Here is a 66,500-nt window from a genome sequence, read left to right on the forward strand (position 1 = left end):
CTTCCAGTGGCTCAGCCAGGGTGACTACGTCTTCCGGCCAGGCCAGCCGGATGCCAGGATCTATGTGGTGCGGGATGGGCTGATGGAGCTGGGTCTGCCAGGGCCTGATGGGAAGGAAGTGGTCCTCGGGGACAGCGCCAACAGCCTCCTGAGCCTCCTGGACGTCATCACAAGCCACCAGCACGCCCAGGGGCGCTGTGTCTGCCCGGATGGCCTGAGACTCCATGGTGCTGCAGCTGCCAGTGGAGGCCTTGTCTGCCGTGTTCCCCAAGTACCCCGAGAGCTTGGGGTGGTACGGATCATCATGGGGAGGCTGCGGCAGGTCCTTCAGCCACGAGATCCAGCCCCTTGCCGCTTCCCCAGCCCCGCCTCCCGGACCGCACCAGCCCTGGGTGTGGCTCCAAGCGGGTGGTCAACACCTCAGCTATCGAGGAGCCAAGGGGGACTCTTGGCCAGCCACCTGACCGCGTTGGGGCCCCACTCCCTGGACCTGGAGAGGACCGGTGACCGCTCCCTCCTGGACGGCCCGGTCTTGCCCCATCGTGCCAAAGCTGGCACCATCATCACCGGCCAAAGCGACCAGGATGTAAGCCTGCACTTTGTGCTGAGGGGCTCTCTGCATGTCTACACCCCCTCTCACCAGGGGACTTGTCGAGTCAAAGACTGTGGACTGGGCCTCGTACAGGTGTCACTCCAGGGGTCCACCACTCCAGAGTCCAGAGGGCCAGGCCTGAGGAGCCCCACACTTGGGAAGACTGGCCCAGGTCCGATCTCCAGCCCTGCTCCAGCCACACCCCGGAAGCTGGCTGGTCTACGCATGGCAGAAGCTTGAGGAATCACCGGCCTGTCAAGATAAGTAGACTGTTACTCCTTGCCATCAGGTTGGCAGAGGCTGCCCCAGAAAGCTGGGGAAATAGAGAGATGTTCCTGTTCGCACTCACTTTCCTCTCATGGATAGGATGTTTTGTTGGTATTGATTTCCTCTAGTCTGGGCCCAATTTGTAAGTGTGGGGCACATTGAATGGAAGAAATCAGGGACTTAAAAGCTCATACTGTTGTAACCTCTTTCGGTCTGCTGGTTTGCCTGCCAGGAAGGAGGTTGCCAATGCCATTTTGGGGAAGTGTTTTCAATGAGGTTTACAATGATGTATGTGCGTCAAGCTTGGGGGGTGGGGGGAAGAGACTGATAATTCTCAGGATAAAAGTTGGTGTTTAGAATAACCTTCAGCCTTCAGGCCTAAATGAGCTGTGTTACTACCATCCGTCTGGGGCAGGAATAGCCATGGGGATAGGCATTAACATAGACAAAGGCTCTTCTGTGGGACTCCAACTCCCTAGTGTCCTTACAAAGCCAAATAAGTTCCCTGGCGGGAGTTGCCCTCTAGAACAGATGGGCGCTTGACCTCCTCACTGTTGAGAAAGGGGGCGCCTGCATCTTCCTTGGAAAAGAATGCTGTTACTTTGTAAACCAGTCAGGGATAGTCACGACTAAGCGTTAAGGAACTCAAGGAAAGAATTCAATGTAGACAACAGGAAAATATCATTCAATGGAGAGGATGGGATCTCACAGACTGGGCATCCTGGCTCCCTGCCCTGGCGGGGCCCCTCCTTTCCATAATTTTGCTTGTGACCATTGGCCCCCGTATACTAAACACCCTGGTATGTTTTATTGAAGACACTCTTGCTTGCCAAAGTGCAGCACACATCTTAGCCCTCCGAGGGTATCAACCCCTAGAGCTAAAAAGTGATGCCTAATACAAGATTTTGAAAAAGGCATCAAAGTGGGGAATGTTGGGAAAATAAGTAAAGTTCTGCGCCGTAAGATAGCTGAAGGGACTAAAACAAGCTCCAGTTCCCAGCTTGAGACTCCTCTTCCGGGTTCTTCCTGCCCTGTTTGCCGCGTGTGTGAAAGCCGCCACGAATGTGGAAGATGACGCTATAAATTACCCTGCCCACCTGCATTTGGGGCTCAGATCTTTGGAGAAATGGTCTCCTCTGAGCCTGCCAGTGTTAAATAAATCTCCGATCCACCCAGATATCTCTGAGTGCCGCTTGGTTTTTCCGCCAGTGTTCCAGCCTGGTTCCGTAACACCCCGTTTCTCTCTCTCTCTCTCTCTCTCTCAAAAATAAATAAAACATTAAAAAAAATAAAAATAGATAAAAAAGCAAAAGGAAATGAGTGAGTTTTTTTCCAATGTGTATTTATTTTTGAGAGAGAGACAGAGTGTGAGTGGGGGAGGGACAGGGAAAGAAGGAGACACAGAATCCGAAGCAGGCTCCAGGCTCTGAGCTGTCAGCACAGAGCCCGACGCGGGGCTCGAACCCACAAACCGTGAGATCGTGACCTGAGCCGAAGTCGGACGCTTAACCAACTGAGCCACCCAGGTGCCCCTAATGTTTATTTATTTTTGAGAGAGAAAGAGAGAGAGAGCGAGTGCGAGCAGGGGAGGGGCAGAGAGAGAGGGAGACACAGAATCCGAAGCAGGCTCCAGGCTCTGAGCTGTCAGCACAGAGCCCGACACGGGGCTCGAACTCATGATCCAGGAGATCATGACCTGTGCCCAAGTCGGACGCTTAACCGACTGAGCCATCTAGGTGCCCCTGCGTAAGAGTTATTTTAATGATCTATTTTATTTGAAGCAATAAATCTAAAATATCTCAACATATGACCAATATAAAATGCTATCAATGAAATACATGATATCTCATAAATAGTTTTTTCTCACCAAGGCTTCAAAAGGACGTGTGTTTTATAGATACTGCAGCTCTGCACTGGAACTCACTCTGTGGCCACAGTGAGGCCAGACTCGAAGCCGGCAGAGGGGTGGGAGCCAACCTGGGTTGGGGACCACCAGTAGGGCAGTGAGGACAACAGGGCCGCCAAGTGTGGTCACACGACAGGACAGGGAGGAGGCACTGATGGCCTTGGAAGCTCCAGAGGAGACAGGGGATGGGCCTGGCCTGAGGCCACAGAGAGCAGAGCAGGGGCACTGGTGGCTCAGTGGCATTGAGCCAGGATTGGAGGTGGTGGGGGGGGGAGGCCTCCATCCGCCCTGTTCTTGGTGTGCAGAGGTGGGCTGGGGGTGGGGAGGGCGGGGGACAGTGTGGCCATCAAGCAGCCAAGTTACAGGAATTGCTTTACCTCAGGTAAGACATTTCTCTTTCTCTGATGACCCCATCTTTCCGTGGGGGTGGATTGAGGCGGAAGAGGAAAGTGTGTAAGTTCAGGAAGGACCAGCAGTGGGGCAAGCCCCTTGAGGAGTCGGCTCTCTGTGTGTTTTCTCTCCACCCTTTGTTGCATCCACACGACTCCTGAAACAGAATGCTATGGGCACCAGTGACAGTCACAACAAAGTTTATTGCAATGAGAGGCAAGGCCGACCGATGGCGACCAACACTTTTGATCAGAGTGTGGCCCCCAACAGCCGGGGTACAGAGTTTTTATAGCTGATCACATCGTTTGATCATCACTGGGAACAGATCAAAGAAATAGTTACCAGATGAGTTAGAAACAGTTCCCGGATGAGGTGATTATTTTAGACTTTCTGCCTTTAAGTTGCAACCAGTGGATCTCCTTGACCCTGCTTCTGAAGCTCTTTTCTTTGAACTTTTGTTTCCTTAATTGGTGAAGCCTAATTTACAAGAGTAAAGCAAGGCTGTTATCTCTTAACCTTCAGTGTCAACACAAAGCTGTTATCTCTCAAGCTACACGTTCGCCCTGCACTACAATTTAACCCTTACATCTTCCCCTTAAGATCCTGGGCCTCAGGTGACATGATGGGGCAGGAGGGAGGGAGGAAGGGTGGGGCGCTCAGGAATGCTGGCCCTGTGCTCCCAGCAGCTGCCAAGTGGCCCGGATCCTCCTTTCTCCCACCACAGCTGGCTCCTGGTTTCCGGGACTCTTGGGAGATGCTGGAGGCTGCTGAGGTGTGGGCTTCGGGGGCTCTCTCTGGGTGCTGGAGTGCGGAGTCCATATGGCCGCCTGCAGCAGGCTTGGGGCTGGGGTGGGGGGAGTGGGGGGGAGACTCACATCCGAGGAAAAGTCCTCAGGGCCTACACACCCGACAGAGGATGTGGCAGGGGAGCAGAGACAGGACTCGACGTGAGAACCTGGGACAGGAAGCCCCCCTGAGACCACAGCCCTTCCTCCTGCCCCGCCCTGGTGTAACCTGACACCCAGTGCTCCGTCCAGGTCCCTAGTGCCCGACCAAGTCACCCAGTTACAAAACACCAGGAAAAAGAAACTTCTGAGAAAGCGGAAGTACTGAGTTGAGACAGGGAGAGGGACCCTGATATGGGGCTGAGCTCTGGCAGGGACCACCCACATCCGGGCCTCACCCTACAAAAGGCCAAGGCTCTGGCATCCCAATAGCACTTCCTGTCCCTCTTCCCTGGTGCCCACAAGGCATTTCCCCAACTTAAACATGATCAAGGAGGAGCATGATCTTCCTGTAATGGGGGCATCCCAAGGCCCAGCTCCCATGGCCACCACCGTAATCAACATCCAGACTGAGACGTCCGTGCCCGACCACATCGTCTGGTCCCTGTTCAACACAGTCTACATGAACTGGTGCTGCCTGGGCTTCGTGGCCTTTGCCTACTCCGTGAAGGTGGGTGTGTGTGTTGGGGGGGGTTCTCCCAGAAAGTGCAGGTGAGCTTGCGGAGGTCCGTCTGCCCCGAGGGTACCTGGTGTGCTGGGAGCCCCTGTGTGTGTGAGCGTGTGTGTGTGACTATTCCCAGGGAGAGAACAGGGTGAGGCCGCATGGGAGGGCATGGGAGGGCATGGGAATGGCAGGGTCACCCTATGTCCCCACCCTCCCCAAGAAGGTCTCCTTCCCAGAATAATTAGGCAAATTACATCCTCCACACTTTGGACTCCGAACTCAAGTCTGGTCCAGAATGGACACGAGGTAGTCGAAGGCTGTTCGGCCCTGATGGGGTGTGAGGCCAGTGACTGGACCTATGCAGAGGGAGGGGGCGCCCTGGGGTCTCCAGGAGAGGCCGAGAGTCTGAAGAAGGAGCTAGAGGCCCCAGGAGGGACGGGACTCAAGGGCCACTGTCCTGCTCAGGCTCTGGGAAAGGGGGGTGGGTCCCCGACCGGGGCGAAGGGCATGTGGAGGCTGCTGTGGACGGGGACCAGCCTGGCTCTCGCCAGGACCCGCCCCTGATCCCCCTCCATCTCCTCTCCCCAGTCTAGGGACCGGAAGATGGTGGGTGACCTGATCGGGGCCCGGGCCTATTCCTCCACCGCCAAGTGCCTGAACATCTGGGCCCTGGTCCTGGGCATCATTCTGACCCTTATATTCATCATTCTTTTCTTCACTGGCGCACTGGTGTTTTCAGTAAACACATTTCATACTCTGAGGCAACAGAGAGGCTACCACTAGCTGCTCATGGCAGGAGACACCAGTCCTCCAGCATCCATTGTGGCTGTGCTTCCCATGCTTCCTGGGCTGTTGTGTTGGGCCCGTCCCTCAGCACCCACCCCTGTACCCTGTGCCTAAGCAGACTTCCCTGACCACAACTGAACGCAATAAAGTACCCTTGTGTGTGACGGTGCGGTGATGTCCCCTGGGTGGGGGGCCCTGCCGGGAGTTGCCAGCCTGCCCCTGAGACCGAGCCCACCGCCCCCCTTGCCCAGCTGTGCAGCTCTGGCTGGGGCAGGGCATGTCCTCAGCTGGTGCTGGTTTCTGGCCTCCTGCTGGGAACAACAGCTGCACCGGGGTCCTAGGATAGGGGACCCTGGCGCGAGGAGGTCCCGTGTGCAGAGCACCCTTGGGCCTGAGGGTGAGGGTCCCTCCCCAGGTGTGTGGCAGGGTGGTGCTGGAGAGAACGTGAACGGGCAGGTCGGGCCCTCTGCGATGGCCGTGGGGTTTGGCACCTGTGGGCGCAGCGGACGGAGCCGCGGGCTCCCAGCCCCTCCTGGGAGTTCTAGACTTCGCTGCGCTCGGCAAGCCCCCCAGCTCTGTCTTTGCTCCTCTGGGGCTGGGAGTGGGGACAGAGCTCTCCACCGTGGGCTGACTGCAGAAGCCAATCATCAGACCCGGCGAGGAGGCCCCGATGGACAGGAAGCCTGAGGGGAAGGACTCACTCCCTCGACCCAAACGGAACCGGCCCTGCAGGGGGAGCGACTGCCCGGTGCCCCAGGAAGGGTCTCCCAGCCGCTGGGGCCCCAGGCCTTGGTGTGAGCTTTTGCCAGAGCCCAGGCTGCACCTGGGGACCCGGAGGCCATCCTCAGCCCTGCAGGAAGAGCTTGCCCCAGGCAGGCATTCCTGTCCCAGGCCCCAGAGGGACTGGGTGGGGTCACACTATGGTGGCCAAGCCCCCAGGCCCTGCACAGCCACCCCGGAGAGGCTGGTGAGTCCCGGTGGCCACAGGCGGGTGTCAGGGAGGGAGCCCCTCGTCTCCGTGCGCTTCGCCCGCTGGGACAGCCAGGCTCGCCTGGGTTCCTGCAGTGGGGCCAGGTCAGTCCCTGCGGCTCCCCTCCCGTTGACATCTGCAGCTCTTCACACTGGGTTCCCGGTTCAGTCCCCGCACAAGGTCCACACCCCTGGTGTCCACCTGTGCACACCCTGTCCCTGGGCGGGACTCTGGTTGGGGTGCCCTGGGTGGGCCGTGAAGCACGCAGGGGTCCCAGGGGTGTGAGTGGCAGTGGGACGGCCCCAGGCAGGTGGGGGGTGGAGAGGGGACGCTGGTGGATCCGGCCCTCTGGGTCCCGGAAGGGCTTGCTCCAGATGGCCCAGGGGCCAGCCAGCCAGGGTCAGGGGAAGGGCCGGCCACATGCCCCAGGCCCCTGCCCAGCTGGACAGGGGGCTCAGCCTTTGGGACCACAGCGGGTGGAACCTGGCCAGCTGTGCGCATTTGTATCCCGACCTCCAGTTCCTGCCTGTCCTGCTCAGAGCTCTCCTGCTTGTCCCTGCACTTACTGGGCCTCACACCCCACGTTCCCTGGAGCCTCCTCAGTTCATTCCCGGTCTCCCACTTTCCTGCCCTCCTGCCCAGACTTACGTCCTGAATCCCAGGACAGAGCAGGTGAAGCTGGAGAAGCCACCATATGGCTCTGCCAGGCAGGACGGTAGGACACCGCTGTCACAGATGGAGGGTGAGGGCCAGCCGTGTCACTCAGTGCTGTGGACGGTGGGACATGGCTGACAGGGAAACAGCAATGATGGTAGGATGTGAAGGTCAAGTGGGCTTAATAACTGCCTGCTGGGATGGCCCGGTGGCCATGAGGACAGGCAAACGATGCTCCTCAGCTTCTTCCAGCCAAGGAGGCTGGGATGGGAAAGCAGGTCCCTGAGCCTGCACTGTGAGCTGGTCTCAGAACAGATCCAGGGACTGAAAGAGCGTGGAACCCCGGGGGAAGGATGCTGCCACCCGAGGGCCCTGGGCCAAACCACATCCCTCAGAGCGTCCGCACGGCAGCACAGGCTGGGTTCTTTGTACCGGACCCTGAAGACATGAGACTCGCACTTCTTAAATACTGTTGGACTCAGGGCCCAGGTAAGTATCTCAACAGCCAAAGCCTCATCCTGGCCTCTTTTTCAGGTCGGGCACATCGGGTCCAAAGAATCAGGGGCTCCAGGCCCAAATCAAACTCTCAGGGGGGCCCCTGGAACTCCCCAGGGGGGAGGCAGTTTCCACTCTTCAGACGAGTTACCAGAAAAGAAAGAAAGGGTGGTTGGCTCATCCTCACATTGGATCAGTGGCCCTCAGGGTCAGAGCCGTGGTGGTGGGGCCAGCCAGGTGGAGACGTCTGCAATTGCACCCCCCACTCCACCACCACCACCGGGAGACAAATAAAGAACAGTGTCTCATCCCGAAGGGCAGCAGAAATCAGTGCCACCCTCGAACCTAACGGGTGCAGCGGTGCTGGCCCCCACCAGAGCCCCATTTCATTCACCAGTCTGACCCCCAGACCCAGGACCTCGGCAGAGACAGTGGAGTGCTGCAGACCGGCCCGGCGGGAGCCCCGCGTCAGCTGCTGTGCCAGATGTAGACCCAGTCGTCCTCAGGGCTGGGGTGTGTGGACAGTGACCTGCCCAGATCTCTAAAGACGGACACGGGCCACCAGGTGGCAGACCTGCCTACCACGAGCAGAGCAGGGCTGTCTCGGCCCGCCAAGTCAGCAGGGATGCGTGAGAGGGTGGAGGTGGAACGTTCCAGATCAAACGGGCAGTTTGCACCACCGTGTCACCCACCACTGCTGTGCTCGCCTGTCCCTCTGCTCCCACCAGGGCTGCGGGGAGAGCCCCTGCGAACCAGATGATGGAAAAGGACGATTTCCCAGCCTGGTGCTCCAGGGGTCAGCTCAGTGTGAGCAGAGATCTGGACAGAGCTGGGGCTTGTACCCATACCCATCCAGGGTGTCCTGCGGTCTAATGCTCTACATACCCCCTCGCTCAAGGGTGTCCTGAGGATCCATGGGAAGGGAATTCTTCCTGGGAGCACAGCTGCAGGCAGGCACTGGCCACCCTGTGGGTGTGGGAAGTGGACGCCCGTAGAATAGACATGGAAAAAGTGTCCCAGTGCTCCAGGGGCGGCAGGAGACAGAAGGGAAGGTGGGACCAGGGGCTTGGATAGAGGTCTGTGGATGTGGATGCACAACTGGGCACACAGGTTACATGTCACTTTCAGGATGAAATCCAGGCTCGGTAGCCTGAGAGATGTCCTGTAGGAGAGGGGCTCCACAACTAAGATTAAATCTTGTAATTATCAGTCACATAAATTATGTACCACGAAAGCCATCATTCTGAAAACAGATTGGCAAGCTGTCAGCACGTTTTACCTTCGTGCAGGAGAGGGGACGTCTTTAGCAGCCACGGGGTGGAAAGGGACACACAGGTGAGCTACTGCCCGCCGTCTCTGCTCCACAAGCAGGGGCAGCGTGTGGGTGGCTCCGAATGACCTCGGTGGGGGTTGCATCCCACAGACACCGGCGAGGGCAGCGTATCAGGGCTCAGACTGGTGGCACCCCGCTGGGGCCTGCAGCCATCCGTCCCAGCCCCTCACTGCCCTCGCCCCACACGGGGCCCCGGGGCCAGCTTCTCTCCCTCTCTGCCCTCTGACTGCCCATGTGCACATGGGCTCGCTTAGTGGGGACAGCCTTGAGGGCACTGGAGCCACACAGGGCCCTCGACAGGCAGGGTTCAACGCAGGTGTGGGTTCCAGGGGACATCAGACGTGGTAAGTGCAGGGAGCAGCTGACACACGGGGAGGGGACCCAGGGAGGGGCCCCAGTGCCCGAGACCCAGACTTGAGGCTGGTCTGGGGGCCTGGACGCCACGGGGCCTCCAGGGTGAAGGCAAGAGCTCCTGGCAGGCCAGGGCCCGGCCATCGGCACCCACAGCGCGCGGGCCAGGACCACAGGCGGCGAGAGAACAACTTGAGGGGCCCTACCCCATGTTGGGCTGTGCTGGGAGGTGAGGGGTAGGGGTGGGGGTGGCGGGGCCGGCTGGTGGGGTACGCATCCCAAGTGTTTCCACAGAGCACCTGGGAGGGAATATTCTCTTCTGGCTTTGCATGGAGTGACCTCAGGAGGAAGCTGGACGGCCAGGGCTCCTGAGGTGCCCAGGACTCCTGAAGTGCCCAGATTCAGTCCTGAGGGGGGATGAGGGTAGGAAGGACAGATGTGCTCATGGCACAAGAGGGTCTGGGCAGCTCCTGGCCAAGGCCTTGGATCCCTTTCCGGGCGCTGGGGTCAGGGAAGGTCGCAGTTGCCCTGCCCTTTGGGCAGGGATTTTGGGCCTACCCCTTGCCGGCCGAAGCAAGTCTTTACCCACCCCAGAGGGGCAGATCTGCCCAGGTGCCCTCCTCCACCCAGGGTACCCCAACCGGCCTGGTGCATCCTCGAGTTAGGACACTGTGGGAGCAGGGACAGAGGTGTGGGTGAGCCCCAGCGGGGGTCTGGATGTACAAGGGAGGAAAGGGGAGGCTATCACCACCCCAGTTCCACCTCACTTGTCCAGCTGGTGTGGGCTGGGTGGGCACTGGGCCATGCACATTGCCCACCATGTGGAGGCCATGACAGAGGAGGTTAGGGAGCTGACTTCCAGTCAGGGCGAGGGCACGGCCGGCTGGGGCTGCAGCTCCAGAAGTGGACTGTGGACTCCCTTTATCAAGTGCCCTGCGACTCTCCCCAGCCAGTGCATTCCTGGAAGCTAAGAACGTTCTGGCCTCGGTGCCACCTTGCCACAAATGAACCCATTTTGCTTAGGGCTCAGACCTCTGGGAAGTAGGGGCCCCTACATACAACTATTGTCTATTAGTTGCCCCCAGCCTGAAGCCAGATGCCTGCAAGGCCTGAGGATGTGTCTGGGACCACACAAAGGACACAGGGCTGGGTGCAGGGGGGCAGTGAGGCACATGGGCCTACGGGCAGGCTGAACAGTCTCAAAGGGGCCCCTCCCAGGTACAAACACAGCACCCACACCCACACACACACACACACACACACACACACGCTTTATTGAATTCAGTTGTAGACTGACGTGTACACAAAATGCTGTGACAGGAGTGACGGCCTCAGGCCATGGACGACTGCTAGTACCCTCCATAACCTTTCATCATTTCTGAAATTGCTTGGAAAACCACCAGTGAGCCAGTGAAGAAAAGAATGATGAACGTAAGGGTGAGAAGGAGGCCCAAGACCAGGGCCCAGATGTTCAGGCACTTGGCGGTGGAGGCATAGGTCTGGGCCCCGATCACGTCACCCACCATCTTCCGGTCCCTAGACTGGGGAGAGGAGATGGAGAGTGGGATCAGGAGCGGGTTCTGGCGACAGCCAGGCTGGTCCCCGTCCACAGCAGCCTCCACATGCCCTTCACCCCGGTCGGGGACCCACCCCCCACCCTTTCCCGGAGCCTGAGCAGGACAGTGGCCCTTGGGTCCCGTCCCTCCTGGGGCCTCCAGCTCCTTCTTCAGACTCTCAGCCTCTCCTGGAGACCCCAGGGCGCCCCCTCCCTCTGCGTAGGTCCAGTCACTGGCCTCTCCCACTGAGAAGCGGCTTCCGGTGAGTTCCTTTGTTCTTTCTGGGAGAGCCCTGGAGCCACATCTCAGTCTGAGGGATGTCCTTGGGAACTGGGGACAAAGGCCACTCCTGGCCATCCCCGGGCCCCTCCTGCAGCCTCCCTGCTACCACGCATGGACTCCCCATCCCCCCCCGCCACCACATCCTCGGGGCAGGCGGACCTCCGCAGGCTCACCTGCACTTTCTGGGAGAACCCCCCCAACACACACACCCACCTTCACGGAGTAGGCAAAGGCCACGAAGCCCAGGCAGCACCAGTTCATGAAGATTGTGTTGAACAGGGACCAGACGATGTGGTCGGGCACGGACGTCTCAGTCTGGATGTTGATCACGGTGGTGGCCATGGGAGCTGGGCTCTGGGGCCTCCCGAGTACCGCCACCTCATGCTCCTCCTTGAGTATCTCATAACTTGGGGGGACACCAGTGTGGGTGCCAGGAAGGAAGGGCTGAGCATTGCAGTTCATGGTGCGAGACGGAGATGCTGCGGTCCGGATGCTTGGGGCTGCTTAGGGCTCTCCCCTCCCGGGTAGTTTCGATTTCTTCAAAGATTTCTTTTTCACGGTGTTTGGGGAATTGGGAATTGGTTGGGCACTAGGAGGGCGTGGCCTAGCACTGGGTGTCAAGTTACACCAGGGCGGGGCGGGAGGAAGGGCTGTGGTCTCAGGGGGGCTTCCTGTCCCCGGCTCTCACGTCGGGTCCTGGGTCCTGTCTCCGCTCCCCTACCACAGCCTCTGTCAGGGGTGTGTGTGGGCCCTGGGGGCTTTTCCTCCGATGTGAATCTCCCCACCCTGCCCCCACCCCAGCCCCAAGCCTGCTGCAGGCTCCCATACGGACTCCACACTGCAGCCCCCAGAGAGAGCCCCCGAAGCCCCAAAGCCCACACCTCAGCAGTCACAGGCCTCCTCTCTGTCTGGACTCTGTTGACTTTTCCTGGCTCTGAAGTCCACGTTCCAGCGGTGGGGCGGCAGGGCGTGGGGGGGTGGGGGCGCTGGCAGGTCAGGACCCAGCAGCCTGTGTCGCCTGCCCTGGAGGGAGCCTCTGGCATCTCCCAAGGGTGCTGGAAACCAGGAGCCAGCTGTGGTGGGAGAAAGGAGGATCCGAGCCATTTGGCACCTGCTGGGAGCACAGGGCCAGCATTCCTGAGCGCCCCACCCTTCCTCCCTCCCTCCTGCCCCATCATGTCACATAGGTGTTGTCTAGGGGGTCATGGTAGGAAGTCCCGGTCATTCTTCTATCACTGTCAGGCCCATGCTCCCCTTCTCAGGACAGACTCAGGTCAGCTTTGTCGCCAGGACACCGCTCTTTCTAAGAGTAAAGGGTCAAGTTGCTCTCTCACTACCTGTGGTCCTGGCCCGCGCGCTGTGGGTGCCGATGGCCGGGCCCTGGCCTGCCAGGAGCTCTTGCCTTCACCCTGGAGGCCCCGTGGCGTCCAGGCCCCCAGACCAGCCTCAAGTCTGGGTCTCGGGCACTGGGGCCCCTCCCTGGGTCCCCTCCCCGTGTGTCAGCTGCTCCCTGCACTTACCACGTCTGATGTCCCCTGGAACCCACACCTGCGTTGAACCCTGCCTGTCGAGGGCCCTGTGTGGCTCCAGTGCCCTCAAGGCTGTCCCCACTAAGCGAGCCCATGTGCACATGGGCAGTCAGAGGGCAGAGAGGGAGAGAAGCTGGCCCCGGGGCCCCGTGTGGGGCGAGGGCAGTGAGGGGCTGGGACGGATGGCTGCAGGCCCCAGCGGGGTGCCACCAGTCTGAGCCCTGATACGCTGCCCTCGCCGGTGTCTGTGGGATGCAACCCCCACCGAGGTCATTCGGAGCCACCCACACGCTGCCCCTGCTTGTGGAGCAGAGACGGCGGGCAGTAGCTCACCTGTGTGTCCCTTTCCACCCCGTGGCTGCTAAAGACGTCCCCTCTCCTGCACGAAGGTAAAACGTGCTGACAGCTTACCAAGGGATGTGTTCTGCCTAATCATATGTATTTTGACCCTCATTTGTTCATTTAAAAAATTTTTTAATGTTTGTTTATTTTTGAGACAGAGAGACACAAAATGTGAGCAGGAGAGGGGTAGAGAGAGAGGGAGACACAGAATCCGAAGCTGCTCTGTGCTCCGAGCTGTCAGCACAGAGCACCACATGGGGCTCAAACCCACGAACCATGAGATCATGACCTGAGCTGAAGTCGGATGCTTAACCGACTGAGCCGCCCAGGTGCCCCATTTACTTTCATTTATTTAATTTAAAGGGTATATAATTTAATTTTTAATCAGGTAAAATTTGCATAACACAAAAGTTTCCCATTTTACCCGTCAAAAGTGCACAATTTACGTGGCTTTTCATATTTCTCGGTCTGTGCGGCTCTCACAACCACATGGCCCTGAGTGTTTTCCCCGTGGCAAAGGAAACCAGGTACCCATGATGCAGTGCCCACATCTGCTGAACCTTACTTCCTAGAAGGGCGTCTCCGCCTTCTGTGTGGTTGGATTTCCCTTCTGTCATGCATTCCGTGTAGGCCTGTAAGCCTACAGGCCGTGGCCTTCTCGTTGGCCTTATCTCACTGAGCTCATGCTTTCAGTGCTCACCCACGTGGCCACACAAATCAGAACTGCCTTCCTTCTGATAGGTGACAGGTATTATATGGTAAGGGTACCATGTATTTGCTTCTTCAGTCATCAATTTACAGACATTTTTGGTTCTTAAGAATAATGCTGTTGGAAACACTTGTGTGCAAGTTTTGTGTGAACACGTTTTTCTGCCCTTCAGTGCATTCCCAGGCGTGGAAGGACTGAGTCATGTCAGAACTTTCTGAGGAGCTGCCAGACTGTTTCCACAGAATGTATGACAGCTTCTACTTCTCCTATCCTCACCAACACGTGGGGGTACCGTACACAAGTTAGAGCCGCTCCATTGACTGTCAGTGCTGTGTCCTTGTGGTCTGGCGCGTGTCCTTGGTGAGTGCTGCCATGAGAACCCTTCTCACCTGCTTGGGGGTCGTTCATGGGCCTGCAGAACGTCTGGTCAAGTCTTTGTCCTTTTACTCATCAGGCTGTTTGTCTCCTGGTTGAATTGTAACAGTTATCTTACATTCTGAACACCGGTCCCTTATCGGATATGGGAATTGCAAGAATTCTCTCCTAGTTTTCTGGTCGCCTTCTCACTTTCTTGAGAGAGTCCTCTGAGGCACAAACGTTTTAATTCACTGACGACGTGCGATTTATCCGTTTTTGTTTGTTGCTTGTCTCATGTTTAAGAAGCCCGTTGCCTAATCGAACCGTTTTGTCTGTGTAACCGTTTTGTAGTTTTAGCTCTTATATTGGGTCTTTGAAACATTTTGAGTTAATGTTTGTATACTTCGCAAGATAAAGTTCCATCTCCGTTCCTTTCCGCGTGGATGTCAGCTGCCTAGCGCCATTTTGGAAAGGTATTGGCCCCCTTGTTGAATGTCAGTTGACCATAAAGTTCAGGGTTGTTACTAGACTCTAAATTCTATTCCGTTGGCCTGTATGTCTGTCCTCACGCCAGTGCCACACTGTCTGGATTACTACGGCTTCATAGGAAGTTTTGAAATCACCAAGTGCAGGCCTCCAACTTTGTTCTGATTTGTCCAGATTGTCTTGGCCTGATGATTCCATGTGAATTTTAGGATCCACTTGACCATTTCTGGAAAGAAAGAAAAAAAAAGAACAACAAAGAATGCAGTGGGAATTTTGATGGTGAGTACATCAAAACTGTAGACAAATTTGGGCAGTATTGCCATATTAACCATATCAAGAATTCAGGGGTGCGCACGTGGGTTGGCTTTTGTTTATTTATGCTTCTTTAATTCCTCTCAGCAATCATCGGTAGCTTCCAGCACACCAGTCTTGCAAGTCTGTGGGTAAATTTCTTACCAAGCATCTTATGGTTATGATGCTGTTGTAAATGGAACTGTTTCCTTGGTTACATCATAGGGTTGCTCGTTGTTGGTGATTTGCATGTGTTGCTTTTGTCCCCTGCAATTTTGCTAATCTCTTCAATTTTTTTAGTGATTTTGTTAAGATTGTCTATTATAAGGTCATGTCATCTGCATGTAGAGATAGTTTTAGTTTTTCCTTTTCAATCTGGATGCCCCCACTTTTCATTTTCTTGCCTTGTTGCCCTGATTGGAACCTTTAGTCCAATGTCGGCTGCACGTGGAGTGAGCACACATTATCGCCTCGTTCTGGATCTTAGGGGGAAAGCTTTCAGTCTTTCATCATGGAGTGTAACATCAGCTGTGAGTTGTCCATAGGTGTCCTTTATCAGGTTGACGAATTTCCCTTCTATTTCTAGGTGTGTGTGTGTGTGTGTGTGTGTGCGTGTGTGTGTGTGTTATCAGGAAAGGTTGTTGGATTTTGTCAAATACTTTTTCTGCAGGAACTGAGATGATCACATGGTGTTTTTTCTTCATTCTTTTAATATGGAGTATTATACTGATTGATTTTTTTTAAATTGAAGGATTGTTGACACACAATGTTAACTGGTTTCAGGTGTACAACATAGTGATTCCACAAGCCTGTCCATTATGCTGGGCTCAGCACGAGTGTAGCTGCCATCTGTCACCACACAACATATGACAACGTCATTGACTGTATCCTCTATCCTGTGCTTTTCATCCTCGTGACTCATTCATTCCATAAGTGGAAGCCTGTACCCCCCACCTCCCTTCCCTCTGACAATGATTTTGGCATCATTGGCCTTCTGTGTGAGAACCTTTGTGGTGGGGCCAGCCAGGTGCGGACGTGGACATCAGCTGACCTGGTGGCAGACCCGCCCACGTAAGCAGAGTTGTATAAGATCACCAAGTCAGAGCTCTGAGTGGGCCCAGTACCAATGCATTAGAGGACACAGTGGAACGTTCCAGATCAGAGAGGCCCTTTGCATCCCCGCATGTGCCGGAGCTCCCAACATTCTCTCCCCTGGGACCCTTTGGAGAAGGCAGAAGCTTCTGTGGGGCAGACACTCAGCATCAGGGTGGAAAAACTTCCCTCTACCCTTCAAAAACTATTTTGGCTAAGTTGACATGAGAACGATTAACAGGAGAAAATAAAATTTAATTTTGTATGTTTAGAAACCCCACATACACGAGAGGTTCAAAAACAGGAAGGTCTATGCCATCTAGAGCATGGGAATGGGTTAGGGTCAGGGTCAGGGTCAGGGTCAGGGTCAGGGTTAGGGGTGAGGGTCAGGGTGTGGGTGAGGGTTAGGGTTAGGGGCCTTGGCTTCAAGAGAAGGGCAGTAAGTGTAGATATGTTTGCCCTGGCATACAGAGGGGTCACTCAGATAACATTCATCTCGGTAAATGCTCTCACTCTGTGAAAAACTTTCAACTTGGGTTCTTTTAGGCAGTTACCAGAGAGGCAAGATTTTTGGGGTTTACCATCTGAGATGAGCGGCTGCGGTCCGGATGCTGAAGGGTGCTCTGACTCCTCCCTTCCCTGGCAGTTTCGATTTCTCCAAAGTTTCTATTTCCTAGCTTTCAAAAGTTGTAAACTGGCTGGGTACCAGGAGGGTGGATGAGGGACAGAGTGTCAGGTTACACGAGGGCAGGGCTTGACGCTGAGGAGGTAGGGGGAGCTTCCTGTCCTGGCACTCAAGTCAGGCCGGGTCAGCTGCTATCCCACTTCCCTATTGAGGGGTGTGTGGGGGGGGGTGGGGCCTTGGAGACTTTCCCTCAGCCCTGGGCTCTCCCCACCGTCTACCTGCTTTGTTGGGTCTCAGCTTTTTAACAACCAGTGTTGTGCCTGGACCCGCCCTGGTGGTTCCTAGGATTGCAAGAAACCCTCCAGCTATGACTCTCAGGAAACTCTGAAAAACTTTAAAAATATTAGGCCTGGAAATCACACAGCACAGGTGTGGCCACAAAACAAGTTCGGGGTGTGGGTTGGAGGGAGGGCGATGTAGAGGGGGAAGGGAAGAGGGAGAAGAAGAGAGTGCATGTGAGCTGCCAAAACTGAACCCCAGGAAGTTAAAGCACAGGAAAAGAAAAGACAAGCGGCCCAAATAGTCCATTATCAGAACCAGTCAAGATGTGTCGCAGCTGGCCATGCACATCATGTGGTTTGTGAGCTCTCAGTGTGTTCACTGGAGACAGCCATCTTCGAAATGGGCACCTCTGCAATAAATGATTGAGTCAGGCACTTGCATTATTACATAGAAGGGAGGAAGGAAGGAAGGAAGGAAGGAAGGAAGGAAGGCAGGAAGGGAGGAAGGAAGGCAGGCAGGAAGGCAGGAAGGCAGGAAGGCAAGCAGGAAGGCAGGAAGGCAGGCAGGAAGGAAGGAAAGGAGGAGGGAAGGAAGGAAGGAAGGAAGGAAGGAAGGAAGGAAGGCAGAAACGAAGGAAGGAAGGTAGGAGGGAAGGAATGGAGGAAGGAAGGAAGGAAAGGAGGAAGGAAGGCAGGAAGGGAGGAAGGAAGGCAGGAAGGGAGGAAAGAAGGAAGGAAAGAAGGCAGGCAGGCAGGAAGGCAAGAAGGGAGTAAGGAAGGAAGGAAGAAAGGCAGGCAAGAAAGAAGGCAGGAAGGAAGGAAGGAAGGAAGGAAGGCAGGCAGGAAGGGAGGAAGGAAGGCAGGCAGGAAGGGAGGAAGGAAGGCAGGCAGGAAGGCAGGAAGGCAGGAAGGCAAGCAGGAAGGCAGGAAGGCAGGCAGGCAGGAAGGAAAGGAGGAGGGAAGGAAGGAAGGAAGGAAGGCAGGCAGAAACGAAGGAAGGAAGGTAGGAGGGAAGGAATGGAGGAAGGAAGGAAGGAAAGGAGGAAGGAAGGCAGGAAGGGAGGAAGGAAGGCAGGAAGGGAGGAAAGAAGGAAGGAAAGAAGGCAGGCAGGCAGGAAGGCAAGAAGGGAGGAAGGAAGGAAGGAAGAAAGGCAGGCAAGAAAGAAGGAAGGAAGGAAGGAAGGAGGAATGGAGGAAAGAAGGCAGGAAGGGAGGAAGGAAGGTAGGAAGGGAGGAAGGAAGAAAGGCAGGAAAGAAGGAAGGAAGGAAGGCAGGAAGGTAGGAAGGAAGGCAGGAAGAAAGGAAGGAAGGAAGGCAGGAAGGAAGGAGGGAAAGCATGAAGGAAGGTAGGAAGGAAGGCAGGCAGGAAGGGAGGAAGGAAGGATGGAAGGAAAGCAGGAAAGAAAGAAGGAAGACAGGCAGGGAGGGAGGAAGGAAGGAAGGAAGGCAGGAAAGGAGGAAGGAAAGAAGGCAGGCAGGAAGGCAGGAAGGCAGAAAGACAGGAAGGGAGGAAGGAAGGATAAGGAAGGAAGGAAGGAAGGAAGAAAGGAAGGAAAGGAGGAAGGAAGGAAGGATGGAACAAAGGCAGGAAAGAAGGAAGGAAAAAAGGCAGGAAGGCAGAAAGGGAGGAAGAAAGGAAGGCAGGAAGGAAGAGAGGAAGGAAGGCAGGAAGGGAGGAAGGAAAAAAACCCATCAGGGCTTACCTTCATTCCCCCACACCAGACCCAAGCCTTCTGGAAGGTGCCGGAGTCCAGCCCCAGCAGGTCCAGGGGTTCCCGAAGGATGAATGGCATCGGCGAAAATAACAAATGGACACGACAGCAGTGTGTCCGACTGGCCGCTTTACTGTGGCAAACCTGGCGTTATATTTGTTAGCAATTTCCTTGTAGCGTGCATCACCTACGCTTCTCGGCTTTACCTAATTCTAAAAACTTGTTCCTTTGTGTAATCGCCCATCAAGGAACCTCAGGGTTATTTTCCTGTAACGTTCCCTCCTGGCCTTTGCTTATCGATTAATTTCTTCATATTATTTTCATTATGTATCCACGTTTATTTATAGTCTATAAAGCCTTTGCTTTGCTATTTTCATGAAAGGTCATCTAGCTCTCAACACCTCGAGTGGAACGTTTACAGGGACATGACTTCTTAATTGTTCCTTTGAACTGTTTGCGGTAGAAGGAACAAAAGTATTCGCTTTGGTCTGGGGTGCCTGGAGGGAGCCAAGAGGGCTGGGAACCCATGCCTTATGCGCTCCCAGAGAGACAATGTATACCTGGGAACTAATGAACCATTCTGTACCTCAACCCACCAGGTCCAGTTACCATCTGGAATGCCTCCTGGGGGCCAAGTGGGCCTAGGGGTTGGAGTAACTCGTACCCATAGAGACATTGCTTTGTTGCCGGAGTGGGGCTTTCGAACCCGTGTGCCCCCCTCCCTGGCTGGGAAACATATGGGGCTATCCTTCCTTTAGGTAGGGGACGGGCAGGCGGGGGTGGCACCGGCTGGATATAAGGTTTCTTTTTTGTCCTGGGGGTCATCCCCAGAAAATATCCCCGAGTTTGCCCCCATGGGTTTCTTTTGAATCATCAGTGCCAATTGGACCACGGGGATGGCCATGATGAGTAAGAGGAGGGATACCAGTAGCTTCCCATTCGCAGGGTCGCTGTGCGTTGCCCTTCCGCCGGCCACCCGGGCTGTGCCACCAGGAAGGCTGGATGGATCGGCTCCCGGCATGGAAGGCCTCACTGTCCACATGCGTGGCTCCTCCACCAAGGGACCCAGGGGTTCGTGGCCGGGAGCTTCTGGGAGCACATCTGTCCTCCCTACCTCATCCCCCGTCAGGACTGAACAGGGCATCTCAGGAGTCCTGCCAGTCTGTCTCCCTCCTGGGATCAGTCCACGCAAAGCCGGAAGAGAATATTCCCTCCCAAGTGCTCTTTGGAAAAACTTGGGATGCCTCCCACCTGCGCGGCCCCGCCCATCTCCCTCTACCCCACCAGCTGGCCAGCTGACACCACCCCCACCTCCCACTGCCCACCCCTACCCAAGCACCGCCTACCTCCAGGAGACCCAGGACGCCTTGGCCAGGTCAGTGCCAGAGCTGGAGGGGGGCTCTGAGGACCAGGGCTGTGCAGCGCTGGGCCCCTGCAAGCCCACAGTCAGTACCCAGGACCTTACTGTGTGATGCCTCGGCCCTCACCTGTGATTTGCAAAAGCTGGACATCAAGAGTGTTTGTTGGCTACAAGACAGGGTCACCTGTCTAGCAGGACCGTAGACCCAGGTCACTGCAGCTCAGATCGGGTTATGCCCAATATGACTGTCCTTTTTGAGAGCTGCCTGATCTGGGAATGTGAGACCCACGCAGCCCATCCGGCTGGGGAATGAGGGCCTGGGGCACGTGGTCGGCCCTTCCCCTGACCCTGGCTGGCTGGCCCCTGGGCCATCTGGAGCAAGCCCTTCCGGGACCCAGAGGGCCGGATCCACCAGCGTCCCCTCTCCACCCCCCACCTGCCTGGGGCCGTCCCACTGCCACTCACACCCCTGGGACCCCTGCGTGCTTCACGGCCCACCCAGGGCACCCCAACCAGAGTCCCGCCCAGGGACAGGGTGTGCACAGGTGGACACCAGGGGTGTGGACCTTGTGCGGGGACTGAACCGGGAACCCAGTGTGAAGAGCTGCAGATGTCAACGGGAGGGGAGCCGCAGGAACTGACCTGGCCCCACTGCAGGAACCCAGGCGAGCCTGGCTGTCCCAGCGGGCGAAGCGCACGGAGACGAGGGGCTCCCTCCCTGACACCCGCCTGTGGCCACCGGGACTCACCAGCCTCTCCGGGGTGGCTGTGCAGGGCCTGGGGGCTTGGCCACCATAGTGTGACCCCACCCAGTCCCTCTGGGGCCTGGGACAGGAATGCCTGCCTGGGGCAAGCTCTTCCTGCAGGGCTGAGGATGGCCTCCGGGTCCCCAGGTGCAGCCTGGGCTCTGGCAAAAGCTCACACCAAGGCCTGGGGCCCCAGCGGCTGGGAGACCCTTCCTGGGGCACCGGGCAGTCGCTCCCCCTGCAGGGCCGGTTCCGTTTGGGTCGAGGGAGTGAGTCCTTCCCCTCAGGCTTCCTGTCCATCGGGGCCTCCTCGCCGGGTCTGATGATTGGCTTCTGCAGTCAGCCCACGGTGGAGAGCTCTGTCCCCACTCCCAGCCCCAGAGGAGCAAAGACAGAGCTGGGGGGCTTGCCGAGCGCAGCGAAGTCTAGAACTCCCAGGAGGGGCTGGGAGCCCGCGGCTCCGTCCGCTGCGCCCACAGGTGCCAAACCCCACGGCCATCGCAGAGGGCCCGACCTGCCCGTTCACGTTCTCTCCAGCACCACCCTGCCACACACCTGGGGAGGGACCCTCACCCTCAGGCCCAAGGGTGCTCTGCACACGGGACCTCCTCGCGCCAGGGTCCCCTATCCTAGGACCCCGGTGCAGCTGTTGTTCCCAGCAGGAGGCCAGAAACCAGCACCAGCTGAGGACATGCCCTGCCCCAGCCAGAGCTGCACAGCTGGGCAAGGGGGGCGGTGGGCTCGGTCTCAGGGGCAGGCTGGCAACTCCCGGCAGGGCCCCCCACCCAGGGGACATCACCGCACCGTCACACACAAGGGTACTTTATTGCGTTCAGTTGTGGTCAGGGAAGTCTGCTTAAGCACAGGGTACAGGGGTGGGTGCTGAGGGACGGGCCCAACACAACAGCCCAGGAAGCATGGGAAGCACAGCCACAATGGATGCTGGAGGACTGGTGTCTCCTGCCATGAGCAGCTAGTGGTGGCCTCTGCTATTCTGCATAACCCTTAAAATGATATTGTAGGCCGTCATGTAGGCAATCACCAGAAGAACAATGAATCCAATGGTCAGAAGGATGCCCAGGACCAGGGCCCAGATGTTCAGGCACTTGGCGGTGGAGGCATAGGTCTGGGCCCCGATCACGTCACCCACCATCTTCCTGTCCCTAGACTGGGGAGAGGAGATGGAGAGTGGGATCAGGAGCGGGTTCTGGCGACAGCCAGGCTGGTCCCCGTCCACAGCAGCCTCCACATGCCCTTCACCCCGGTCGGGGACCCACCCCCCACCCTTTCCCGGAGCCTGAGCAGGACAGTGGCCCTTGGGTCCCGTCCCTCCTGGGGCCTCCAGCTCCTTCTTCAGACTCTCAGCCTCTCCTGGAGACCCCAGGGCGCCCCCTCCCTCTGCGTAGGTCCAGTCACTGGCCTCTCCCACTGAGAAGCGGCTTCCGGTGAGTTCCTTTGTTCTTTCTGGGAGAGCCCTGGAGCCACATCTCAGTCTGAGGGATGTCCTTGGGAACTGGGGACAAAGGCCACTCCTGGCCATCCCCGGGCCCCTCCTGCAGCCTCCCTGCTACCACGCATGGACTCCCCATCCCCCCCGCCACCACATCCTCGGGGCAGGCGGACCTCCGCAGGCTCACCTGCACTTTCTGGGAGAACCCCCCCAACACACACACCCACCTTCACGGAGTAGGCAAAGGCCACGAAGCCCAGGCAGCACCAGTTCATGAAGATTGTGTTGAACAGGGACCAGACGATGTGGTCGGGCACAGATGTCTCAGTCTGGATATTGATCACAGTGGTGGCCATGGGAGCTGAGCTCTGGGGCCCCTCCAGGATGTCCACCTTATTGTCCTTTAACATCTCCAGCTTTGGAATGAGCAGCCGTCCCAGGTGAATAAGCGTTGGGAAATGAGTTTCTGATGCAGAGAGGGAGCAGGTGTGGTCTGGACCCTGATAGGGTGCTTAGGGCCCCTCCTTCTCCAGGGTACATTTAATTTCTCAGAAGTTTCTCTTTCCTGTTTTGCATGTGGGTGAAACTGGCGGGCACTAAGGAAGTCGGCCAGCTACTGAGTGTCAGTTTCCACCAGAGCATGGTGGGACGAAGGGCTGTGTTTACCTCGTCTTTACTTTCTGTTACTATAAGTTATGTAACTCGTATTCTATATTACCTGATTTAAATTTTTTTGAATGTTTTTATTTATTTTTGAAGGAGAGAGAGACAGAGCATGAGGGGGGGGGGGGCAGAGAGCGAGGGAGACAGAATCCGAAGCAGGCTCCAGGCTCTGAGCTGTCAGCCCAGAGCCTGTCGCAGGGCTCGAACTCACAGACTGCGAGATCAAGACCTGAGCCGAAGTCGGACGCTTAACCGACTGAGCCACCCAGGCGCCCCTTGTATTTTTATTCATGTAAAATGCATAACAGAACTTGCTGCTTTATCCATTTTACGGTATCATTTAGTGGCTTCTTGTACATTCTTGTTGTGCAAACATTACTCCTAGTTAATCACAGAACATTTTTGTAACACAGAAACCGAATCCCATATGGATCATTCAGTCCTTCCTGGTTTCCTCCTCTCCCAGCTCCTGGCATTCACTGATCTCTTTGGCATCTCTCTTGATTTTCCTCGTCTGGGGTGTCATGTGTATGGCTTTGTGTAATGTGTGGTCCTCTGAATGCCTTCTTCCACTTCAAATAATGTTTTGAAGCTGAATTTTGTTTTAGCATCTATCACTACTTCTTTCCTTTTGATGGCCAAGTAATACTCTGTCATATGGATATACCACATTTTGCATCCAGTAGTAATTTGCTGGACATTTAAACTGTCTCCGCTACTTGGCTACTATTAGTAATGAGTGTTTCATTCATTCAGTGCCCAGTAGTGGATTCTGTTTCATTATCTGAAGAACTCTGCCATAGCGTTTTCCCTACTGGCTGCACGGTTCTATCTCACAGCCGCGGGTACAAGGATTCCCATCGGTGCACGTCCCCGACAAGGCTGTCGGCTTCCCAGTGCTCAGCTCCAGTGTCCAGGACGCCCATGCTTGCTGTGGGGGAGGCATCCCACCCCCCATGCCGCCCCCGTGACCAGGTCTCAGTTTTTTAGGAGCCTGCCCCCGCCTGTGACCTTTCTTTCCCCGCGTAGGTGGGAAGGAGCAGCGGGGCTTGGAGGGGTATGTCCCTTCTCCATGTTGGTTAGGCTCTTCCTGAGGCCAGGTCTCTGCTAAGGAGGACAGAATACTCTGGGCATATTTCAACATGTTCATGTTCTCTTCCCCGCCAGAAGCATCAGGGGCTTTTCTGTACTCTTCACTCTGAGAATGTGGTTTTCTCAGCCCCCTGGAGCTGTAGGAGTTTTACTCCCTCGACTTGGTCCTCAGTCCCCCCGGGAGTCAGTACCTTGGGGGGTTCTGGTAAGTGAGCCCCTCTTCTCACCTGTGCCTCCAGTTTGGGGGCTGTGGCTGCGATTTCTGAAACAGCCAAGGCGAGATCTTGGTTTCCAGTTTCTGCATCTTATTTCCTGTTGTGAAGCCCAGAGTGAAAACCTCAAGAAAACCTCCAGGGTCTTTTCGTCACCACAGACCAGACGTCTGTTTGTGTTGGATTTTTAAACTTCAGTTACTGCCCTTTTCAGCTACTGATTTTTCACATTTTTAGAAAAATAACTTATACCTTTTCATTGGTGTTCTCTGTTTTGTATAATGTTGCCTTGCACCTTTCTTCACCTCCTTAAGCATCTTTCCTTTAGCTCTGTGATATTCGTAAGGGCTGTTTTGAGTCTTTTCCTGTTAAAGCCAATATTTGATTCTGTCACACGCAATCCCTGCTACCTACTCTCTCTCTGGAGTGTGGGCCATATTGTCACGTTTCTTTGCTCACCTCCTCAGTGTCTGTTGGAACCAGTGCAGTTCAGACAGTATGTGGTGGTAGCCCTGGGTACCAGCCCCCACCTTCCAGGACTGCTATTTGCTTGTTTAATGTTTAGTGTCTGTTTATGGCTTGCTCCTCTTCCTCAGCTAGATTTTGAGCCTGTTCCCTGGAGCTGCAGGTGGGAACAAAGGTCGGCTTCTATCTGAGGGACCCCCTCCCCCACCAGCCATCTAGGAGCTGAGTGCTCAGTGGAGGGAAAGCAGCTTGCCTCTCCTGGCATGGAGAGCCTCTATCTCATGACCCAAAGCAAGGACAATCGGGGGCCCATGTTCCCAGTGCTTCAAGCCCCAGGAAGAGCTTCTGTTCCATAATTGGGAGCTGGGCAGAAGAAGGGAGCCCCAGTCTCCCACTTGACCCTACTGGGGCTCAGCCTCAGGCAGCTGGGCCGGATAAGAGGCCATGAAGTCCTAGGGGCGCCTGGGTGGCGCAGTCGGTTAAGCGTCCGACTTCAGCCAGGTCACGATCTCACGGTCTGTGAGTTCGAGCCCCGCGTCAGGCTCTGGGCTGATGGCTCGGAGCCTGGAGCCTGCTTCCGATTCTGTGTCTCCCTCTCTCTCTGCCCCTCCCCCGTTCATGCTCTGTCTCTCTCTGTCTCAAAAATAAATAAACGTTAAAAAAAAAATTTAAAAAAAAAAAAAAAGAAGTCCTCCTCCTCCTCCTCCCTCCGGCTGAGTGCCAGGTAAAGGGAACCCTGTGCCTGGGTGCTCCGGAAAAGTCTGCTCCTTAGGACCTGGTGGGGAGAGGGAAGGAGAGGGAGGGCGTACTCTTGGTTGCTATGGCACAGGTTTACCTTACCGTCTACATTTTCATAGATGTTCTCAAATACATCTTTGTTCACTTGCTGCCTATCTTTAGGGCCATTGCCAGAGGTTTTATGTGGTTATTTTGAACAATTACCACCGGTTTCCCTGGCGAGTGTGCCAGCTCCTGCTGCCATGCTGGAAGCCTTTCCCCCGGGAGTTTATCAGAGGCATTTCTCTGTGGTCTGGTGGCCGCCCTGAGCTGCGGCTGCAGACTCCTGGGCCTAGTGAAGGGAGGGCCGCCCTGCGGGGGTGGAGGGGGGCATGCTTCCTCTCCCCAGATTCTGAGACAGAGGCTGAGGCCGCCCTGACCCTTCCCTGCTGTGTACCTGGGGTTCTTCGTCCTCAGGTTAGATTTCAGAATCTGGTGAGAATTTCCATCCTGTAGATGGGGCTCTCTAGGAATCATGGACCTTGTTCTGGAAATCATCAGCTTTTTCTGTCCGGTGGTTACGGCTGCCTTGAGCATCTCAGAGATTTCCAAAATGGTTGATTTGCATGAAACTGGTGGAAACTGGCCCAGGCCGATGAAAGCCTTACAGACGCCATCTGCCACCTTCCTGCCTCCAGACTCTCCATCACAGCCAGTGGCTCCTACCGGTACTGGGTCTGCTAGTCCCGGGGAAGGGGTTGCAGTGGGTAAGTGACTTACGTTCTCCTGGAGTCAGACAATGCTGCCCAGCCTTCCTGAGATGCAGCTCCAGGGACAGACCTCCTCTGCAAGGTGGCCAGGTGGATGCCGGGCTGTGGACGCTCCGGACCCCCTGAGCACAAAGCTCAGCCTCAGGGCAGACATGGAGGGTGACAGAGGCGTTTCCTGTTGGGGCCTGGGGTCTTCCTTGTACTCATTCACCCGTGAGTCATTCCCATTCACTTCTTTAATATTTTCACATGTTAGGTTAGCATTTCTCTCTCGGGACATCCTTTTCCATAGGGATTATAAATTTTAATCATATATATATATATACACACACACGCAATATTTCTCACCTCAGGCTTACCTTGAAGTCCTGCATGAGCAGGAAGTGAAAACCAGGGAAGGCTTATGAATTGCTAGAGAATTGAAGGTGTGTCTCCCCCAGCCCCCAAACCCTTCAGCAAACACTGGGAGATTTATTGGTTGCAGGCATTTAATCTTTGTGCACACATTAGCTCACCACCAAAGTAACTGCACAGAAACTCAGTGTCTACACTCAGCACAGAAACAAAGGCCTCCCCAATCAGTGCAAGAACACCTCTAAACAAACAGCAACTATGACATCGACAAGAGTGTGGGCTGCAAAGCCTGCTGGGCAGAGGGCCTGATATCCAGGGCTGCCACATTATGTTATTGAAAATGTCTGCTTTTAGGGGCATCTGGGGGGCACAGTCAGCTGAGCCTCCTCCGACTTCAGCTCAGGTCATGATCTCACGGTCATGGGTTCGAGCCCCGCGTTGGGCTCCCTGCTGTCAGCATCCACCTGCTTCAGATCCTCTATACCTCTCTCTGTCCCTCCCCTGCTGGTGCTCTCTGTCTCTCGAAACTAAGTAAACATAAAAAAACCCCAAACGTCCTGTTTTCAAACTGAAATTGTCAGATATTCAAAGAAGCATGAATACGCGGCCTACATGCTGAGGGAAACATTCAGCAGAAGCTGTCTCTGAGGGGCCCTGAGACAATGTCTCTGAGACATTGGGTAACTCAACAAAGATTTAAAATATCAAGATGCAGTGCCTGGGTGGCTCGGTTGGTTGAGCATCCAGTTTTGGCTCAGGTCATGATACCACGGTTCGTGAGTTTGAGCCCCACGTTGGGCTCTCTGCTGACAGCTCAGAGCCTGCTTCAGATTCTGTGTCTCCCTCTCTCTCTCTGCCCCTCCCAGAGAGAGATACTCGCTCTGTATCTCTCTCCCTTAAAACTAAACGCTAAAAATTTTTTTAATGAATAAAATATGATTGAGAAACCCCAAAGAACTCTTGTCTAATAAGTTAAAGGGAAATATGAGAATAGTGTTTTACTAAACAGAGACTATGTAAAGAGAAAACATTTTTAAAAGACCCAAATGGAAATTCTGACATTGGAAAGTGCTATAAGTGACATGAAAAGTCGGCCGGTGGGGGTGAGAGCACATTGGACCCATAAGAAGAAAGAATGAATGAGCACAAAGGCAGGTAGTCGGGATTATCCTGCCTGAAGCACAGAAAGAGAAAGAATAAAGACAGATGAATTGGTCCTCAGAGGCTGTGGGACAGCATCTTCGGTACAACATGGGCATGAAGGGATCCCAGGGCAGAGGCGAGAGAAAGCACAGAGCAAGCATTTGAAGAAAGGGTGGCTCAAAACTTACATAATTTGATGAAAAAAATCCACATTAGTCCACATGTCCAAGAAGCTACACAAATTCAAAGAATGACCCCAAAGAGACTCACACCCTAGACACATCATAGTCAATCCATCAAAAGTCAAAGGCAAACTTAAATTCTCATCCTAATGAAAAATGACATCTCATTGTGATGTTTACTTGCGTTACCATGTGACTTAACAGGCTCAACATCTTCTCATGTGCTCACTGGCACTTGTCCGTTCTCCCTGGAGAAGGGTCTATTCCAAGCCTTTGCCACTTTGAAAGGGGTCATTTGTCTTTTTCCTGCTGAGTTGTACTCCACATCCCTTTGAGTCAGTTTGTAGACTGTGTGTTCGTGGGACTCCATCTCATCTAGATTATCCACCTTGTTGGTGAACAATTGTTCACAGCATTCCTGTAATTCCTTTATTTCTGGAGATAGGTTGTAATGTCCCTACTTGCATGTCTGGTTTTAGAAATCTGAGCCTTTTTTCTCCTTAGTGCATCTAGCTGAAGGTTTGCCAATTTTGTTGATCTTTTCAAAGATCCACTTTTGGTTTTGTTGGTTTTCTTTCTTTCTTCTTTTTAATATTTATTTATTTTGGAGAGAGAGACAGAACACAAGTGGGGCAGGGGCAGAGAGAGAGGGAGACACAGAATCTGAAGCAGACTCCAGGTTCTGAGCTGTCAGCACAGAGCCTGATGCGGGGCTTGAACCCACGAACCATGAGATCATGACCAGAGCCAAATTCGGATGCTCAACCAACTGAGCTGCCCGGGTGCCCTGGTTTTGTTGATTTTCTTTATGCCTGCTCTAACCTTTACCATTTCCTTCCTTCTGCCAGCTTTCCTTTTCTTTTGCTCTTTTACTCCCTACTTTCTTTTTTTTTTTTTTTTTAATTTTTTTTTTTTTTTCTCCAACTTTTTTTTTTTTTTATTTATTTTTGGGACAGAGAGAGACAGAGCATGAACGGGGGAGGGTCAAAGAGAGAGGGAGACACAGAATCGGAAACAGGCTCCAGGCTCCGAGCCATCAGCCCAGAGCCTGACGCGGGGCTCGAACTCACGGACCGCGAGATCGTGACCTGGCTGAAGTTGGACGCTTCGCTTAACCGACTGTGCCACCCAGGCGCCCCACTCCCTACTTTCTTAAGGTGAAAGGCCATGTATAGATTTTTTTTTTCAACGTTTTTTTTTTTTTTTTTTTTTTTTTTTTTTTTTTTTTTTTGGGACAGAGAGAGACAGAGCATGAACGGGGGAGGGGCAGAGAGAGAGGGAGACACAGAATCGGAAACAGGCTCCAGGCTCCGAGCCATCAGCCCAGAGCCTGACGCGGGGCTCGAACTCACGGACCGCGAGATCGTGACCTGGCTGAAGTCGGATGCTTAACCGACTGCGCCACCCAGGCGCCCCATGTATAGATTTGACATCCTTCTCCTCTGTAAGTAGTAGTCTCTGCCTAGAGGAGTTCCCTCCAGAAGTTGCTCGTCCTGCCTCCCAAAATGTCTGTACATTTGGGTTTCATTTTCATGCATCTCAAAGTACTTTCTAGTCTATCTTGTGATTTATTACCCTGGATATGTTGTCTAACTTACACATTTGTGAATTTCCCTATTTATCTTCTGCTATAGAATTGTAATTATATTTCATTGTGGTCAAATAATATATTTTGTACAATTTCAATCCTTTTGCATCTATGGAGAATTGTTTTATGACCTAACGTGTTCCAGCTGGAGAATATTTCGTGTGCCCATAAGAACAATGTGTTTTCTTATGTTAAGTCTAGTAGGTGTGTACCTGTGAGAGGCTAGCCCAACAGTATCAGAATGGTGCCCCCATACACCAAAACTTCTGATTCAAATGTTGAATGTGATGAGTCCACACATCCACCAAGAGGCTGGGCCAAGGTGTATCTCTCCCATAATGATGAATTATGGGGAGAATGGGGTGGTCCCCAGCAGGTCCAAAAATGGTTTGATAGAGCAGAGCAAGGAGGCTGCTCGAGATGTTTGCGGTGGCTTAGGGATTGGGTGGGGCATGACTTGGCACATATGTTTTTCTTTCTTTTTTTTTTTTTAATTTTTTTTTCAACGTTTTTTATTTATTTTTGGGACAGAGAGAGACAGAGCATGAACGGGGGAGGGGCAGAGAGAGAGGGAGACACAGAATCGGAAACAGGCTCCAGGTTCCGAGCCATCAGCCCAGAGCCCGACGCGGGGCTTGAACTCACGGACCGCGAGATCGTGACGGACCGCGAGATCGGGACCTGGCTGAAGTCGGACGCTTAACCAACTGCGCCACCCAGGCGCCCCGGCACATATGTTTTTCTAACCCTTTCCACCATTCTGTCTTTTGATTGAGCATTTACCCATTTACATTTAATACGATCACTAAGGTAAGTGTGACTTGAATTTGCCATTTTTTCTGTATGTACTATGTCTTATTTTCTTTTTAAAAAAAGTTTTATTTTATTTTTGGAGAGACAGAGATTGACAGAGCCTGAGCAGGGGAGGGGCAGAGAGAGAAGGGGACACAGAATCCGAAGCAGGCTCCAGGCTCTGAGCTGTCAGCACAGAGCCTGATGTGGAGCTCGAACCCACAAATGTGAAATCATGACCTGAGATGAAGTCAGATGCTCAACAGACTGAGCCACCCAGGCATCCCTGTGTCTTATTTTCTATTTTTCTTATTACTCAGTAATAGCCTTATTTGTTAATTTTTTAAAACATTTATTTATTTTTGAGAGACAAAGAGAGACAGAGCATGAGCAGGGGAGGAGCAGAGAGAGAGGGAGACACAGAATCCAAAGCAGGCTCCAGGCTCCGAGCTGTCAGCGCAGAGCCCGACGTGGGGCTCAAACTCGTCAGTCATGAGATCATGACCTGAGCCGAAGTTGGACACTTAACCGACTGAGCAACCCAGGCACCCCAGTAATAGTCTTATTTGTATAAAATAGATCATTTGTCTTTTAATTTCCTTTCCCCCACACTTTTTTTTTTACTATATTTTTTGCAAGTGTGGGGATTAATATTAGCATTTTAATTCATAATAAACTGGCTTGAAATAATCCCACTTAATTTCAATAATATCCAAAACTTTTATCCCCCCCACCTGCATTCAGTCCTCCACCTTTTGTGACATTTTCATCACACACATGATATCTTTATTCATTGCATATAATGTTATCTGATATAAACACCAGATTTATCATGTTTCTTTTCTTTTCTTTTTTTAAAATTTACATCCAAATTAGTTAGCACATAGTGCAACAATGATTTCAGGAGTAGATTCCTTAGTGCCCCTTACCCATTTAGCCCATCCCCCCTCCCACACCCCCTCCAGCAACCCTCCATTTGTTCTCCATATTTATGAGTCTCTTCTGTTTTGTCCCCCTCCCTGTTTTCATATTCTTTTTGTTTCCCTTCCCTTATGTTCATCGGTTTTGTCTCTGAAAGTCCTCATATGAGTGAAGTCATATGATTTTTGTCTTTCTCTAATTTAACTTAGCATAATACCCTCCAGTTCCATCCATGTGGTTGCCAATGGCAAGATTCCATTCTTTTTGATGGCCGAGTAATACTCCATTGTCTATATATACCACACCTTCTTTATCCATTCATCTGTCGATGGACATTTGGGCTCTTTCCATACTTTGGCTATTGTCGATAGTGCTGCTATAAACATGCGGGTGCCTGTGTCCCTTCGAAACAGCACACCTGTATCCCTTGGATAAATGCCTAGTAGTGCAATTGCTGGGTCATAGGGTAGTTCTATTTTTAGTTTTTTGAGGAACCTCCACACTGTATACAGAGTGGCTGCATCAGCTTGCATTCCCACCAACAATGCAAAAGAGATCCTCTTTCTCCGCATCCTTGCCAACATCTGTTGTTGCCTGAGTTGTTAATGTTAGCCATTCTGACAGGTGTGAGGTGGTATCTCATTGTGGTTTTGATTTGTATTTCCCTGATGATGAGTGATGTTGAGCATGTTTTCATATGTTGGCTGGCCATCCAGATGTCTTCTTTGGAGAAGTGTCTATTCATGTCTTTTGCCCATTTCTTCACTGGATTATTTGTGTTTTGGGTGTTGAGTTTGATAAGTTCTTTATAGATTTTGGATAGTAACCCTTTATCTGATATGTATATGTCATTTGCAAATATCTTCTCCCATTCTGTTGGTTACCTTTTAGTTTTGCTGATTGTTTCCTTGGCTGTGCAGAAGCTTTTTATTTTGATGAGGTCTCAGTAGTTCACTTTTGCTTTTGTTTCCCTTGCCTCCGGAGACGTGTTGATTAAGAGGTTGCTGTGGCCAAGATCAAAGAGGTTTTTGTCTGCTTTCTCCCCGAGAATTTTGATAGCTTCCTGTCTTACATTTAGGTCTTTCATCCATTTTGAGTTTATTTTTGTGTATGGTGTAAGAAAGTGGTCCAGGTTCATTCTTCTGAATGTCGCTGTCCAGTTTTCCCAGCACCACTAGCTGAACAGATCGTCTTTATTCCACCGGATATTCTTTCCTGCTTTGTCAAAGATTAGTTGGCCATATGTTTCTGGGTTCTGTATTGTGTTCCATTGACCTGAGTGTCTGTTCTTGTGCCAGTACCATACTGTCTTGATGATTACTGTGATGCCTCCTGGTTTGGTTTTCTTTTTCAAGATTGCTTTGGCTATTCGGGGTCTTTTCTGGTTCCATACAAATTTTAAGATTGTTTGTTCTAGCTGTGTGAAGAATGCTGGTGTTATTTTGATAGGGATTGCATTGAATATGTGGATTGCTTTGGGTGGTATTGACATTTTAACAATATTTGTTCTTCCTATCCAGGAGCATGGAATCTTTTTCCATTTTTTTGTGTCTTCTTCAATTTCTTTCATAAGCTTTGTATAGTTTTCAGTGTATAGATTTTTCACCTCTTTGGTTAGATTTATTCCTAGGTATTTTATGGTTTTTGGTGCAAATGTAAATGGGGTCGATTCCTTGATTTCTCTTTCTGTCGCTTCATTGTTGGTGTATAGGAATGCAACAGATTTCTGTGCATTGATTTTATATCCTGCAACTTTGCTGAACTCATTAATCAATTCTAGCAGTTTTTTGGCAGAATCTTTTGGGTTTTCCATATAGAGTATCATGTTATCTGCGAAGAGTGAAAGTTTGACCTCCTCCTGGACGATTTGGATGCCTTTTATTTCTTTGTGTTGTCTGATTGCAGAGGCTAAGACTTCCAATACTATGTTGCATAACAGTGGTGAGAGTGGACATCCCTGTCTTGTTCCTGACCTTAGGGGGAAAGCCTTCAGTTTTCCCCCATTGAGGATGATATTAGCGTTGGGTCTTTCATATATGGCTTTTATGATCTCAAGGTATGCTCCTTCTATCCCTACTTTCTTAGGGTTTTTATAAAGAAAGGATGCTATATTTTGTCAAATGCTTTCTCTGCATCTATTGAGAAGATCATGAGGTTTTTGTCCTTTCTTTTATTGATGTGATGAATCACGTTAATTGTTTTGTGGATATTGAACCAGCCCTGCATTCCAAGGTATATATCCCACTTAGTTGTGGTGAATAATTTTTTTTAATGTATTGTTGGAACTGGTTGGCTAATATCTTGTTGAGGATTTTTGCATCCATGTTCATTCAGGGAAATTGGTCTATAGTTCTCCTTTTTAGTGGGGTCTCTGGTTTTGGGATCAAGGTAATGCTGGCTTCACAGAAAGAGTTTGGAAGTTTTCCTTCCGTTTCTATTTTTTGGAACATTTTCAAGAGAATAGGTGTTAACTCTTCCTTAAATATTTGGTAGAATTCCCCTGGAAAGCCATCTGGCCCTGGGCTCTTGTTTTTTTGGCAGATTTTTGATTACTAATTTGATTTCCTTACTGGTTATGGGTCTGTTCAAATTTTCTATTTCTTCCTGTTTCAGTTTTGGCAGTGTATATGTTTCTAGGAATTTGTCCATTTCTTCCAGATTGCCCATTTTATTGGCATATAATTGCTCATAATATTCCCTTATTATTGTTTTTATTTCTGCTGTGTTGGTTGTGATCTCTCTCCTTTCATTCTTGATTTTATTGATTTGGGTCCTTTCCTTTTTCTTTTTGATCAAACTGGCTAGTGGTTTATCAATTTTGTTAATTCTTTCAAAGAACCAGCTTCTGGTTTCATTGATCTGTTCTACTGTTTTTTTTTGTTTTTTTGTTTCGCTAGCATTAATTTCTGCTCTAATCTTTATTATTTCCTGTCTTCTGCTGGTTTTGGGTTTTATTTGCTGTTCTTTTTCCAGCTCCTTAAGGTGTAAGGTTAGGTTGTATATCTGAGATCTTTCTTCCTTCTTTAGAAAGGCTTGGATTGCTATATACTTTCCTCTTATGACCACCTTTGCTGTGTCCCAGAGGTTATCATGTTTCTTAATGAAAGTGCCTTTTAAATCAGAAAAAAAAATTATAAACAAAAATACATTTATACCGTTGTTTTACATTTCCAAATATAGTTACTTCTATGGATGAATATACTTCTTCCTGTGAATTTGAGTTAGTGTCTACTCTTCTTTAATTTCAGCCTAAAGAACTCCTTTTAGTATTTTTGTAGGCCAGTTCTGCTAGCCTAGAATTCTTTCTGGTTTTGTTTATCTGGAAATGTCTGAATTCTCCTTCACTTGTGTGGCTACTTTGGCTGGACATAGAATTCTTGATTGACTGTGATGCATCATGCCACTGCCTGCCGGTCCCTGTTGTTTGGATGGGACATCACTTCTGGTCTTCCTGAGGATCCTTATACAGGATGGGTTACTTCTTTCTTGGGGCTTTCAAAATTCTCTGATTTTTCTCTCAGGAGTTGATTGTGTTGTGTCCAGGCCAGATTTCTTTGCACTTACCCTTTGTGGGCTTGTTGCACTTATTGGATATGTTTTTTACCACATTTGGTAAGTGTTCAGTCCTTACTTCTGCCTCTCTTCTATCACTCCTCTCCTTAGGGGATACCCTTATGCATGTGTTAGTATGATTTACGGAGCCCTCCTCCTCCTTCTTCTCCTCCTCCCCATCTCCCTCCTCCTCCTCCCTCCCCCATCCTCCCCTCTTCCTCTTTCTCCTTCTCCTCCCCATCTCCCTCCTCCCCCTCCTCCTCCTCCTCCTACTTCTACTCCTCCTCTTCTTTCTTCTCCTCCTCCTCCCCATCTCTCTCTTCCTTCTTCTCCTCCCACTCCTCCTCCTCCCCCTACTCCTCCCTCCTCCTCCTTCTTCCCCTCCTCCCTCTCCTCCTCCCTCTCCCCTCCTCCTGCCCTGTCCCCCTCCTCCTCCTTTCTTCCCCTCCTCCTTCTCCTCCCCCTCCTCCTCCCTCCTCCCCTTTTTCTTCTCCTTCTCCTTCTCTTCTCCTTCTCCTTTTCCTTCTCTTTCTCCTTCCCTCCTTCTTCCTGTTTCTCAGGCTGGATAATCTCCATTGACTTACTTTCAATGTCTACTGCCTCTATTATGCTGCTGACCTCTTCTGTGAAATTTTCATTTTGGAGGATACTTTTCCACTCCATAATTTCTATTTGTTTCTTTTTTGATGACTTGTATCTCTTTACTGATATTTTCTATTTGGTGAGAGTTCCTGCCCATACTTTACTTTGTTTGATATGGTTTCTTGTAGTTCTTTAAACAGATTTCAGATAGCTGATTTATAGTCTTTTTTTTAGTAATTACAATATGTGGAGTTCCTCAGAGACAGTTTCTTTCTTTTTTAAAATATTTTCTTTTAATTTTTTAAGTGTTTATTTTGAGAGAGAGACAGAGAGAGAGCAGTGGAGGGACAGAGAGAGGAGACACAGAGTCCAAAGTAGACTCCAGGCTCTGAGCTGTCAGCACAGAGCCCAACCCAGGGCTCGAACCCACAAACTGGGAGATCATGACCTGAGCCGAAGTCAGATGTTTAACCAACTGAGCTACCGAGGTGCCCCTAAATATTTTTTTAATGTTTATTTATTTTTGAGAGAGAGAGATAGCATGAGCAGGGGATGGGCAGAGAGATGGGGAGGCACAGAATCTGAAGCAGGCTCCAGACTCTGAGCTGTCATCACAGAGCCTGATGTGGGGCTCAAACCCACGAACTGTGATATCATGACCTTATAACCAAAGTCAGATGGTTAACTAACTGAGCCACCCAGGCACCCCGCTCAGAGACAGTTTCTATTGACTACTTTTTCCCCCTGTGTATCAGCCATAGTTTCTTGTTTATTTGCATTTATCGTGATGCTTTGGTTGAAAACTGGATTTTATTATTTCTTTTTCACAAAAATTGGACTTTTAAACTAATATAATGTGGTAACTTGGGAAACCAGATTCACCCCTTCCCCAGGGGGGCTATCTCCCCCTTTTTGTTGTTATTATTGCTGTTGGTACTATTGTCTGAAGCAATTCTGTTAAGTCTATTTGCTTTGTCCTCTACGACCACAGATGTCCCTGATGAAATCTGTGGTGAGCTAATGTTTGGACAGAGATTTCTCACACTTCTGGAGCCAGTAGGGCCCCTGTCTTTGTCAGGAGCCCTGGGAGCATGCTGGGGCCTGCCTGGCTCCACATTCACTTCCTCCCTGAACACAGGTGAGAGTGTGGAACCTTGCCAGGTCTTTCTTGAACATGAACATAACCCTACCCATGTTCCTGGCTTCTAGAATCCTTGGAATATGTTGGAGATTTTGTTGATTTCTTTCTGTTTTTTTTTCTCCATTGAGGTGAAATTCACATAACATACAATAACCTTTGAAAGTGAACAATCTAGCAGCATTTAGTGTATTCACAATGTTGTGTAACCACCACCTCTCTCTAGTTTCAAAACTTTTCATCAACTCCAGAAAAACGTCTTATACCCATTAAGTATTCAGTATCCACTCCCCTTTTCTCCCATCCCCTGATAACCACTAACCTGCTAGAAAGGTCTCCATGGAGTTGCCTGTTCCAGAGACAGCACATAAAAGAAATCATACAATATGCAACCTTTTGTGTCGAGCATCATGTTTTTGAGGATTTGTCCCTTTTTATGCTGAATAATATTCCAGTGGGTATATGTATCATGATTTGTTTATCCCTTCATCTGTTGTTGGGCATTTGGGTTGTCTCCACCTTTAGGATAATGCTGCCATTGTCACAGGTGTATAAGCTTCCTCTTGGGTAATTACCTAGGGCTGGAACTGCTGGGTCACATGGTGACTCTATGTTAGGGTTAATGGCAGGGGTACCACTTTACATTCCCACCCACAGGGCATGAAAGTTCTTGTTCTTTCACATCCTCATCAACACATGCTATTTTCAGTTTTACTGGTAAAAGCCATCCTAATGGGTATGAGGTGGCATCTCATTGTAGTTTTGATTTGCATTTCCTTAGTGAGCAGTGATGCTGAATATCTTTTCATGTGCTTGCTGATCATTTGTTTATCTTCTGGGGAGAAGTGGTGGTTCAAGTTCTTTGCCCACTTTAGAATTGTTGGAAGTTTTCAAAAGATCTCCTATAGACATCTCGTCCCCCAGCTTCTCCTCTGAAGCTCTCTGGTTACCTTACTGTCTGCCCCCTAATACTCTGTGCTGCCTCAAGCAGCCATGATGTTAAACAATTGCTCCTGAAGTTTTTAAACAAACGTCCAGGGAGAAAATGTGTTCACACTGTGCAAATTCTGAGTTAGGCCAGAAGAGAAGACCACTGTGACTAGTGTATCCCAGGGCGTCATCACAGTGCTCAAATAGTGCCAAGTCTCTGGAAAGAAACTCCAGACTTCTTTCCAGGTGCTATGGTCACCTGGGAGGTTTGGGGGCTGTTGGATTTTGTGAAACTGGGCAAAGGCAACCTCACTAACCTGGCCAGCAGGGGGAGCTCTCGCCACCACCCCCACTCTGGGCGGCCCTTGGCATTCCCAGAGGAAGAAGGGCACCTTGCTTGTGGTTTTGACATAACTAGCTGTCCTAGATTGCAATTCTCTGCTATTTTGCTGGTAAAATACTGCTAGTTTTATTTTTAGGGTCAGCATTTTTAAATTACCAAAGGGTTGGTAGGAGTGGTTGATGGGATTATGGAAAGTTAAAACACCACAAAGTTCACTGTTCTTACAAAGATTCAGATTTTCTTTTATTTTTGTTTATTTATTTATTTTGAGAGGGAGAGGGAGAGTGCACTAGCATGGGAGGGGCAGAGAGAGAGGGAGAGAGAATCCCAAGCAGGCTCTGCCCTGTCAGCACAGAGCTCGATGTGGGGGCTTGAACCCACAAACTGTGAGATTGTGGCCTGAGCTGAAGTTGGACACCTAACCGACTGAGCCTCCCAGGTGCCCCAGATTCAGTTTTTTTCTTGATTAGATCATACCCAGATAGTGCAAACATTTTGCTAATTTCCAGAGTCCTAAAATGTTTTATTCTTACAAGTTTTGCTTTTGCTCCTTCTTTTACGGCAGAGAGGATTTGGAGTGGAAAGTGTGTTTTACTTAAGCATTCTAGCTGAAAGCACCCTCTATACGTTTGTAACCGTGTCCACCTTCAAATAACAGGTACTGCTTCACTGATGGTGCAGGGAACTCATACGATGTGTTCCTAACTCCTCCCTCCCATCCCTCAAAACATTGCCGTCATTCATTTTGCCTTGTTTATGCAATAATAACCAACTATTGTCACCACGGTCACCGTAACCTAGGAGCTACTCTTGGTTTTAAGTTTATTCATTTATTTTGAGAGAGAGCGTGCACGTGAGCAGGGGAAGGGTAGAGAGACGGGGAGAGAGAGAATCCCAAGCAGGCCCTACACTATCAGCACGGAGCCCTATGCGGGGCTCGAATTCACGAGCTGCAAGATCAAGAGCAGAGCCGAAACCAAGAGTCAGATGCTCAACCGACTGAGCCACCAGATGCACCCTCCCCCCCCCCCCCCAACAGTAGCTACTCTCAATTTTCATTCAACTAAGAACAAGAATTAATGTTTTATTTTACCTTTGTTTAGTCCTTCTCTGAGGTACTTTCTTCATGGAGATTAAAGTTTCTAACCTATATAGTTTTATTTCTGCCTGAAAATTTTCTTTTAACGTTTCTTACAGGGTCTGCTAACAAATTCCTTGTTTTTGTTCGAGAAAATACATTTCACCTTCACTTTCGAGGAATAATTTCACTATATGTGGAATACTCCAGGTAAACGGATTTTTTTTTCTTCTTTCAATGTCGTCTTTTCTATAGATAAGGTGTATTGGTTGTTTATCTGGCTGCTTTCAATATCTTTGCACTTTGAATAGGATATGTCTTGGGCTGGGTTTTTTTTTTTCCCCATCCTGAAATATCCCCTTGTAATGCTTCTCCCCTTAGAGTCTATGTTGTCCAGTATTAGTATAATAATTTTTTTATTTTATTTTTTATATTTATTTATTTTTGAGAGGCAGAGAGAGACAGAGTACAAGTGGGGGAGGGACAGAGAGGGAGACACAGAGTCCGAAGCAGGCTCCAGGCTCCAAGCTGTCAGCACAGAGCCTGACGTGGGGCTCGAACCCACGAGCCGAGAGATCTTGACCTGAGCCCAAGTCGGATGCTCAACTGACTGAGCCACCCAGGTGCCCCTCGACTTTTAAATGGAGTACTCCCTCAATTTGCATTCAATATAATTATTATTATTTTGGGTTATGTTCCTTATGGTCTGCCTTTTCACATTATGTGTATTGTTTCCTTTTAGCTTGTATTTTTATTTTTATTTTATTTTATTTTATTTTATTTATTTTTTTTTTAAATTTTTTTTTTCAACGTTTTTTATTTATTTTTGGGACAGAGAGAGACAGAGCATGAACGGGGGAGGGGCAGAGAGAGAGGGAGACACAGAATCGGAAACAGGCTCCAGGCTCCGAGCCATCAGCCCAGAGCCTGACGCGGGGCTCGAACTCACGGACCGCGAGATCGTGACCTGGCTGAAGTCGGACGCTTAACCGACTGCGCCACCCAGGCGCCCCATTAGCTTGTATTTTTAAATATGATTTTAGCTATTGCAAAATAATGCCACTTAACAAAAGCCTCAGTAGCTCAGGAAGACACATTCACTTCTGGTGTACCACACCGTGGGTCATAGTCATGGCTTTGCCTTAGGGTTGGTGCCGGCCGGGGGCAAGCCGCCTTCCTAAAGCATGTTGTGGCTACAGCAGAGTTGCAAGAGGGCAAACCCCATACATAAACACTTTCAAAACACTGCTCACTTCGCATCTTTCGATTTTTCATTGGCCAAAGCGTGCCCTGTGGCCAGGCCTGATGTCCGGGACAGAGCACCCGACTAGGTACCCCAGGCCATGAGGCTCGGGCCAGCTGGTTGGCAGCTCACTCGAGCCCCAAGGGTCCTCTGGCCTTTCCGTCCCACGGTCCTGCCATCGCCATGTCTGGCAATTATGGAATGAATGCCACTTTGTTGTATAAACCCTTGTGGGCGTTTTCTCTCCCCAGAGTGGACTCCCATCAGGAAGGCCACCAGCCGAGGACTGAGGGACGTGTGGTCAGGCCTCTGTCCATGTGCTGCTGCCAGATGTGTCCTTGGGCCCCTGGTGGACCCTGAGCACCGACCGGGGCCCTGCGTGACGTGCTGCCTGCTCCTTGCTGGAGGCTCTCTGCTAATGTCATCTGCCACCTACCAGTGCAACCTCCAGGTCTACTTGGATAGGGTCAAGTGCACTCTGTTCCTCCTGTTTACTGAAGCTTAGTGGAGAATCCGTCAAAAATAACATCATGGGGGCTAAAGAGAAGGGTTTTCTAAAGACAAAGAATCGTATTATGCGACAGTTTAGACTTTGGCTTATGAGCTGGTTTCAATCATTTTCTTCCTTTTTCCCATCCTTCAGCCCTGACTAGTGCATAGATCGACTAATCCTACACCAACGGAAAAGCCACATGGTGAGTAGAGTTTCTGAGGTGTTTCCAGGTAGGAAGGCTGCTATGGCCCACAGGACAACGTCTGAGGAGTGGCCGTGTTAAGGGAGCAGTTTACTGCACAGCACAGCGTGGGGCCACACTTAAGCCCCCCACTGGGGCTGGGGCAGGAGCGGCTGGGAGACCCTTCAAGCCTCAGACAGGACCGACATGGGCCTGAGAAAGACCCTGGGGACAAGCATGGGAACAATCTGGGCACCAGAGCAACTCCCAGGCCCCGCTCTCATCCCTGCCCTCACACCTGCAGCTCCCAGCCCTGTGTGCCCAGACTGCGGGCCAGGGGACGGCACTTGTGGGCGTGGGGAGTCTGGCAGCAGCAGCGAGCAGGCTGCACGTAGCGCGGAAAGGGCTCAGGTGGTGTTTGTGGACACAGTGGCTCCGGCCGGAGCTGAGAGACACGAGGGTCCGCACGGGAACTGATCCAACTGTGAAGGGCTGAAGGAGCTTCAGCCTCCCTCTTGACGGGATCTGGACCCAATGTGAAGAAGGACCCACAGGAGCCATGACCCACGGGCATCGAGCAGTCACTTGGAGAGGGAATAGCTGGGCTTCCTCACATTTCCATCCACAAGGAGAACACAGGCGTGTTTCACCTACATTTTCTCAGCGTGTGGAAGAGGTCTTGGACTGCTAAGATCTGAGGTGTTTCCCATTTTGTTTGGGCCTTGACATGAAGCTGGCTCCTACATTCTCTCCTCTGTGCTCCAGATGAGCTGATGTAATTGAACCTGTGGAAGCATTTTAATCCTGCGTACCGTGTGGCCTTAGCATGAGGCTGCTCTACCCCCTGAGTTCCCAGAGCCGCCAGCTGGAAGCTCGCTCTGGTTCCTGGGTGGAGGTGAAGATCTCAGACTGCCACTGGGCACAGGGCGGGCTCCCGGAGCCCCAGCTTCCCCAAGCACCAATGAGTGGGAAGGAGAAAATTAGTGAAATCTCGCAGAGAGTCTGTTTTTGCCGATTCTGCTGGTACGCCTCCTCCCATGTTCACCTACATTTTGGATAATTAGCCTGTAGGTAGAGACACTTAGCTGTATGCTTAACCAAAGTTAAAATTTTAAACGTAAATAAGGTACATTTTATGTTATATACACTTTACCACAATAAAAAAATTCAGTTGACTTTGGCAGTTTATTCATTGATTCAGTGGGACGATAGATTTTGGAGTTCCTAACAATTTTCCTGCATGATTTAATTTTTTTTTTTTTAATTTTTTTTAACATTTATTTATTTATTTTTCAACTTTTTTTTAATTTTTATTTTTGGGACAGAGAGAGACAGAGCATGAACGGGGGAGGGGCAGAGAGAGAGGGAGACACAGAATCGGAAACAGGCTCCAGGCTCCGAGCCATCAGCCCAGAGCCCGACGCGGGGCTCAAACTCACGGACCGCGAGATCGTGACCTGGCTGAAGTTGGACGCTTAACCGACTGTGCCACCCAGGCGCCCTAACGTTTATTTATTTTTGAGACAAAGAGAGACAGAGCATGAACAGGGGAGGGGCAGAGAGAGAGGGAGACACAGAATCTGAAACAGGCTCCAGGCTCCGAGCTGTCAGCACAGAGCCCGACGCGGGGCTCGAACTCACGGACCGTGAGATCATGACCTGAGCCAAAGTCGGACGCTCAACCGACCAAGCCACCCAGGCGCCCCGTGCATGATTTAATTTTAACAACAACTGTGTTTCACAATTGGGACAAAAAAATCCCTTGATATTTAACAATCAGCTCTTACAAGTTGGTAGGAGCTAAATGCAACACACTTCACTACAGGACATTCATCAGGCCATAGAAGACTCATGTTCAGGGACCAACACATTGACATCTTTGTGCTTGCCTCTAGATCCCGGGCAGGAGCAGAAGGATGGGTGTCGGGCATCGGTGGTAGATGACATGGGGTAGTGTAAACTGTTTGATCTGGAATGTTCTGCTCCATCCTCTAATGCATTGGTGCTGGGCCCACTCAGAGCTCTGACTTGGCAGGTCTTGTACAACCCTGCTCACATGGGCAACTCTGCTGCCAGGTGACCTGGTGGCCCACGTCCCCACCTGGCTGGCCCCACCACTCGATGGCTCTTACCCAGAAGGCCACTGATCCAGTGCAAGGATGAGCCAACCACCGTTTATTTCTATTCCCTTTCCTGGCATGAGGAGTGGAAGAAGCCTGTTGGGACGGCCTGGGGCCCACTGAGAGTTTTGATTTGGGTCAAGACCCCTTTAGAACTTGGCTTCCATGTGCCCTCATGCAGTAACATTCTGCCAGTTTGTCATCTGTCATTCTGTCATTTTTTTGTCCTTCTTAGCCCCCATTTTGTTGCTTTTACGTGTTTTGGCTGGTGTTTACACTGGCATGCACAAGTCTTAGCTGCTCAGTTTTTTTTTTTAATTTTTAAATGTTTTTATTCACTTTTGAGAGAGCAAGAGAGAGAGATAAAGCACAAGTGGGGTAGAGACAGAGAGAGAGGGAGACAGGGGATCTGAAGCAGGCTCTGCACTAAGATATAACTGATATATCCCTTATGACTATAGACAGAAAATACTCAATGAATTTCTAGCACTCTGAATCCAGCAACATATCAGAAAGAGTATACACTGAGACCAGATGGGATTTCTCCCAGAAATGTAATGATAGTTTAAGAAGTAAAAAGCAATTATTATATTCCTCAAAAAGTTAAAACAGTAATAGCATGTGATCCAGTAAGTCCCCTGGGATCCCACTGGGTACTAACCCAAAGAAAATGAAAACACTAATTCAAAAAGATACATGCACCCCTACGTTCATTGCAGCATTATTTACAGTAGCCAAGTTACGGAAGCAGCCCAAGTGTCCATCTGTAGGTGAATGGATAAGGAAGATGTGGTGTGTTTAGATGATGGAACATTCCACAGCCATAAGAAAAAAGAAATCTTGCCACCTGTGAACATGGGTGATCTAGAGGGCATTATACAAATGAAATAAGCCAGACAGAGAAAGACAAATAGCATCTGATTTCAATTTCACTTACATGTAGCAGCTGAAAAACAAAGGAGGGGCACCTGGGTGGCTCAGCTAGTTAAGCCTCTGACTCTCGATTTCAGCTCAGATCATTATCTCACAGTTTGTGAGAGTTTGTGTCAAGCCCTGTACTGACAGAGCAGAGCCTGCTTGGGATTCTCTCTTTCCCTCTCTCTCTGCCCCTCCCCTGCTCTCTCTCTCAAAATAAATAAACATTTTAAAATATAAAGAAAAGAAAATATTTTTTTAATTCATTTTTTGAGAGATAGAGCGTGAGCAGGGGAGGGGCAGAGAGAGAGGAAGACACAGAATCCGAAGCAGGCTCCAGGCTCTGAGCCGTCAGCACACAGCCCAACCCCAGACTCCAACTCATGAACCACCAGATCATGACCTGAGCCGAAGTGGGACACTTGACTGAGCGACCCAGGCACCCAAATAAAAGAAAATCTTTAAAGAAATAAAATAATAAAATAAGATAACATACAAATGAACAAATAAGCAAAAAGCAGAAACAGACTCATAAATACAGAGAACAAACTGATGATTGTCAGAGGGAAGGGAGGTGAGGGTGAGCAAGAAGAGGGAAGGGAGGTGGGGGGTACAGGCTTCCACTTATGGAATGAATGAGTCACGAGGATGAAAAGCACAGGATAGGGGATACAGTCAATGACGTTGTCATATGTTGTGTGATGACAGATGGCAGCTACACTCGTGCTGAGCCCAGCATAACGGACAGGCTTGTGGAATCACTATGTTGTACACCTGAAACCAGTTAACATTGTGTGTCAACTCTCCTTCAATTTAAAAAAATCAATCAGTATAATACTCCATATTAAAAGAATGAAGAAAAAACACCATGTGATCATCTCAGTTCCTGCAGAAAAAGTATTTGACAAAATCCAACAACCTTTCCTGATCACACACACACACACACACACACACACAAAACTAGAAATAGAAAGGAAATTCGTCAACCTGATAAAGGACGTCTATGGACAACTCACAGCTGACGTTACACCCCATGGTGAAAGACTGAAAGCTTTTCCCCTAAGATCCAGAACGAGGCCTCATCCTGGCTTCTTTTTCAGGTTGGGCACATCGGGTCCAAAGAATCAGGGGCTCCAGGCCCAAATCAAACTCTCAGGGGGGCCCCTGGAACTCCCCAGGGGGGAGGCAGTTTCCACTCTTCAGACGAGTTACCAGAAAAGAAAGAAAGGGTGGTTGGCTCATCCTCACATTGGATCAGTGGCCCTCAGGGTCAGAGCCGTGGTGGTGGGGCCAGCCAGGTGGAGACGTCTGCAATTGCACCCCCCCCCCCCCACCACCGGGAGACAAATAAAGAACAGTGTCTCATCCCGAAGGGCAGCAGAAATCAGTGCCACCCTCGAACCTAACGGGTGCAGCGGTGCTGGCCCCCACCAGAGCCCCATTTCATTCACCAGTCTGACCCCCAGACCCAGGACCTTGGCAGAGACAGTGGAGTGCTGCAGACCGGCCCGGCGGGAGCCCCGCGTCAGCTGCTGTGCCAGATGTAGACCCAGTCGTCCTCAGGGCTGGGGTGTGTGGACAGTGACCTGCCCAGATCTCTAAAGACGGACACGGGCCACCAGGTGGCAGACCTGCCTACCACGAGCAGAGCAGGGCTGTCTCGGCCCCGCCAAGTCAGCAGGGATGCGTGAGAGGGTGGAGGTGGAACGTTCCAGATCAAACGGGCAGTTTGCACCGCCGTGTCACCCACCACTGCCGTGCTCGCCTGTCCCTCTGCTCCCACCAGGGCTGCGGGGAGAGCCCCTGCGAACCAGATGATGGAAAAGGACGATTTCCCAGCCTGGTGCTCCAGGGGTCAGCTCAGTGCGAGCAGAGATCTGGACAGAGCTGGGGCTTGTACCCACACCCATCCAGGGTGTCCTGCGGTCTAATGCTCTACATACCCCCTCGCTCAAGGGTGTCCTGAGGATCCGTGGGAAGGGAATGCTTCCTGGGAGCACAGCTGCAAGCCAGTTACTTTCTCTGGGCCCTTGGCTCAGGGGGTTCAACGCATTCCCGGTGTGGTTTCCTTCCCTGTTCTCGGTCTTCAGCCGGCACCTCCTGAGGTCTCAGAGTGTTGACCCCGATACAGGGTCCCATAAGGTGTATCATGCTCCATGCTGGGTATGCAGGCTCGGGTCCACCAGTAACCCACTTGAGCAAGCAGAGCAGAGGCGAGATCCAGAAGGTGGCCGCCAGATCAAAGAAGGGTATGAAGTGCTGTGTCGCCGTGGGTAGACTGCACGGGGTAGGGTACAGCGCCCAAGGGCAGGCCTGGTGGTTCTGCCTTTCCACACATACACGGCCTCCATCCTGCTACCGTGGGCTCTGTGAGCTCAGAGGCTCCATTTCCCAAAGTGGGAAAGCTTCCGTCACGTGACCCAACCAGCTACTGTTGACCCACTGGCTCTAGATGCCACACGGACACCGGTTTTCTCCCAGCAGGGCCATAGACAAGGTCCCGGAGATGAGGGAGGGCTGCTGCTCCACATGGAGGTGGGGAGCAGGCCCCCTCTTGCCCAGTTTTGATGGTAAATGGGCATGTGCAGCACTCCTGCCCCAGGAAGAGTGTGGTGACCAGGCCCCAGGTCTGACAGAGAAGGGCTCACATCACACAGTCATCTGCTGGGCCTAGCAGAGGTGGTGGCCGAGGGTGAGGTGAACGTGGGACGGATTCCAGCGGAGAGAGACGATGGCTTTTGTGTGGCCCTGAGACCAGCGGCGGCAGCAGAAGACAGCCCTTTCCACTCACCTCCTTCTGAGTCCCCCCCTAGGATGAGGGGACTACTGAGACCCTGGAAAGACCGCCCCAGAGCCTGTACCAACACCATGATGCACATTCAGACCCACTATGAGGAAGGAAGGGCTCACTGCCCCGGCTTCTGGGGGGGTCACACCTCCTCTGAGAGGTATCCTGCTTCCCGTGTCCAATCAACACAGTGGCGTACACACGGGGCCCTCTGCCCTGCTCCGGACATCTCGCAAGGGCCACCCGAGCTCCAGAGAGCCTGAGGGTTAGCTCCGGGCTTCGCTGTGGCTTGGCTTCCCCTTCTCCTTCTGCCCTACCCTGCTTCAGCCCCTCCCTTCCAAGGGCTCGACCCCAACAACGTTCCTATGAAGCATCCTACACACAGATCTCCTTGGGGGTCTGCCCGGAACAACCTCGCAGGGCCTTAGCCATTAGCTATTAATCAGCCAATGGCCATTAGCCATTGCAATGACTTCAGATCTCACTGGGAGTGAGGTGGGAGCCACTGCAGTGTTCTGAGCAGAGGGAGGATGTGACCTGTCTTCTGTTGTAACAGGATCAGTCTGGTTTCAGTACTGAGAAGGGGGGGGGGGCGAGTGTGACCTGGTCCCAGAGGTCATTCATCACAGGGTGATGACACTCGGCCTGCCCTGGGAGACGGGCCACATGGACTTGGTATGGGTGACAGAGGGAGAAGGGGGGTAAGCCAATGCTTTTTGCCTGAACAGCTGGCTAAGCAGAGCCCCCGTCACCTGTGCTGGGAGACTGGGCAGAGGGAGAGCAATGGACTGAATGTGTCCCCCACAATTTATTTGCTGAAATCTCAGTGCCCAAAGTGATGATATCACGAAGCCGGGGCTCTGGGAGGTAACTGGGTCACGAGGGTGGGGCCTCATGATGGGATTGATGTTGTTATAAAAGAGACCCCACAGAGTCCCTAGCCCCTTCCAACACAGGAGCACACCGTGAGAAGTTGGCCATATTGCAACCCGGAGGGTGGTCTCCCCAGAATCTGTCCACACCGGCACCCTGATCTGACCTCCAGCCTCCAGAAGCATGAGGAACAAATCTGGTGTTTATGAGCCACTCAGTTGGTGGTACTTTGTTGTAAGGACTCCCACTGATGAAGACAGGAGGTTGGGGGACAGGAACCTGTGGTCTCTTGAGGAAAAGTTAGCTTGGAGACCTTTCTGAAAGCCCTGTTCCCAGGGTCAGCACTTAAGCATTGGAGTGGGGCGGGGGTGGTCAGCAGTGAAGTCTGGTCCTGTGATGAAAATGCAGGTCATTGGTACACAGGTGGCATTCAGGGGGTTGCTGGACCCTCCAGAGGGAGAGCAAAACAGACCCTGAGCTCATACCTCCAAGCTTCTGAGGACTCGTGAGGACACTAGCCGAGGAGGCTGAGAAGCAGCTGTGTGCCCACCAGGGGAGAGGGTTCACTGCGGCACGTGATGCAACCATAGGGCCGGTGCTGGGGCCTCCTGCATGCCTGACCCCCTAGCATGCCACAGCCCCTCTTCCGTCCCCCTGTGGCTCGTCTCCTCCCGCGGGTACATGGGCAGCGACTTCTGTATTCCACCCCCCACCCCCCCACCCCCTGCGCCGCTGGACGCTGGCGGCCCGAGGTGAGAGGGCAGCGCCTGAGCTCTGGGTTCTGGGGATAGAGTCCAAGCCCGGGGGTCTCCAGCCCGGCTCTGCAGCTGAGGCGGCATCGCGCCCACCCACAGCCCCGAGGTGGCAGCAGTTCCGAGGGGCGGGGTGGGGGGGGGCGGTCTGCAGCCGGCGCTCGCCCCTTCCTTTCCGTAGCTCCGGGGGGCTCCCGGGGGCGGGGGGACGGGGCTCGCGCGGGGGGGGGGGGGACGGCAGGGGGTGGGGGGCTGCCGGGGGGGGGGGGGGCGGGGGGCGGGGCGGGGCCGCGCTCCCGGCGGCGCCGGGCTGTAATTTGTCGTTATATTTAGCGGGCGGCGCCGGGCCGGGCCGCGGGAGGGCGGCGGCGGGGCTATAAGCGGCCCTGGGCGCCCACCCTCGAAGCGGGAGCCCGAGCGAGGAGGAGACGGCGCTGGAACCCATGGACACGTCGTACCCCCGCGAGGACCCCCGGGCCCCGACGCCCCGCAAGGACGGCGCCGCCCACACGGCCCTCACTGTGGGGGCGCCGCGACCCCCACCTCGAGACCACCTGATCTGGTCGGTGTTCAGCACCCTCTACCTGAACCTGTGCTGCCTCGGCTTCCTGGCGCTGGCCTACTCCATCAAGGTGGGCTGTCGGGGAGGGGTGGGGCTGGGGGGGCGCTCTCCGGAGGACCTGAGGGGCTCGTGGGGGGAGGGGGTTGGCGGAGGGGGAGCCGCTTGTCAAAGGGCCACTACATGGGCGAGGCGCTGGACAAGCTCTCCACCTCGTGAGGGCTTCTCCTTTGAGGTCCCTCAGTAAGAGTCTGTCCTGCGGCGGGAGGGGGTGGGGGGGTGGGGGGGTGGGGGGGAGAGTCTAGTCCACGCAAAAGAACAGAGTTGGTGAGGGCTTCCCAAGGGCTTCTCTTTCATCAGTGCTTTCCCCACGCCGAGGGCTCCTGTGAGCAAAGCCCACCCTCCCGCTTCGCTCCCGGGGGGGGGGGGGGGGGTTCTCGGCGTCCAGGGACTCCCCACCCACAGAGGGTCCTTGGAGCCCCACGCGGGCCTGGGATGGCTTCTGGGTCCACAGCTGCGGTGGGAGGGGCAGGAGGCAGGGCCCCCAGCGCGTGTAGAGACCCGGCCCTGCCACTCACTGGTCCGCAGGCCCGAGACCAGAAGGTGGCTGGAGACCTGGAGGCAGCCCGGCGTTTTGGCTCCAAGGCCAAGTGCTACAACATCCTGGCCACGATGTGGGCGTTGGTACCGCCTCTCCTGCTCCTGGCGCTGGTGGTGACCGGTGCCCTGCACCTGTCCCGGCTGGCCAAGGACTCTGCTGCCTTCTTTAGCACCAAGTTCGATGACTCGGACTATGACTGACAGGCTGGGCCTTGTCCTCCTGCTGACCCACGGATCCTGACGCCAGGACCACCCCCCCAGGGGCTGCCCCAGGGGCTCCACCCTGACCCCCTGGAAACCTGACTCCGCCACAGGGCCTGATGCCCACTCCTCCCACCCCAGCCTGGGCACCTAATACTGACCCTGAAGAGCCCTCATTTGGACCCCAGTGGCCTCACTCTAACCCCAGTGGTCCCCGTCCCCCTGACTCCTTGCCCCCAGGCCGGAACCTCCTGCCCCACTCACCAGACTCAGCCTGGATTTCACAATTAAAGCGCCTAGTTCTGGACAGTGCCTCCTGGGTTTCTTGCCGGGGTGAGAGAGGGTTTCTTCCTGAGGGGAGCTACCCCAGGGACCACCCAAGCCACCCTCCCCCCTGGACTGACCCCAGCACGATGGCAGGGTGACCTGTTCTGTCTGCTGGGCCCCAACTGTCCCCTTCACTCAGGCACTGGGTGGCTTGTGGCTTCTGGGGTGGAGGCCCCAGAGTATTTTAGAATGAAGTTTGGGAACTCAGGCTTTTGATCTCTGCTGCCCTGCCGGGCACTGTGGTTTAGCGGCCCCCCTTCCAGAACACGTGTGCCCTTACCCATGTGTGTGCACGTGTGTTAAGTGGGAGTCCCTGGGAGGACATCTTGGGTCCTCGCCCTGCATGTTTCTGTCAGTGGGTTGGGGGGAGTCACTGTGTCTGTCCCTGTGGCCCCTGCACTCCTCGCACTCTGAGAAAGCTTAGTCCCCACGGTGGGTTTCCTCCCTCCTGGGTCAGTGGGGCTGGACACAAAGACACATAAGCACACAGGCATGTCCTTGTCACCCATGCACACACTTATCACACAGACACACACTTGCGCGAAGGGAGGAAACTGGGAGTGAGGACACTTTCTGGGCATCCTTGGTGTTCCCCCCTTCCTGGAAACCAGCGGAGCCTGGCAAGAGGAGGTTGCTAAGCACATGCACACACCCTGTGTGGCTGGGGATGAAGTCCCTTAGGCCTCACTGTGGCCAGTCCAATGACAGGGCAGGCTAATTGCAGGGGCCTTAACTGCCGGGCGGCTCAGGGTTTTGAGCACCCCACCCAGGGTTCCTTCCCCACCCAGGGAGCCCCCTTTGCCTACCCATCTGCCTGGGTTGGGTGTGGGGGTCTGTCTAGCTGCTGTACTTGGAGCCTCAGAGTCCCCTCTTCTCCCTTGATAGCCGACAACTCACCTAGCTGTCTCCACAGTGTGCCCGTAGGGATGGTGTCCTGGCGGCATGCCAACAGTAGCCCAGCTGTAAGCTGGAGCATGTGCGGCTCCGAGCCGGCCCCTGCAGTAGGGGTGTGAGCAGCCTGGGGCCTGGCGCCTGCTGGGTGCCGGTCCCAGATTGTGCCAAGGACAAGGGCAGTGTGCCAGTGATTGGACCAGGATGGAGAGAGCGTGCCGACCCTGAGTTCCAGGTTTGGCCCAAGAAGGGAGTAACCTGTGCTGGGTGCACAGGTTGGGAGTTGGCATCAGCTTGCATGTGGCCAGGTTGACGTCCCTAAGCATGGGATGGTCTGCTGTCCCCTTTGGTCATGGGGAAAGGTCACCAGCAGCCCTCCCTATCCCCAGACTGTCTCCTGGCGAGGCTGAGGGATCCTGACCAAGTTTAGGCAGTTGGCTGCCCCGGACCCTTGCCCAGCCATGCCAGCACATGGGTACTGTCACCCTGCCACGGCCCCCTCAGAGGGTCACCTCACTATGTGTACCGGGGACTGCATACATACATGGCTCACACACACAGGGCCACCTACCGCCCCACCTGATGTCTGCGCCCACATCTGGCTCCAGGGCCGCAAAGATAAGCATCTGCTCTGCTGGGACAGTCCCCAGCCACCCGACATCAGCAGATGCACTCTGGCCTTTGCCACACAGCCAGCAGTTGAGGGAGAGGCTGTGGGCAGCCAAGCGAGCCCCACCAAGGTGCTGGCTCTGTTCTCTGAGGTCACATACCCTTGGGAGTCAGCACTGCCGTGCGTGCAGCTCTACAGCCTGGAGGCCACGCTTCTTCCCATGTGCTGCTCCCTGCAGTAACCCAGAGATGAGCCTCGGGATCCCCGACGCCTCCAGCCACCCGCCTTCCCCCCGCCTCCCTCACGTGGCTCTGTCCCTCACAGCTTGTCTGCCCTGTGTCTGCTTCTTGGAGAACCTGCACTAACTCTCCACCAAGAACAGAGAGCGCACAGGGGTTTGCCAGAGCGAAGTGAGCGTGAAGGGGAGTGGCTGGCCCAACTGCTTGCTCTAAGTGAGCAGGTCCCTGCGCCTCTCGATCCGACCCATCCATCATGCAGCCCTTGCTTCCAGAAGGAAGGAGCGTACCAGCTTCTGAGGGCAAAATTTTCTCAGCACGCAACTTTAATTCCTCGGGCTCTCACCAAGACTGTGGTGGCAGATCTCATCTCACTCTTGAGAAATTCCCAAGGACCCAACGTGGGAGTGCCAGCTGGGGGGCTGAGGCCCCAGGGGGAGAGGCTGAACAGAGCCTCGGGCGATGGGCAGCCCGTCAGGACAGATGGGCCCAGGCCTGTGGCCTTGAAGCCATGCACACTTGGCCCCAGTTCTTCTGGCTGGTCAGAGGGAAGATGTGAGGTCTCGCTCTGCAGCCCATCCCCCTCTCTTCTTGGCTGAGGAAAGGCCTGTGATAGAGACCATCCAACCTCACCGAAGTGGCCCAGGGGCTGGAGCAGCCAAGGACTGAGGATGCGGAGGGTCCACGACAGCCTGAGAGCGCCTCGACCCCACGGTGCCCGACCCCATCTGTCGGACACACCAGGTTCCTTTTTGGTCCGCAAATGAGAATCCTGAGGGATTCTGCAGGGGACTGAGCAATTCTGCCTCATGCCCCACCCCTGCCATCCTGCACACTGAGGCCTGCACCTGTCTCTGCCTCCTCGGCAGAGAGGAAGCCACACCCCCAACCCACCCTGAGGCATCCTGGGGAAGGGACAGGTGTGGCAGGTGTCAGCCACAAAGGCAGGCACAGTAGTGGCTGAGGGGGCCATTGGGGGAGGGGCTCAGGCTGGAGGCAGACCTTCTTAAACTTTGGGCCAACGAATTCAGACTTTCCCTGGAGCCTGTGAGCCTGACTGCTGGTTGGAGAATGGGCAGGAGGGAGGGACTCAGCCGACCAGGAGGGTGTTGATGAGGGTGCAGCCAGCTGGGGGCGCCCACAGAGGGAGTGGGCAGATGGGAGGACCCGAGACGTCCCTGAAGCCCTGATCAGTCAGGTGCAGTGGCCAAGACAGCGCCAGGGCAAGGGAACTGGTGGGGGTTGGAGGACCCAATGGTGTCCCACAGGGGGTCCTGTGGGTTCTGGGGCAGGTGTGTAACGTCTTCCAAAAATTCTCCTAGGAAACTCTTGGAGAACAACTTGCTGCCTCTGCTTCCTACGAGAGTGACCTCTGTATCCGTCCAGCTGAGGAGGGAAAGGAGACTTTGTACCCTGCAGGGGGAGGAGGGCATTTTGAATGGGGGGTTGCCCTGGGGAGGTGACGTGCTCTGCACCCTTGGGTGAGTTTGGGGGTGGCGGCCTACCTGGGAGCAGGGGGAGTCGAGTGTGTGATGGCCACAGCTCAGCCTCCAGCAGGGGGGCCCAGGGCCCTGCTCGGGTTTTAACCTCGATCGTCACTGAGTCCTCGGAGAAGGAGAAGTCAAGCTTGTTCCCTTGGTAAGAGATGCCGTAGATGCGTACCCCAGAGACCTCTGCCAGACACATGGGGTCGAAGGTCATGCCAGCCCCTGTGATCCTGGGGGGAGGGAAGAGTTTCATGAGGAGCGGGAAGGTAGGGGGCTTCGAATGTTCTGTCAGAGCCGCACTCACCTGAACCCCGTGAATCCGAAGAGTGCTGCCTGCAGGAAGCCCCCCATACCCGTCAGGAAGTTCACAGCGCCGGACCCATCTGCATTCTCTGTCCACACCTGCCCGTGGAAGGCAGTTGGTGCACTGACTCCCAGGACACGGGCGCCACGAGGCTGCTGCCCCTGTTCCAGAAGGGTCCTGACCCTGCGGTGACTCCCCTGTCCCAAGGCTGGGCTCCCACTCCTACCGCCAAGGGGCCTGGGTGGGAGGCAAGTGGGGTCAGCTTGTGAATTGACCTTGAAGGGCTCCGTGATGTTGGCAAAGCTCCTCTCCAGGAGGTCCTGCGCCCGCCGTGGCTCCTTCAGCTCCATCCAGCCCACCGCAAACATGCTCTGGGGCCAGAGGTCAGAGGTCAGAGAACACGCTGGGCTGAAGCCCACTGCTTGGGGAGGGAAGACAGAAGCTAGTGAGGACCGCCTCTCCCCCACACCCTGCAGTCTCCTTACCCAGGTCATGGCAGGGCCCTTTGGGGACGTCACGGCCTCATAAATCTCTAGGTTTTTCCTGCGGGTATGAGGACTCAAGTGGAAAGGGATGGGGTATCCCAGGAGCACGACATCTGCCTGCTTCACCTCCTCTCCTGTGGAGGGACAGGTGCTGCTCACGGGGAGACAAGCTGGTGGGGGCTGCTCGGTCAGGTTGGGGGCATCCAGTCCCGTGGAGGGGGTGGGGAAGGGGCCCCAAGGCAGCTCCAAGTACACTCACCAGGCTGGTACCCGTCAAACTCAGGGTGGAAGTTCCGCCTTGGGTCGAAGGGCACCTTGATCTTATCGGCCACCGCCAGCCATTCACTGGGGACAGGCTGAGCCAGGTCCTGGGCCAGGGCAGCCGCAAAGCGCAGGCTAGGGGTGGACGTAGGAAGGGGGGCTCTAGCCTTAGCCCTCCAGGCTGGCTCCCTGCACGTGGAACTTGGGCAGGGGTCTTGGGTCTGACCTGTTCTGGACCAGGACGTTGGTGTACGCCGAGTTGTCGACCCCCGGATGGTACTCGTCGGGGGGCATGACTCCTGGGCACACAAGTGCAAGGAGGTGCTCAGCGCAGGGTCTCGGGGATCTGCCCCCGATGCCGGCGGCCAGGGTGCGGTTGGCACCATCGGCGGCCAGAGATCACACGCTGAACTGAAGAGCATCCCCCTGGCCCACCAGTCTGTGGCCACCCACCCTCCCTGCCGTGGACATCCACGCCTCCCCTCCCCCATAAGCAACCCCTCCCCGTGACCGTCCCCCCCCCCACCCCCGCCGTGCCCTCACCCTTCAGGTGGTACTTCTCCTCCTCAGGGCTCCACTCCACACGGCTACACCAAAACTCAGCCACGGCCCTGACAACGTCCCAGCCACCAGCCTCTCGGAAGAGCTGCAAGTCCTGGGAGAGCGGGAGAGGGCGGGACAGAGGCCACGCCATCCAGGACTGTGGTCCTCGCTGGTCCCTGCATGTCTTGTCAGTGCCCACCCTTCTGAGTGCCCAGCAGTGAAGGCCTGGCTCCAGGCAGGAGGTCATGGCCACATCAGGGGGCTGGTCATACATGCTGACGCCTCACCTGGGTGGCATGGTAGTAAAGCTGGAAAGCCAACACCACAGCTCCGTTTATATGAATTTCCTGGGTCCCATAAATGTCCTCCGGACACACCTCCAGACCAGAGCCCGCACTCTCCCAGGCAAACTTGGCTCCCTGAGGAGTTGGGGGGATGGAACAGACTTGACTGTTCTGGGCGTGGGGGCACAGGGGTAGTCCACCATTCCCAATACTCAGCCTTCAGCCAAGGAGAACAGAGGGGGCACTGACTGTCCGGGTGCCCTCATGGGGGCCTGCAGGCTTTGAGTGCCCAGTGTGTGCCCCTATCATAGGCCAGGTGGCTTTGCCCAGTTTCCCTTTGTGCTGACCCTGGGCCAGGGCAGTAAGGGGACTCTAGGTGAGCCCCGGCCAGGCTGTTCTTGCTGCCTCTACGGCACAGGCTGAGGGGTGCTGTGAGCCTGTGTAAGAATCTGGGAAACCCAGCCCCACCCAGAGAGGAACCTGAGGTGAGGGGTGCAGGCCTAGGAGGGATGTGGGGACCTCAGGCCCTTCAGGGGGCCCTGTAGGGTGGGCACCCAGGTCCCCCTCACCTGGTAGCCCAGCCTCCGGGCATTGTCTAGGGCCCCACCCAGCGTCCGGATGCGGTACTCCAGGAGGGCCCTGGCGGCCTCTGGGTGGAACATCAGGATATTTGGGAACATCCAGAGATCCTATGAGCACAGCCAAGGGCCCCTGGTTCAGGAGCTCTCGCTCCCTTCTCTCTCCCGTCTGCCCACACTCTGCCCTGGCCAGAGTCAGCACTGCTCCATGCCGCCTCCCCAGCAGCCCCTCTGTCTCCTTCCAGCTTCTTCCTCTGCTGCCCACCCTGGCTCCATCCTGGGCCATCCACACCTGCCCATCCCACGGCCCAGTCTCCAGGCCGAACGCTCCCCGGGCCCGGTCCCTGGCGCAGCACTTCCCCTCCCCAGCAGGCCTCTGGGTCTGCCCCGGAGCTCAGGCCAGAATCTGGGCAGGGGCAGCCTGGATGGGAGCCTGCTCTGTGGCTCATTAGCTGCCTGACCTGGTGAGTGACTCAGCTTCTCTAAGCCTCACCAGAGTGGGCCACAGCATTGGCTGCTGAGGGGTTAGCACCCTGGGTCCCTCCCGTGCCCAACGTCTGCCAAGTCCCAGCCTCTCCTGGCTCCCACTCCTGTCTGAGGCCTCACCCTCTTCTACCCATGCTCCACTCAGCAGCTAGACTACACCTCTGTCAGTGTCACTCCCAAGTTAAAGTCTCCATGGCTCCTGCAGCACCGCCACCCCCCCCCCCCCCCGTCCCCTGCCCTGCAACTGCTCCTCTTGCCGTGGTGAGAGCCCCTGTTGCCCTGGCCAGATGGCACACACCCTCTGAGCTCTGGTGTTTGTACCTTCTGGTCCCTCTGCCCGAATCACTCTTTTCCACCAAAGTCCTGTACGTCCCACCTCCTCCAGGAAGGCTCCCCTTCTGCCCTGGCCTCTGTGCCTCTCCAGTCACAGTCCCCATCCCAGGTAGGGCAGAGACAGCAGCCACGCCTGTGCCCGCAGCCACGGGATCCCCCGCACCCGTGTGCTGCCCCACCTGTGCATGCTGTGTGTTGGGAGGTAGAACAGTACATACCTGGTCCCAGAAGACATGGCCCCAGTAGCATTCCTCTCGGCTCCCATTGGACAGGCCCCCAGGGCTGAGGCCATGGCTGGCGTACCCTGGGGCCCCCGGCTGGGGCAGCGCACTGAGCAGGTAATAGAGGGCACCACGCAGGGCCTGGCGCAGAGGTAGGGGCCCCACCACGTCCAGGCCACAGCCAGCCCAGAGCTGGGCCCAGGCCTGGGCGTGGGCAGGGTACAGAGCGGCCCCCGCCTGCAGCTGCAGGGCCTCCGTGAGGCAGGCTTGGGCCTCCGCCTGGCTGCCGCCCACCACGGTCAGGAACTCCCAGGTCCGGTCTTCTTCGCTTTCCCCGAGGGTCAGGGCTGGGGGCACTGGTGTCCATAGCATGTGTACCTCCTGCTGCGGCCCCCCAGGTTGCTCTGGGGTGAGTGTGTGGCCACAAAGATACCTGCAAGAGTGCGGCCATGTCTAAGGGACCAGCTCCCTCCTCGGTCTACCTGGCCAGCCCTGACGGCCTCCTCACCGGGCTCCCTGGAAGTCAGGACCCAGATGCAGGTGAAGGTCCGGGCTTTCTGGGGAGAAGGTCGACTGCAGCAGCACCGTAATGGGCCGGCTCTCCCCGGCCACGCGGGTGATGGACACACTGAAAGCCAGGACGTGAGGCAGCGTGCGATGGGCGTAGAGGCGCTGGGAGGCCCGGAAGCTGGGGCCCTCTAGAGTGTGCAGAAAGGAGCCTGGGGAGGGGCAGAGGGGATCAGGGCAACTCACACGCCCCACTTAGGACCCCCAAGGACAGTTACCAAGCTACCAGCCCCTCGGCAAGGAGGATCCGCCCTCTGAGCCCCAGCTGCCCCATCTGGGAAGCTACAGGTGCACAGAGGGCCCCACGCGCCAGTGCCAGCCAGGTCAGGAGGCCGGCAGGGCTGACTTCTCTGTGAGCCAGCATCCTGAGTTAGGAGGTGCTGGGATGGGACTGCTGTTGGTTGCCGCACTCACCTCGGGTGTGGGGGAGCGGGACAGTGGTGGCTACCTGTATTAGTGTCCAGGGCAAAGGTCTTGGTCAGCTGATTTCCGGTCTCTGCAGGGGCCTCCAGCTGGACGTTGAGGGGACTAGGCAGAATGGCCCGGTGTGTGTCCCCACAAGCCCCATTGTACACGCCGCTCACATGCAGCGTGTCATGATACACACGCGTGCCCAAGTATGTGTTGGTCACGGTGGCCAAGAGCCGGGGGTCACCGGGCAGAGAATGGGCACTGAATATGGTGGGGTCCTCGCTGGCATCCTCCATGGAAAGGCTTGCTCAGCAGATTGGCCTGGAAAAGGGGGAGTCAGGGGCCCCTACAATTGGCCGGCCTTGTTCCCTCTTCTGACTGTAAACCCCCAGGCACCCGCTGGAACTTGGCAGGTGCCTCCCAGAGCTGGTGGGAGGGGTGTGGGCCACCCGCACTCAGCCCTGATTTTCCATAGCCCTTACTTTTGAGCCACCCCTGGAAACACCTCCAACCCTGAGAGACGCTCAAACCCCTGATGCTGATCTCCAGAGACCCAGTGAGTCCCCAGATCCCCACCTTCAGACCTCAATTCGAACCCTTCCAGCTCTCTCCAAGCCGCGCCCCCACAAGCCCAGACCTGTTAGTGGGGAGCTCGGAAGCCTCAGTCTTCCGGACCTGGGGGAGGGGCGCCGTCGCCGGGCGGGGAAGCGGCCCGAGCCCTGCGGAGCGGGCTGGGGAGGAGGGTCTCTGGGCCACACCGCAGCCGGCGTGTCCCCAGGCCCCAGCTCGCTCGGCGCCGCCCCTTCCAGGCCGGAGGGAGAAGTCGCAGGCGCCGCCGTCTCGGCCGGAAGGCCCCGCGGTCCCCGCCCCCGGGCCCCAGGGCGGAGCAGCCGGTGTGCCGACCCGGTGCCCCCGGCGCGCCGGCGGGCCTCCCGGGGAAGCCGCGCGGGCCCGCACAGTTTGAACCCTGACCTCAAGGACGCGTGGAGGGACGGCTGTGAGAGGGGCAGGGGCCTCTGGTGTGCGATCGCCCCTCGCCGGCCGCGGCTTCCTCCCTCCCGGGTCTCCCCTTCCGGGGAGTGGCGCGGGTGGTCCTCCTCCTGCAGAAGTCCTTCTCTTCGCTCGCTCCGGCGCTACCTCATGCCCTGCCCAGCCCGTCGTACCCCCAGTCTGCATCCCCCGCCTGGGCCCTCTAAGGCGGCTAGGCCACGGGTTTGTCTCCTAGCCTCTCTGGCCCCGCGCCTGACCCAGATGTCTGTGCTCAACCCCTGGGCCCAGCAGGAGATACTCAGAGCCAACCTGTGCCTGGAAGTCTGCTCTTCCTGTGGCCTCCCCCAGTGTCGGCGATGGGGACTCCACCTGTCCAGGTGCTCAGGCCCCCGTGGTCCACCCTCTCCACTTCTGTCCACAAATCCTACTGTTCTCCACTTTCACGGCTTGTCAGCTCCATCATCCCCACTGCCACCCGGCCACCTCTGAGAGCAAGCCCTCCTCTTGGATGGACAGTCCACACGCCCTACTTATGCTCCGCCCTATATAGCCCTTGTTAACACAGCCACAGCCACCCTGAGAGTGCCTTCTGCTCAGAAGCCTGCAATGGTGCCCGCCCCCACCCAGAGGGCAGGCCAGCTAGCATCCCTGACCACCTGCTCCCCACCGGCCCCCCTCACACCTCTGCTAGGCCACTGCTGCCACTGTGGCTTCCTTGCTGCCTCTGCAACAGTCCAAGCATGTGCCCTGTTATGGACTGAATGTTTGTGTGCCCCCAGATCATCCATTGAAATCTAATTCCCAGTGCGACCATTTTGGAAGTGGGGCCTTGGGGAGGTTATTAGATCAAGAGCTGTCAAGAGTGGGATTAGAGCCCTTATGGGCAAAGGCCTGAGACCTAGCCCGCTCTTTCCACCATGTGGGGACACAGCAAGAGGAGAGCGCTCTGCAGAGGGGAGGAGGGTCCTTGTCAGACACTGGGTTGACTGGCACCTTGGCCTTGGACATCCCAGCCTCCGGAGAAATGAATTTCTGTGTTTGGGAGGCCCCCCGGTTTGTGGTGTTCTCTTCCAGCAGCCTGAGTTGGCCAAGACACTCCTCTTCATGGCTTTTGTACTGTTCCTTTGCCGGGAACACTTTCCTTCGAGGTACCCTCAGGGCTTGATGCCTCACTTCCGTCCTGTCCTGTCCATAAGAGATCCCTCCCTTGTAACGGGAAACCCTTGGCTCCACGGTCTCCTCCCACTTTGCCCTGCTTTGCTTTCCTCCAAGCATTTGTTGGTGGCTGTCTATACCTGTTTACTCTCTGTCTTCCTGCCAGTTTCAGGAAGGCAGGGATTTTTGTCTGTTTTGTGGAATGAATGACTGGACTTGAACTATAATTATGGAAGGAAATTTCCCCCTAGAAGTGAAGGGGCTGACTCCCATGCTTCTTTCCCACCTGGACTGGGGTCCCAGGAGCTGGCTTAGCCCTGCACCGTTGAGCAGAGAAGACCTGAAGATTCAGGGCCTGTCTGCTTCTCGCCCTGTCCATCAAAGACAGGCCTCACCTCAGAGCTCCCTGTAGTAGGCTGTAGCCCTGAGTCTCAGTTTCCTCATCTGGGAAATGGGGAACACAACCCCACCCCACACAGATGGATTGGGGACCAAAGGAAAGATTGTGAGCACCTGTTAGGATGCTTGGCCGCATGCAACACAAATCAACACCAAAGAATCCAAAGGAGAATGTATTATCAGCACATGGACGTGGGGACAGGCTGCTTGCTGCCCCTTCCACCACAGCTCCTACCTGGAGTCCAGTCTGCTGTGGTCTCCCCCCTCCCCTGGTCTTTATCTCTGAAGACCTAGGCAGTAAATGGACACCACTGGGCTGGCACCACACAGCCTCGGGGATGGCTTCACTTCCGATGCCAAGACCCAAGTTCCTGGGGAGGAATAGTGACCTGCCTGCCTTTGGTCAGGGGTCAGCCTCTGCTTGATCCCTTGTGGCCAAGGGCAGAGTTGTGGGGCTGTGAGGCCCACAGTGCAGATGGGGATGGGATCAGTGAAGGAGTTGCTCTGCACTGAGCACACCAGGTCAAGGCCAATACGTGGCAGAGACTTGATGACTGGGAGCTGTCAGCATTATTGTTGCTGGGGGTATCTGCAGGGTGATGGCTAGGGGGCCCCAGGAGAGGTAGGTGGGTGGAGCAGTTGGTGGGGGGGTTGGGGTAAGAGGGCTCCCTGGGTGTAGAGAACAGAGACAGAACCTGTGCCCAGGGTATGGGGGGAGAGGCATGTCCTGGGACACCTGTCCCTGACCAGGTAAGGGACCATGTGTGTCCTTGCCTCTCACCTGCCTGCCCAGGGCCCCTCAGATTCAAAAGGGCTGCCCAGAGCAGAGAGCAACATCCTCCTGCCCTTGGGATGAGGACATCCATTCCACAGGGCTGACTAGAGTCCTCCCCCTGGCATTCAGGGCCTCAGAGGACACAGTTGAATCCCGTGGGAGGCTTAGGGGTGACTTTCCAGCAGTGGGTGTGTGATGACCAGACCTGGCTTTGCCTTCTTCACCTCCCGCAGCTCCTGCAGTGACTGTGCGCTCAGCTTCACAGAGGTCAGACTGCAGCCATGTGTATAGGACAGAAGTGGGAGTTGGTTGGGGAAGCTGAGGTCAGGGCTGGGGGGACAGTGACGGGAGAGCAGTGTGGGGGCAGCGACGGGGCTGTTAGCCCGGGCTGTGCCAAAGGCACACAGTGACAGAGGTGGTTAGTCGGGGGTGTCAGAGGTTGGGGAAAGAGGTTAGGCGGTGGGGGCCAGAGCCCTTGGGGGAGTAAAAAGGTGTTGGGATCATTGGCCCAGACTTGCCATGGGCCCCAGATGACAGATGGACATTTGGTCTGGCAAAATGGTTGAGGCCGAGGGCTGGGGCTAGGACTTTTTGGAGCATGGGTCTCCAGGGGCTGGGTTGGAGTGTGGTCACTCGGGGAGCCCCGGGAGGAGTTGCTCTTCAGGGTCTAGGGGACGTCCCCAGGCACCCAGCCCAATCGTTGAGAGGCTGAGTCCCCATCCCCCTTTCTGCCCCTGTGTCTACCTGAGGGTCTGTAGGCGGCATCCTGACTGCTGTAGGACTCTACACAGGTAGGTTACCATGGGTTCCGGCAGCTGGCAGTCACTTAGATCCAGGTTGGTCAACGCGGAGCTCTGGCTGAGCGCGCCGATGAGGTAATGAAGCGCCTCCTGGAGGGTGGGCTGCTGCACCCTGGGGGGGGACGGCCACCCTCAGAGGCTACTGCCAACCGCTCCCCTACCGTACCGTGTCCCTCCCCCTCCCCCCCACCAGGCGCCAGGCCCTCACCTGAGCTTCCGCACCCGGCACTGGGGCCAGGCCAGGCCCTCACTCAGCACACGCAGGCCGGCCTCGCTGAGCCCGTTTTGCAGGAGGCCCAGCTCAGTCAGGGCGGGGGCCGCCCGCAGGGCCTCAGAGAGGTCTCGGCAGACAGAGTCAGACAGTTTGCAGCGGCACAGCCTGTGGTCAAGAGCACATGTGTCTGTCTTCAGTCCCCTTGGCCGCTTTACTGTCCCCACCTCTGCAAACTGCCCGCTCCTTGGGCGGCTGAGGCTCTGTCTGGAGAGGCGCTGGCTCGACAGGAAGTTTCCCCTGTCCTTTGTTACCCACCACACGTGTCCCTGGGGAGCCTCGGCCACATGTGCCTGTGCATGCTGGACTGCACTCCACTTTTCCTTAGGGCACTATTCTCTACCAGCTGTTGGATGAGCCAATGCGGATCTTACTGTCAGCGTGTTTAACTGCATGCAGCTGAGCATCGGGTTAAGGTGGCCATGGTTTATTCATCCAGCTGGTCCCTAACAATGGGGAAGTGGGTGTTGTTTCCACCTTTGCTGCCATTATAAATACTGCTGTGATGAACACCATGCATTCAGTTTAGCGGCAGCATTGATGGGCCAAACGCGCTGATCACCTTCTTGGCTCCCAATGTTTATCTTCAGGTTGCTGGAACATCATACCAAGCGAGGTGACCGTGTCACCGTGGCCATAGGCTGTGCCCCTCTCACTGTGCCCCACCAGTACTGGCTCCTACAATTTCTCTTACCTTCTGCTTACTTGGTGATAAGGTCACATACTCAGTGTTGTGCACCCACTGCTGCATTAACTCTCATACCAACCCTCTGAGGCGGAACCTTCCGTTCCATAGAGGAGGAAACAAGTTCAGACAGACTGACTTGCCCAAGGGCTCGGAGGCAGGCAGCCTGGACTTCAGAGCCTGTGCCCTCAACACCTCCCTCCACTGCTTGTAAGAGCCCAGAGGAACTGCCCATCACTTCCCAGTAGCAACTAGTAGCCTTCCTTCAGAAGGAAAATTTATTCTGGTCTTCTTTACCTTCCCACCCCCAGAACACTCAGCAGCACCATGCTTCGCACTCTAACGGGGCCAAACCCTCCTTCCTAGCCCCGGGCCACACCGCCTCCTCGCTCCTCTGCGCTACCTGGGCAGAGCCCATTGGCCCCAGCACAGGACGCCAGAGGCCACAGGCTCTCAGCCTGTCCCCTCTGCCATGTCCAGATAGGGCTACCCCTCTGCCCCTGCCCAGAGTACCCTGCTCTGCATCCCTCCAGGGGGGCCGTGGGGGCCTGGTCACTCACGTCAGGCTGCTCAGACCGCAGTGTTGGTCAGTCATGGCCTCAAAGAGCGAACGCAGTGGAGAGGCCTGGGTTTTTTTCATGGTGGCTTGTGAACTGCCAGGAGAGAGAGCAAGGTGAAGCCCACTTGTCCCCTTCCAGTCCCCACCTCTTTCCTGTGGCCCTGAGTGTCAGAGCTGCCTCCGCTCTCCACCTCAAGCTGAGCCGGGACCCCTCCGCCCTCTTTGCTCCAAACCCAGAGTGAAACCACTCATCTGTGGCCCCGTGCAGCTCCCCGCTGAAGCAGTCTACCTGAGTCCAGTGGGGGGCATGTCACCCACATCCCATGTGGGTCTGTATTGCACCTGCAGTGGGCGTCCCCAGCCCCAGCCCATCAACGTCCTGACATTCATTATTTCAACAGATGCGGAGCTCTGGGTCAAGTGCTGGGTTGGAGTTAAGCACACAGAAGACTTAGCCCTGAAGGAGCTCAGCGAAGCTGAGTCTGGCGAAGGGTAGACATCATGGCATACAGTGGTCAGTGGGGCACTTCTGGGGCCAAAGGGGTCCCAGGCCAGCTGAGGGAGGCTGGGAAAGCATTGAGGATAGGCAGCAAACAGAGTGTTCTGGGTGCACGACACAGCAGGTGCAAAAGCTCAGGGCACAGCCGGAGTGGAGTATTCCATGCTAGGAGGTTTGCCCTGGATGTGGATGGCTGGGGGTTGGCATGGCAGGACAGGCGGGGGAAGATGGACCATAGGGAGCCGCCTTGCAAGGGGGTGGGCATAACCAGCCATGAAGTCCTGCTCTCCTCTGGGGGGACAGGCTTCCCCTGCTCAGCCGGAGACTCGCGGGTGCACTGGCACACGCGCCCCCCTGCCGCCGCCCCGCCCCCTCCCCCAGGGCCTGGGAACCAGGACAGTCTTGCCCTGTAGACTCACGAGCTGCCGCCCAGGCTGCCATGCAGTCGTTTCATCAGGTTCTTCTTCTTTTTCTTCTCGTGTGTGGGGGCCAGTCCACAGCTAACCAGCCGCAGGGCCTGCCCCTCGGGGCAGCACCTTATGCAGTAGCTCAGGACCACCACATCCATGCGGCTCAAGCACACCCGCTCCAGCGCCAGCTCAGGGAGGCCACGCAGGGCCTGGCTCACAAAGGCGCCCTCCTGAGTCTCGTACAGGCAGTACAGCAGTTCCAGCGCGTAGTTGAGCTCGCCCTCCTCCTCTTCCAGCTCCTCCCTGCCCTCCGGTGCTTCCGTCTCTTGGGTCCCCTCCGGTGCCGCCCTCTGGTGGCCCTGGTCCTGCACCCACCGCAGGACGTCCTGCTTCACGCGCTCTGAAACCACGCAGCCGAAGTGGCGCTCGATGTCGCGCATCCGCTCTGTGTTCAGCAGCCCGAAGAGGAAGCGCGTGGTGAGCGCGAGGTGGCCGCGCAGCTCGGCGTTGCCCCGCAGAAGCGCCCCGACGCTGTCAGCCGGTGCCCGGTCTCCCTTGTCATCCAGAAGGTAGGACAGCGCGGCAAAGAATTCCTGGAAGCTCTGGTCCATGAACTGGTAGGTGACCTCGGTCTCCAGCACGCCCGGCAGCTCTTTCTTGCTGAGAAACAGCCTCTGGATTTTAGAGCCGCGAAGTTGCAGTCTTTCCAGGTCCTTCTCGGCGAACTGCGCCCTGTGCCCGAGGAGGCCTTCGCGGGCCAGGCGGCACAGCTTCCGCAGCTCGCCCTGCACCTGGGGCCCGTCGGCGGCGGGCGCCGAGCTCAGGAAGCTGGCGACGAAGAACAGGTACACGGACGTGGTGGTCTTGGAGGTGCGCGACAGGTCCTGGCCGAGGTCGAGCTGCTGGCGCAGAACCGTGCACACGATCCAGCACACGAAGGGCACGAAGCACAGCGCAAACAGCGTCTCGTTCTCCTTCACCGAGCGGTAGGCCTGCTCCGCCAGCCACTCCTCCCGGAAGAACTTGTGGAAGTACTTCTTCTTGTCTTTGTCGGAGAAGCCGCACACCTCGGCGCACTGCGGCGAGCACAGGCGGCTCTGCAGCCTCCCGGGGGCCGTGGCGCGGGCGGTCACCAGCAGGCGGGCCCCGGGCAGCAGCGTCTTGCCCATCAGCCCGCTCAGCACCCGCGCGCCCTCCGCCTCCTCGAAGGGGTCGGTGCAGGGCGCCGCGTCGGCGGGCGCGGGCGGGGGCAGCTCGTCCGCGCCGTCCAGGATGAAGAGCAGGCGCTCGGCGCGGGCGAGCATGAGCCGCACGGGGGCGCTGCGTCCCGGGCACTGGTCGAGGATCAGGCCGGCCAGGCTGCACGTGCCCGGGCGCTCCAGCAGCTCGCGGCAGGGCAGGAAGAAGGCGAAGTCCACCTGGCCGTGGTACAGCTTGCCCGCCGCCCAGTCGTACAGGATTTTCTTGGCCGCCATGGTCTTGCCGATGCCCGCCGGGCCCTGCAGCAGCACCGTCAGAGGCCGCTGGCCCTCTCCGTCGCGGCCGAACAGGCGGTTGAAGGTGTGCGTGTCGGAGCGCCGCGCGCGCTGTGTCTCCCGCTCGTCCGCGGGCCCCAGCGCCCCGTCCACTGACGCGGCGCCTTCGCGCGCGATGAGCAGTTTGGTGAAGCGCTTGTTGATCTTCACGGAGCGCGCGTTCCTCTCCTTCACCTTGGCATGCTGCTGCAGGACGTGCTCTCTGTACTTCTTCTTGTACTCTGGCGGCGGGGGGGGGGGGGGGGCGTGTCAGCTGACCCTCGCCCGCCGCCCCAACCCCCTGGGCTCAGGTCTCAGCGCCTCCCCCCCCCCGCCCCCCCCCCCCCCCGCCAGGCTTGCCACACAACTCTCCCCCGGGACCGGCTGTCGGGAATCTCTGGGCGGTGTAAAGGACCCTCGTGCTGCAAACCTGGGGGTCACCCCCCACCCCCGCCCCCGCCCGCCGACAGCTTGGGTCTTGTGCTTCCCGCCGACAGAGACCTACCGGACACGGAGAGCAGCGAGGAGGAGCTGGGGCCGAGCCCTGGAAGGGAGAGCTGTGGTGAGGCCCTGCCGAATGTGCAGGGGGCTGGGGAGGGGGGGCGCAGTAGGGAGTTGGGGCTACCCCTCAAGAGCGCTCCGGATCCGAGCCCTGGGGCCCCTGGGTGTGTGGGTGGCGTGCTCTCGGACGCGGGGGAGGGGGGCGCGCCGGGACTTTTCTGGGGAAGCGGGAAGGATGGCGGCCGAGGCCCAGACTCTGCCTCCGGCGGGAGCGAACGGAGGCGCGGGGACCCTGGCGACCCTCCACCCCGCGCTCACGCTTCAGCCGGTCCTCCTTGAGCTGCTCCGCCACGTCGCGGATGTCAGCCCTCTTCAGAGTCTTTCGGGTCACGTCCAGCGCAGGCTCCGGCCCGTAGAATTGGATCAGCTCCTCCGCGAGGTTCAGCGCGTCCGCGCCCTCCAGCCGCCCCCACGGGATGCTGCGGCCGTCCTGCGGCGTGTCCCGCAGCTTGTGGCGGAAGCGCTTCAGGTGCTCCTGGCTCAGGTTCTCGAGCGCGCGGTGGAGCAGCTCTCGGGCTGTGGCTGCACGGAACTCCGCGCTGGGCGCGGTCGGGCGGGGTCAGCACGTCTGCGGCGACGGTGATCCCGGCCTTGCCCCGC

At 55.0% G+C, this 66,500-nt stretch overlaps 6 protein-coding genes and 3 long non-coding RNA genes across 13 annotated transcripts in view; 4 read left to right on the forward strand and 5 right to left on the reverse strand.

The window, feature by feature from the left end:
* Positions 1–4,191: 4,191 nt before the first annotated feature.
* Positions 4,192–5,554, forward strand: LOC131488402 (interferon-induced transmembrane protein 1-like). The gene is made up of 2 exons (XM_058690192.1): positions 4,192–4,610; positions 5,193–5,554. The coding sequence occupies exons 1-2, from the start codon at positions 4,425–4,427 to the stop codon at positions 5,385–5,387; spliced, it is 381 nt and encodes a 126-aa protein (XP_058546175.1). The 5' UTR covers positions 4,192–4,424; the 3' UTR covers positions 5,388–5,554.
* A 4,891-nt stretch (positions 5,555–10,445) lies between these two features.
* On the reverse strand, positions 10,446–11,598 carry LOC131488401 (interferon-induced transmembrane protein 3-like). Its single transcript, XM_058690191.1, has 2 exons — positions 11,245–11,598; positions 10,446–10,734 (listed from the first exon to the last, which is right to left on the reverse strand). Exons 1-2 carry the CDS (start codon positions 11,491–11,493, stop codon positions 10,543–10,545), a joined length of 441 nt encoding a protein of 146 aa, XP_058546174.1. The 5' UTR covers positions 11,494–11,598; the 3' UTR covers positions 10,446–10,542.
* A 79-nt stretch (positions 11,599–11,677) lies between these two features.
* LOC131488404 (uncharacterized) lies at positions 11,678–41,610 on the forward strand. Of its 2 annotated transcripts, XR_009250196.1 has the most exons (4): positions 11,678–12,949; positions 13,061–13,971; positions 38,653–38,743; positions 40,420–41,610. It is a non-coding gene; the product is annotated as an uncharacterized LOC131488404 (long non-coding RNA). The 2 variants fall into 2 exon arrangements; XR_009250197.1 differs by lacking the exons at positions 38,653–38,743; positions 40,420–41,610 and having other exon boundaries at positions 13,061–14,398.
* On the reverse strand, positions 21,368–22,536 carry LOC131488403 (interferon-induced transmembrane protein 1-like). Its single transcript, XM_058690193.1, has 2 exons — positions 22,239–22,536; positions 21,368–21,729 (listed from the first exon to the last, which is right to left on the reverse strand). Exons 1-2 carry the CDS (start codon positions 22,419–22,421, stop codon positions 21,535–21,537), a joined length of 378 nt encoding a protein of 125 aa, XP_058546176.1. The 5' UTR covers positions 22,422–22,536; the 3' UTR covers positions 21,368–21,534.
* Positions 41,611–43,263: 1,653 nt separating the features above from the next.
* Positions 43,264–45,673, reverse strand: LOC131488409 (uncharacterized). The gene is made up of 2 exons (XR_009250200.1): positions 44,473–45,673; positions 43,264–43,434 (listed from the first exon to the last, which is right to left on the reverse strand). It is a non-coding gene; the product is annotated as an uncharacterized LOC131488409 (long non-coding RNA).
* Positions 45,674–48,206: 2,533 nt separating this feature from the next.
* Positions 48,207–49,565, forward strand: IFITM5 (interferon induced transmembrane protein 5). The gene is made up of 2 exons (XM_058690199.1): positions 48,207–48,530; positions 49,046–49,565. Exons 1-2 carry the CDS (start codon positions 48,342–48,344, stop codon positions 49,256–49,258), a joined length of 402 nt encoding a protein of 133 aa, XP_058546182.1. The 5' UTR covers positions 48,207–48,341; the 3' UTR covers positions 49,259–49,565.
* A 2,051-nt stretch (positions 49,566–51,616) lies between these two features.
* PGGHG (protein-glucosylgalactosylhydroxylysine glucosidase) lies at positions 51,617–58,790 on the reverse strand. 3 transcript variants are annotated; one of them, XM_058690197.1, is made up of 14 exons: positions 58,255–58,790; positions 57,320–57,603; positions 56,813–57,023; positions 56,302–56,737; positions 55,256–55,375; positions 54,690–54,821; positions 54,403–54,514; positions 54,086–54,158; positions 53,858–53,994; positions 53,599–53,732; positions 53,389–53,484; positions 53,114–53,211; positions 52,828–53,039; positions 51,617–52,735 (listed from the first exon to the last, which is right to left on the reverse strand). In XM_058690197.1, the coding sequence occupies exons 2-14, from the start codon at positions 57,576–57,578 to the stop codon at positions 52,680–52,682; spliced, it is 2,076 nt and encodes a 691-aa protein (XP_058546180.1). In that variant the 5' UTR covers positions 57,579–57,603; positions 58,255–58,790; the 3' UTR covers positions 51,617–52,679. The 3 variants fall into 3 exon arrangements, with proteins under 3 accessions (XP_058546180.1, XP_058546179.1, XP_058546181.1); XM_058690196.1 differs by lacking the exon at positions 58,255–58,790 and adding an exon at positions 57,920–58,240; XM_058690198.1 differs by lacking the exon at positions 58,255–58,790 and adding an exon at positions 57,859–58,240.
* A 1,193-nt stretch (positions 58,791–59,983) lies between these two features.
* Positions 59,984–66,500, reverse strand: part of NLRP6 (NLR family pyrin domain containing 6) — a 7,367-nt gene continuing 850 nt past the window's right edge. The window contains exons 2-8 of the mRNA XM_058690194.1: positions 66,159–66,439; positions 65,845–65,883; positions 63,835–65,581; positions 62,918–63,010; positions 61,610–61,780; positions 61,346–61,513; positions 59,984–60,874 (exon numbers count right to left, since the gene is read on the reverse strand). Coding sequence (XP_058546177.1) covers positions 60,766–60,874; positions 61,346–61,513; positions 61,610–61,780; positions 62,918–63,010; positions 63,835–65,581; positions 65,845–65,883; positions 66,159–66,439 — 2,608 coding nt within the window. The 3' untranslated portion in view covers positions 59,984–60,765. The remainder of the gene's footprint in view (positions 60,875–61,345; positions 61,514–61,609; positions 61,781–62,917; positions 63,011–63,834; positions 65,582–65,844; positions 65,884–66,158; positions 66,440–66,500) is intronic.
* Positions 65,701–66,500, forward strand: part of LOC131488408 (uncharacterized) — a 2,657-nt gene continuing 1,857 nt past the window's right edge. The window contains exon 1 of one of the 2 annotated variants that reach the window (XR_009250198.1): positions 65,701–65,901. This is a non-coding gene — a long non-coding RNA (uncharacterized LOC131488408). Of the gene's footprint in view, positions 65,902–66,341 lie in introns of those variants that run through there. The other variant, XR_009250199.1, reaches the window with a different exon arrangement.

The sequence above is a fragment of the Neofelis nebulosa genome, chromosome 10 (genome assembly GCF_028018385.1).
Source record: "Neofelis nebulosa isolate mNeoNeb1 chromosome 10, mNeoNeb1.pri, whole genome shotgun sequence".
Classification (NCBI taxonomy): Eukaryota; Metazoa; Chordata; class Mammalia; order Carnivora; family Felidae; genus Neofelis; species Neofelis nebulosa.

Bases quoted from the DNA above. Each gene is read 5' to 3' on its own strand.
- LOC131488403 (XM_058690193.1), bottom strand. From the start codon at position 22,421: ATGTTAAAGGACAATAAGGTGGACATCCTGGAGGGGCCCCAGAGCTCA. The intron at 21,730-22,238 runs GTGGGTGTGTGT...TCCTCTCCCCAG, and splicing joins CCTTTGCCTACTCCGTGAAG to TCTAGGGACAGGAAGATGGT.
- PGGHG (XM_058690197.1), bottom strand. From the start codon at position 57,578: ATGGAGGATGCCAGCGAGGACCCCACCATATTCAGTGCCCATTCTCTG. The intron at 55,376-56,301 runs GTATGTACTGTT...CTGTGCTCATAG, and splicing joins GCCATGTCTTCTGGGACCAG to GATCTCTGGATGTTCCCAAA. The intron at 53,733-53,857 runs GTGAGTGTACTT...GTCCCTCCACAG, and splicing joins GTTTGACGGGTACCAGCCTG to GAGAGGAGGTGAAGCAGGCA.
- LOC131488402 (XM_058690192.1), top strand. From the start codon at position 4,425: ATGATCAAGGAGGAGCATGATCTTCCTGTAATGGGGGCATCCCAAGGC. The intron at 4,611-5,192 runs GTGGGTGTGTGT...TCCTCTCCCCAG, and splicing joins CCTTTGCCTACTCCGTGAAG to TCTAGGGACCGGAAGATGGT.
- IFITM5 (XM_058690199.1), top strand. From the start codon at position 48,342: ATGGACACGTCGTACCCCCGCGAGGACCCCCGGGCCCCGACGCCCCGC. The intron at 48,531-49,045 runs GTGGGCTGTCGG...ACTGGTCCGCAG, and splicing joins CGCTGGCCTACTCCATCAAG to GCCCGAGACCAGAAGGTGGC.
- LOC131488401 (XM_058690191.1), bottom strand. From the start codon at position 11,493: ATGAACTGCAATGCTCAGCCCTTCCTTCCTGGCACCCACACTGGTGTC. The intron at 10,735-11,244 runs GTGGGTGTGTGT...TCCTCTCCCCAG, and splicing joins CCTTTGCCTACTCCGTGAAG to TCTAGGGACCGGAAGATGGT.